This window comes from Arachis hypogaea, chromosome 2, assembly GCF_003086295.3.
Source record: "Arachis hypogaea cultivar Tifrunner chromosome 2, arahy.Tifrunner.gnm2.J5K5, whole genome shotgun sequence".
Classification (NCBI taxonomy): Eukaryota; Viridiplantae; Streptophyta; class Magnoliopsida; order Fabales; family Fabaceae; genus Arachis; species Arachis hypogaea.
The window spans coordinates 50,620,894-50,692,982 of record NC_092037.1 but is presented as its reverse complement, the minus strand read 5'-3'; the positions used below and the strand labels follow the sequence as shown (position 1 = coordinate 50,692,982).

The 72,089-nt window shown below is 31.6% G+C and overlaps 1 protein-coding gene across 1 annotated transcript; it reads left to right on the top strand.

The window, feature by feature from the left end:
• Positions 1–44,173: 44,173 nt before the first annotated feature.
• On the top strand, positions 44,174–66,320 carry LOC112743985 (uncharacterized). The gene is made up of 23 exons (XM_025793438.3): positions 44,174–44,892; positions 46,257–46,318; positions 46,469–46,606; positions 46,757–47,029; positions 47,591–47,677; positions 48,171–48,272; positions 48,390–48,455; positions 49,666–49,743; positions 49,845–49,906; positions 53,797–53,841; positions 56,990–57,063; positions 58,977–59,044; positions 59,921–59,989; positions 60,090–60,181; positions 60,271–60,352; positions 60,440–60,518; positions 60,594–60,681; positions 60,769–60,922; positions 62,877–63,065; positions 63,142–63,201; positions 63,476–63,756; positions 64,891–64,996; positions 66,141–66,320. Exons 1-23 carry the CDS (start codon positions 44,370–44,372, stop codon positions 66,192–66,194), a joined length of 2,832 nt encoding a protein of 943 aa, XP_025649223.1. The 5' UTR covers positions 44,174–44,369; the 3' UTR covers positions 66,195–66,320.
• The last annotated feature ends 5,769 nt before the right edge of the window (positions 66,321–72,089 follow it).

Genomic DNA, 72,089 nt, shown 5'->3' with positions numbered 1-72,089 from the left:
AATAAAAACTTACATACAGTTAATTTTCATGTGAAGTTGATATTTAAAAACAGTTAGATGATTTGACAAGTTTAACTAAATATCATCTAACGATTTTCAATTATTAACTTCATATGAAGATAACTGCATGTGAGTCTTTACCTATTATTATATGCTACAATTATTATTGAAAAAATAATATTAATAGATATCATATAATCATAAAAAGAAAAAATAAATTATGGTTAATAATTTTTTTATCTTTTTAATATATATATATATATATATATATATTAATAAAATTTATAGTTAAATAAAATATAATTGATTTAAAAATGAGTGACTTTAAAATTAAAATTAATTGAATATAAGTAAAATAAAAAATTGCTATATGTATTCATTAAAAATAATATTAATATATTATATAATTATGAAAAGAAAAAATCAGTGAGTTTATAATTATTGTTAAATAAAAATATAATTAATTTAAAAATGAGTAAGTTTATAACTAAAATTAAAATAAAATAAATAAAAGTAAACTATTTGATGAAAGATATCTATATATATTATAATTTGCATATGTATTAATGAAAATCAACACAGCTCAGCGGCAAGGAGAGGTTTTGATCTTCCAGCAGATAGGGGCTCGAACCCCATATCACACATTTTGGATAATTTGCCTTTCAAACGGTTCGGTCAGACCGGTCTTACCGAGTTTGACCGGTTCTCACCGGTTTACTCCGAATTTGACCGGTTCGTTCCGGTTTTATACCTTGTACGGTCCAAATATCAAACCAGACACCGGTTTTCCAATCGAACCGTCCGGTCCGGTCCTGTTCTACTAACTATGGTGCTAGATTTAAAAATTTTAAGTCTTGTGTCTTTTTTTGTGTTTTTCTCTTTCATCATAAATTAAAAAATAAAAAATATATTTTCTAACTAATTCCCAACCATAATTTTCGAAAATTACTTATAAAATTCAGATTTTGATTTTTAAAATTTTATCTTATTATATCTTAGTTGTCGAGTTTTTAAAAATAAAATTTTTCAAAAATAAAAATCATATCTTTTTCAAATCTTATCTTTTTTTTCAAAATTCAAATTTTTAAATTAAATCTTTTCCAAAATCAATTTTCTAATCTTATCTTTTCTAACTTCTAATTTTTAAATCATATATTTTTCAAAACTTTTAAAAAATTCTTATCTTATCTTTTTCTAATTACAAATTTTTATTTCAAATCTTTTTTTATCTTTTCTTAATTAATATCTTATCTTCTCTCTCTTATTTTTTAAAACCTCCTAACTAACTTTTTCCTCTCAAATTTTCGAAAATATCTCTCCCGCTTCTCTCTCTTATTCTTCAAAACTAACTAACTAACTCATCTCTCTTAATTTTCAAAAATTTCTTCTTCTCTTCCCTCTTCTATTTTTAAAAATTTAATAATTAGAATTCAAATCTTTTTTAAATTAATTTAATTTAATTTTTGAAAAAATTAATTACTTAATTAATAAAAATAAAAATATTATTTATTTTTTCTATTTATACTTCTTCTCTTCTCATCTCTATTCATTCAACTCTTCTTCTTTCAACTCTTTGCGTACAATTCTATATCTTCTTTACTTTCTTATTCACATCTTACTGGAAGCTCTTTGATCCAAGTGGAACAAAAAATTTTCTTCTTTTCTCTTTTCTTTTATTCTATCTTTTCTTTTCAAGGTAACCCGCTTTTACTTCTTTTAATTATTTTTATTTTTATTTTCTTTCTTCTTCTTCTTTCTCTACTTCTGAATTTAAGAAGGAGCTTCTTGCCAATTGGCACAAAGAGCTTTCTTCTTTTCCATATTTCTTTTTCTTTTCTTATTGTTTATGACCAGGAACAAGATAAAGAACCTCTTTTTCATCTTAACCCTGAACCTAGAAAACTCTGAGGAGGCGTTTACAACAAGCTAAAGCACAACACTTCGGAAAAGACCTTTCAGAAAGTTTTGAACAAGAACTAGAGGACATGGCCAAACCATAAGAGGAGCCTAGAAAGGTCCTTGGTGACTTCAACATGCTTACCTCTGACTTTTATGGCAGAAGCATTGTTGTACCTACCATTGGAGCTAATAATTTTTAGCTTAAGCCTCAGCTAGTCTCTCTTTTATAGCAGAACTGCAAGTTTTATGGACTTCCAATGGAAGATCTACATTAGTTTTTAGCTAAGTTCTTGCTGATCTGTGATACTGTAAAGACTAATAGAGTTAATCCTGAAGTCTAAGTTAATGCTCTTTCCCTTTGCTTTAAGAGATAGAGCTAAGTTCTGGTTAGATGCCTAGCCTAGAGAGACTCTTGACTCTTGAGAAAAGCTAGTTAATGCTTTCCTTGCTAAATTCTTTCCTCCTCATAGGATGAGCAAGATTAGAGTAGAAGTTCAAACCTTCAGACAAAGAGAAGGTGAATCCCTCTATGAAGCTTGGGAAAGATACAAGCAACTGATCAGGAGATGTCCTCCTGACATGCTCCCAGAGTGGTCCATCATAGGCGTGTTCTATGATGGTTTGTTTGAGATGTCCAAAATTTCATTAGACAGCTTTGCAAGTGGATCTCTCCACTTGAAAAAAATGCCTGCAGAAGCAAGAGAGCTCATTGAGATGGTTACAAACAACCAATTCATGTACACCTCTGAGAGAAATCTACTAAACCATGGAATCTCTTAGAAGAAAGGAGTTCATGAAGTTGAGACTCTGAATAGCATCTTGGCTCAGAATAAGATCTTGACCTAACAGGCCAACATGATCTCTCAACATCCCACTGGGATGCAAACTGCAGCTGGCAGTAATCAGGAAGCTTCTCTTGAAGAAGAAGCTTATGATCCTGATAAACCCACCATGGTGGAGGTGCATTACATGGGAGAATCCTATGGAAATACTTACAATCCTTCATGGAGGAATCATCCTAACCTCTCATGGAAGGATCAACAGAAACATCAACAAGGTTTCAATCAAGGTGGTAAGAACCAGAATAGGTTCAACAATAGACTACCATTCCATCTTCTCAAGGGAACATAGAAACCTCTAATCGGAGACTTTCTGACTTAGCCATTATGGTTTCCAGCTGATGAGCGGATAATCTATTCGCTTTTTGGCATTGTTTTTAGGTAGTTTTTAGTATGTTTTAGTTAATTTTTAGTATATTTTTATTACTTTTTATGCAAAAATCACATTTCTGGATTTTACTATGATTTTGTATGTTTTTCTATTATTTCAGGTATTTTCTAGCTGAAATTGAGGGACCTGAGCAAAAATCTGATTCAAAGGCTCTCAAAGGACTGCAGATGCTGTTGGTTTCTGACCTCCCTGAACTCAAAGTGGATTTTCTGAAGCTACAGAAGTCCAATTGGAGCGCTATCAACTGTGTTGGAAAGTAGACATCTTGGGCTTTCCAACAATATATAATAGTCCATACTTTGCTCGAGATTTGATGGCCCAAACTGGCGTCCAAACGCCCACTAAAGACCCTTTTCTTACGTAAAATGCCCAAACTGGCACCCAAGCTGGCGTTTAACTCCAAGAAGAGCCTATGCATGTGAAAGCTTCAATGCTTAGCCCAAGCACACATAAAGTGGGCCCCAGAAGTGGCTTTCTGCACTATCTACACTTAGTTACTCATTTTCTGTAAATCTAGTTTACTAGTTTAGTATAAATAGCACTTTTTACTATTGTATTCATATCTTTGGACGACTTTTCACTCCTTTGATCATGTCTTCTTCCCCTGTTTTCGAATTCTTATGCCATTTGGGAGGCTGGCCATTTGGCCATGCCTAGACCTTTTGTTCTTATGTATTTCAACGGTGGAGTTTCTACACCTCATAGATTAAGGTGAGGAGCTCTGCTGTTCCTCATGAATTAATGCAAGTACTATGGTTTTTCATTCAATTCACGCCTATTTCTTCTCCACGATATACTCTTGTACTGAATTCAGTTAAGTTAGATTGAAGGGGTGACCCGTGACAATCACCCTCTATCTTCAGTACTCGCTTAGCCAAGATCCGCGTGCTTGACAACCACAAAGCGATCTACATGATGTTCAACGTAGTCATTGGATGACAGCCGGAGTATATTCTCTTGGGCCTCTGATCAACGATTCACATCGTCTTTCCTGATAACAGAGCATCTGAATTTGAGATTAGGATCTTCGTGGTATAGGCTAGAACAATAGACAGCATTCCTGATATCTGAAAAGTCTAAACCTTGTTTGTGGTATTCCGAGTAGGATCTGAGAAGAAATGACTATGAAGAGCTTCAAAGTCACGAATGTTGGGCGCAATGACAGTGTGCAAAAGGATCAATGGATCTTATTCCGACGCTAGTGAGAACCGATAGATGATTAGCCATGCGGTAGCTGTACCTGGTATTTTTCATCCGAGACGAGAAATTCGATAGTTGATTAGCCGTACAGAAGCCGTAGAGGACCATTTTCACTGAGAGGATCCTATAGCTTGCCATGGAAGGGAGCACGCATGATTGGATTAAGACAATAGGAAAGCAAAGGTTCAGGAGTAACAAAGCACCTCCAAACGCTTATCTGAAATTCCCACCAATGAATTAGATAAGTATATCTATCTTATTTTATGTTTTATTTATCTTTTTATTTATCAAAACCTCATAACCATTTGAATTCGCCTGACTGAGATTTACAAGATGACCATAGCTTGCTTCAAGCCGTCAATCTCCATGGGATCGACCCTTACTCACGTAAGGTATTACTTGGACGACCTAGTGCACTTGCTGGTCAGCTATGCGGAGTTGTGAAAAGTGTGAATCACAATTTTGTATACCAAGTTTTTGGCGCAGTTGTCGGGGATTGTTCAAGTTTGGACAACTGACGGTTTATCTTGTTGCTTAGATTGGGTAATTTTTATTTTTATTTTCGAAAAAAAATTCATGCATTGTGTTCTTCTGTGATCTTCAAGTTGTTCTTGATGATTTCCTTTGTTCGATCTCATGATTTTTCTGTTTTATGTTTTATGTTGTTTTTCATATGCATTTTCAAAATCATAGTTTTTGAACATTCAAAATTTCTAAGTTTGGTGTCTTGCATGTCTTTCTTTCTTAAAAATTTTCAAAAATATGCCATTGATGTTCATCATGATCTTCGAAGTGTTCTTGGTGTTCATCTTGACATTCAAAGTGTCCTTGCATGCATTACTTGTTTTGATCTTGCATTTTTATATTCTGCTTCATTTTGTTGTTTTTCTCTCTCTTCATTAAAAATTCAAAAAAAATCAAAAAGATATATTTTCAAGTAAATAATACAGAGAAATGAAGATTCAGAACATAAAGCAGAAGAATCACAGAGAAAAAGAGCTCACTAGCGTCAAAACACCAGTAAAGATGCACTTTGGGCATTAAACGCCAGAATGGCTATCATTCTGGGCGTTTAACGCCAGTAAAGCTATCATTCTAAGCGTTTAGAAAAACGCCCAGTAAAGAAGGAATTCTAGCATTTAACGCCAGCCAGGGTACCTGGCTGGGCGTTAAACGCCCAAAGAGGTAGCATTTTGGGCGTTAAATGCCAGAATGGATAGCATCCTGGGCGTTCAACACCAGGATGACACAAGGGAGGTAATTTTGTTTCCAATTCGATTTTTTTCAATTTTCATGTTTTAATTCATAACTTTTTGCATTAAACATATTTTAAACTTTCATTTTTCATTTTTCTTTTAATGTTTTTGAAAATTTTCAAACTAATTTTTCAAAAATATTTTTCTTAATCTTATCTCATATTTTCAAAAATCCTTGCTAAGAATTAATGTTTTGATTCAAAAAATTGCAAGTTTGTTATTTTCTTGTTAAGAAATGATCAATCTTTAAATTTTATAATCATATCTTTTAATTTTTTGTTAGTTAAGTCATCAATTTTTAAAAATCAAATCTTTTTCAATTATATCTTTTCAATCATATCTTTTTAAAAAGAAATCAAATCTTTTTCAATCATATCTTTTTTTCGATCAAATCATTTTCAATCATATCTTTTCAAATTTTGATTTCCAAATTTTTTTTCTAACTTCTTATCTTTTCAAAAATTTTTTCAAATATTTTTCAACTAATTACTATTTCTTATCTTTTTCAAAACCACCTAACCACTTTTCCACTTCCAATTTTCGAAAATCACTAACCACTTTTTCAAAAATCTTTTTAATTAACTAATTGTTTTAATTTCAATTTTCGAAAACTCTCTCTCTCATCTCTTTCTATTTATTTGCTAACACTTCTCTTCTACTTATAATTCGAACCCTCTCTCTCCCTCTGTGTTCGAATTCTTCTTATTCTCTCTCTACCTCATTCCTCTATTCTTCTTTTCTACTGACACATCAAGGAATCTCTATACTGTGACATAGAGGATTCCACTACTCCCTTTTGTTCTCTTCTTTTTCATATGAGCAGAAAAAGGGATAAGAACATTCTTATTGAAGTTGATCCTGAACCTGAAAGGACTCTGAAGAGGAAGCTAAGAGAAGCTAAAGCACAACACTCCAGAGAGGACCTTATAGAGAATTTTGAAAAAGAAGCAGACATGACAGCCGAACCCAACAACAATGCCAGAGATGCAAGGAAAATGCTTGGTAACTATACTGCACCAACTTCCAATTTCTATGGAAGAAGCATCTCAAGTCCTGCCATTGGAGCAAACAACTTTGAGCTCAAGCCTCAATTATTTTCTCTTATGCAGCAGAATTGCAAGTTTCATGGACTTCCATTGGAAGATCCTCATCAGTGCTTAGCTGAATTCTTGTAAATCCGTGATACTGTTAAGACCAATGGGGTTGATCCCGAGGTCTACAGACTCATGCTTTTCCCCTTTGCTGTGAGAGACAGAGCTAGAACATGGTTAGACTCACAACTTAGACAAAGCTTGAACTCTTGGGACAAGCTGGTCAATGCTTTCCTGACCAAATTTTTTCCACCTCAAAAGATGAGAAAGCTCATAGTGGATGTCCAAACCTTCAGACAGAAGGAAGGTGAATCTCTCTATGAAGCTTGGGAAAGATACAAGCAATTAACCAAAAGGTGTCCTTCTGACATGTTTCCAGAATGGAGCATCATATGTATATTCTATGATGGTCTGTCTGAAATGTTCAAGATGTCATTAGATCATTCTACTGGTGGATCCCTTCATCTGAAAACCCCTGCAGAACCCAGGAACTCATTGAGATGGTTGCAAATAACCAGTTCATATACACTTCTGAAAGAAATCCTGTGAATAATGGGATGACTCAGAAGAAAAGGAGTTTTTGAGATTGATACTCTGAATGTCTGACGATCGGATTTCTGCCAATAAAGAAATTCACAAATAATTTCGCGTTGTAAGTATAGTTTCTAAACCAACAGAGAATTCTTTCGTAGAAAAGTTTGGTTGTCACAAGTAACAAAACCACTAAAATTTATAAACCGAAGTATTTAAACCTTGGGTCGTCTTCTCAAAGAATTGCAGGAAAGTGAATTTTATTATTGGTTATGGAAAATAATATTTTTGGGTTTTTGAAAGGTTTGAACAAGAGAAATGAATTGCAGGAATTAATAAATCAATAGCTAAGAAAACTCTTGGCAAGGTATGAAAATTAGAAGTCCTATCCTAGTTATCCTTATCAATTGTGATGAGAATTACTCGTTGCTCCCACTTAGTCAACCTCTAACTATGAAGGTAAGTCAAGTGGATAAAGCAATATGAATCTTCAAGTCCTGGTCAATTCCCAAAGAAAGACTAGAGTTAGTGGAATTCAAGACAATTAGCAACTTCCAATTATCAATCAACAAAAGAGTTTGATAACTCAAGAGTCTCTAATTACTCAACTAAAGCCAAGAATAAAGGAAGCTAAATAAAAATCATATATCTGAAATACCTAAAATTGCATAAATAAAAGAAATTAAATCTAACATGGAAAAGTTCATAAATTAAATTGGGAAAATAAATAAAAGGAACATTGAACCTGGAAATTGAGAAGTAGAAATCCTAATCCTAAAATAAATCCTAAATCCTAAAACCTAAGAGAGAGGAGAGAGTCTCTCTCTCTCTCTCTCTCTCTCTCTCTCTCTCTCTAAAAAACTACATCTAAACCTAAAATTGTGAATATTCAACGTTGTGTAATGTATCCTCTGAGTCTCTGCAGGTTCCCTGGCTTTATTCTGTGTTTTTGGGCCGAAAACTAGGTCAAAATGCGGCCCGAAATCGCCCCCAGCGTTTTCTGAATTTTCTGCAGATCGCGCATGTCACGCGTACGCCTTGGTCATGCGTACGCGTTATTTGATGATTTTCCTCTCCACGTGTGCGCGTCAGGCACGCGCTCACATCGTTTGCGCGAACTCCAATCCACGCATACGCGTCAAGCACGCGCACGCGTCGCTGTGATTTTGTCCAAATCGTGCGCATGCGTCAGCCATGCGTACACGTCGCTGTTTGCTGGTTGTCTCTTTTATTTCTTATGCTCCTTCCCTTTTTACAAGCTTATTTTCCATCCTCTAAGCCATTCCTATCCTATAAAGCCTGAAACACTTAACACACGGATCACGGCATCGAATGGTATAAAGGGGGATTAAAATACACAATTTTAAAGCTTTAAGAAGAAAGTTTTCAATCATAGAATAAATCCAGGAAGAAATTTGTAAAACCATGCAAATCATATGAATAAGTGGGTGAAAAGCTGATAAAAACCACTCAAGTTAGCACAATATAAACCATAAAATAATGGTTTATCAATGCCATATTGGCTCAGAACAAAATATTGACTCAGCAAGTCAATATGATTTCTCATAATCTGACTGGATTGTAAGCTGCATCCGGCAGTGCTAAAGACGCCTCCTCTGAAGGAGAAGCTTATGACCCTGAGAATCCTACAATGGAATAGGTGAATTACATGGGAGAACCCTATGGAAACACCTATAATCCTTCATGGAGGAATCATCCAAATTTCTCATGGAAGGGTCAACAGAAGCCTCAACAAGGCTTCAACAACAACAATGGTGGGAGAAATAGGTTTGGCAATAGCAAATCTTTTTCATCATCTTCTCAGCAACAGACAGAGAATTCTGAGCAGAGCCTCTCTGCTTAGCAAATATAGTCTCTAATCTATCTAAGACCACTCTCAGATTCATGAATGAAACAAGGTCCTCCATCAGAAATTTGGAGGCACAAGTGGGTCAGCTGAGTAAAAGAGTTTTTGAAACTCCTCCTATTACTCTTCCAAGCAATACAGAAGAGAATCCCAAAAGAGAGTGCAAAGCCATAACTATAACCAAAATGGCTGAACCTGGAGAGAGTGAAAAAGCAGTGATTCCCAGTGAGGAATACCTCAAGGGACGTCCACTAACCAATAAGAAGTTCCCTATTGAGGAACCAAAGGAATCTGAGGCTCATACAGAGACCATAGAAATTCCACTAAACTTACTTTTGCCATTCATGAGCTCTGATGAGTATTCTTCCTCTAAAGAGGACGAAGACACGGTTGAAGAGCAAGTTGCTCAGTATCTAGGAGTAATCATGAAGTTGAATGCCAAGTTATTTGGTAATAAGACTTGGGAGGATGAACCTCTATTGCTCATCAATGAACTGAATACATGGATTCAGCAGACATTGCCTCAAAAGAAACCGAATCCCGGAAAGTTCTTAATACCTTGCACCATAGGCACCATGACCTTTAAAAAGGCTCTGTGTGACCTGGGATCAGGTATCAACCTCATGCCACTCTTTGTAATGGAGAAACTAGAGATCTTTGAGGTACAAGCTGTAAGAATCTCACTAGAGATGGCAGACAAATCAATAAAACAGGCTTATGGACTTGTAGAGGATGTCTTAGTGAAGGTTGAAGGCCTTTACGTCCCTACTGACTTTATAATCCTAGACACTGGGAAGGATGAAGATGAATCCATCATCCTTGGAAGACCCTTCCTAGCCACAGCAAGGGCTGTGATTGATGTAGACAGAGGATAGTTAGTCCTTAAATTGAATGAGGACTCCCTTGTGTTCATGACTCAAGGATCTTCTTCTGTAAAAATGGAGAAGAATCATGAAAAGTTTCTCTCAATACAGAGTCAGACAGAGCCCCCCCACACTCAACTTCTAATTTTGGTGTTGGGAGGCCACAATCATACTCTGAGCACCTGTGAAGCTCTGTAAGAGCTTCCTGTCAAGCTGTTGACATTAAAAAACACTTATTGGGAGGCAACTCAATTTTATTTATCTATATTAATTACTCTTTCATTTTATTTGCCATTATTATTATATGTCTTCTCTAAATTGATGATCATGTGGAGTCACAAAAATAGCTGCAGAATTAAAGCAGGAATCAAAAACAACAAAAAAATTAAGCACACTCTAGAGGGCGAGCTTACTGGCGTTTAAACGCCAGTAAGGCTAGCAAAGTGGGCGTTTAACGCCCAGTCTGGCACTATTCTGGGTGTTAAATGCCAGAAATGGCACACAAACTGGCGTTTAACGCCAGAAAAGAGTGTCTGGCATCTGGCTGGCGTTAAACGTCAGTAAGGATAACAGAATGGGCGTTTAACACCCAGTCTGGCAGCATTCTGGGTGTTAAACGCCAGAACTGGCAGCCAGACTGACGTTTAACACCAGAAAGGGGCATCAGCCTGGCATTTAACACCAGAAATGCCACACAGAGGGCATTTAAACGCCAGAAAGGTGCAGGGATGAGAAATCCTTGACACCTCAGGATCTGTGGACCCTACAGGATCCCTACCTATCCCAACTCACTCTCATTCCTCTTCACACCTTTCCATAACACTCTTTCCCAAATACCATTCACCTATCAAATCCTACCCTCTTCCCCATAATCTCTTCACCACTCACATCCATCCACTATTTCCCATCATACAACCCACCTACCCCCACCCACTCAAATTCAAACTATTTCCCTCCCAAACCCAACCCTTCTCACATGGACTCACTCTCTCCCTTACCCTATGAATACTCCTCTTCACTCCTTTATTTTCCCACATCTCCAACATTTCCTACCCCCTTGGCCGAACCCTTCACACACCTCTATTTCTTCTTCTTCTCCTCCTTTCTTTCTTCTTTTGCTCGAGGACGAGCAAACTTTTTAAGTTTGGTGTGGAAAAAAAGCTTTGCTTTTTGTTTTTCCATAACCATTAATGGCACCTAAGGTCAGAGAAACCTCTAGAAAGAGAAAAGGGAAGGCAGTTGCTTCTAACTCCGAGTCATGGGAGATGGAGATTTTTCATCTCAAAAAGCCCATCACTAGAAAGTGGATGGATCAAACAAGAGAGCCCACTCATGGACCTCAACAAGCACATGAGGAAGTCCTTCATCAAGAAATCCCTGAGATGCCTCCAGGGACGCATTTTCCTCTACACAATTATTGGGAATAACTCAACACCTCTTTAGGGGATTTGAGTTCCAACATGGAGCAACTAAGGATAGAGCACCAAGAGCATTCCATTATCCTCCATGAAATTAGAGAGGACCAAAGAGCCATGAGGGAAGAGCAACAAAGACAAGGAAGAGACATTGAGGAGCTCAAGCACTCCATAGGATCTTCAAGAGGAATAACTAGCCGCCGTCACTAAGGTGGACCCGTTCTTTAATTTTCTTGTTCTTATTTTTCTATTTTTCGTTTCTTATGCTTTATGTTTTGTCTATGTTTGTATCTTTATTACATGATCATTAGTGTCTAGTGTCTATGCCTTGAAGTTATAAATAATCCATGAATCCTTCACCTTTCTTAAATGAAAAATGTTTCTAATTGCAAAAGAACAAGAAGTACATGAATTCCGAATTCTATCTTGAAATTAGTTTAATTATTTTTGATGTGGTGGCAATACTTTTTGTTTTCTGAATGAATGCTTGAACAGTGCATATTTTTTATAGTGAAGTTTATGAATGTTAAAATTGTTGGATCTTGAAAGAATAATGAAAAAAGAGAAATGTTATTGATAATCTGAAAAATCATAAAATTGATTCTTTATACAAGAAAAAGCAGTGAAAAAGAAAAAGCTTGCGGAAAAAAGAAAGAGAGAAAAATGGCGAAAAAGAAAGAAAAAGAAAGAAAAAGAAAGAAAACGAAAAAGCAAGCAGAAAAAGCCAGTAACCCTTAAAACTAAAAGGAAAGGGTAAAAAGGATACAAGGCTTTGAGCATTAATGGATAGGAGGGCCCAAAGGAATTAAATTTTGGCCTAAGCGGCTAAATCAAGTTGTCCCTAACCATGTGCTTGTGTCATGAAGGTCCAAGTGAAAAGCTTGAGACTGAGTGGTTAAAGTCGTGATCCAAAGCAAAGCTAAGTCACAATCTGAAAAGGTTCACCCAGTTATGTGTCTGTGGCATCTATGTATCCGGTGGTAATACTGGAAAACAATATGCTTAGGGTCACGGCCAAGACTCATAAGTAGCTGTGTTCAAGAATCAACATACTAAACTATGAGCATCAATAACACTATCTGAATTTTGAGTTCCTATAGATGCCAATCATTTTGAACTTCAAAGGATAAAGTGAGATGCCAAAACTGTTCAAAAGCAAAAAGCTACTAGCCCCGCTTATCTAATTGGAACTAAGCTTCATTGATATTTTGAGATTTATTGTATATTCTCTTCTTTTTATCCTATTTTGTTTTCAGTTGCTTGGGGACAAGCAACAATTTAAGTTTGGTGTTGTGATGAGCAGATAATCTATACGCTTTTTGGCATTGTTTTTCGGTAGTTTTTAGTATGTTTTAGTTACTTTTTAGTATATTTTTATTAGTTTTTATGCAAAAATCACATTTCTGGACTTTACAATGAGTTTGTGTGTTTTTCTGTGATTTCAGGTATTTTCTGGCTGAAATTGAGGGACCTGAGTAAAAATCTGATTCAGAGGTTGAAAAAGGATTGTAGATGCTGTTGGATTCTAACCTCCCTGCACTCAAAGTGGATTTTCTGGAGCTACAGATGCCCAATTGGTGCGCTCTCAATTGCATTGGAAAGTAGACAACTTGGACTTTCCATCAATGTATAATAGTCTATGCTTTTCTCGAGATTTGATGGCCAAACGCCCACCAGAGACCCTTTTCTAGCGTAAAATGCCAGAACTGGCACCAAAGCTGGAGTTAAACGCACAAACTGGCACCCAAGCTGGAGTTTAACTCCAAGAAGAGCCTATGCACGTAAAAGCTTCAATTCTCAGCCCAAGCACACACCAAGTGGGCCCTAAAAGTGGATTTCTGCACTATCTGCACTTAGTTACTCATTTTCTGTAAACCTAGTTTACTAGTTTAGTATAAATAGCACTTTTTACTATTGTATTCGTATCTTTGGACGACTTTTCGATCCTTTGATCAGATCTTCTTCCCCTATTTTTGAATTCTTATGCCAATTGGGAGACTGGCCATTTGGCCATGCCTAGACCTTTTGTTCTTATGTATTTTCAACGGTGGAGTTTCTACACCTCATAGATTAAGGTGAGGAGCTCTGTTGTTCCTCATGAATTAATGCAAGTACTATGGTTTTTCATTCAATTCATGCCTACTTCTTCTCCAAGATACACTCTTGTACTTAATTCAGTTAAGTCAGACTGAAGGGGTGACCCTTGACAATCACCCTCTATCTTCAGTACTCGCTTAGCCAAGATCCGCGTGCCTGACAACCACAAAGCGATCTACATGATCTTCAACGTAGTCATTGGATGACAGGCGGAGTATATTCTCTTGGATCTCTAATCAATGATTCACATCATCTCTCCTGACAACAGAGCATCTGAATCTAAGATTAGGATCTTTGTGGTATAGGCTAGAATAATAGACAGCATTCCTGAGATCCAGAAAGTCTAAACCTTGTCTGTGGTATTCTGAGTAAGATCTGGGAAGGGATGACTATGAAGAGCTTCAAACTCGCGAATGTTGGGCGCATTGACAGTGTGCAAAAGGATCAATGGATCTTATTCTGACGCTAGTAAGAACCGACAAATGATTAGCCATGTGGTAGCTATACCCGGTATTTTTCACCCGAGACGAGAAATTCGACAGTTGATTAGCCGTACAGAAACCGTAGAGGACCATTTTCACTGAAAGGATCCTACAACTTTCCATGGAAGGGAGCACACATGATTGGATGAAGACAATAGGAAAGCAGATGTTCAGGAGTAACAAAGCATCTCCAAAGGCTTATCTGAAATTCCTACCAATGAATTACAGAAGTATATCTATCTTATTTTATGTTTTATTTATCTTTTTATTTATCAAAACCTCATAACCATTTGAATCCGCCTGACTGAGATTTACAAGATGACCATAGCTTGCTTCAAGCCGACAATCTCTGTGGGTTCGACCCTTACTCACGTAAGGTATTACTTGGACGACCCAGTGCACTTGCTGGTCAGCTATGCGGAGTTGTGAAAAGTGTGAATCACAATTTCGCATACCACCAGCCTCACTAAGACCACTCAGAGTTTTATTAATAAAACAAGGTCCTCCATTAGAAACTTGGAGGTACAAGTTGGTCAACTGAGCAAGAGGATCCCTGAGATCCCTCCTGACAGTCTTCCCAGTAATATTGAGGTTAATCATAGAGAAGAGTGCAAGGTCATAACCATGGAGGTTGAAGCCAAATTGGAGGAGAATGGGAAGGCATTAAATTCCAGTGAAGAAGCCTTCACTGGGCGTTCAACGCCCACCAATGCAGGGAAGCTAGCGTCGAATGCCAGCAAGGACATCCCTGCTGGGCGTTCAACGCCCAGAATGCTAGAGGGACTGGCATTTGACGCTAGTCAGGGTAGACAGCAAGGGCGTTCAACGCCTAATAAGCTGACAGAGCTGGCGTTGAACGCCAGTCAAAGCACACTCTTTGAGTGCCTGAATCCCACTCAAGAACCCTCTAGCCTAGAACCAAAGGAAACCATAAAGACCATTGAGGTTCCTTTGAATGCACTTCTACAGTGCGTAAGTTCTGATGACAACTGATCCTCAAGTGAAGATGAAGACACTAGGGAAGAGCAAGTTGCTCGGTACTTAGGAGCTCTTATGAGGCTGAATGCAAGCTATTTGGTACAAAGTCTCTGAAGGAAGAACCTCCACTGCTCACCAAAGAACTCCATGCTTTGGTTCAGCAAGAGCTACCTCAGAAACTTCTAGATCCTGGACACTTTCTGATTCCTTGCACCATAGACACTATGACCTTTGAAAAGGCTTTGTGTTACCTAGGGTCAAGTATTAACCTCATGCCACTCTCTGTAATGGAGAAGCTAAGAATCCTTGAGGTACAAGCTGCACACGTCTCATTAGAGATGGCAGATAAGACCATGAAGAAGCCATATGGCTTAGTGGAAGATGTCTTGGTTAAAGTTGAAAACTATTACACCCTACAAACTTTATTATCTTAGACATAGGAAAGGATGAGGATGACTATGTCATCCTTGGAAGACCTTTCCTAGCCACAGCCAATGCTATCATTGATGTGGCTAAGGGAGAACTAACCCTAAAGTTAGGGGAGGATCACATCTTATTCAAGATGCCTCATCCCAATTCTCCCTCTAAAAGAGAGATAATAGTGTAACACCTAGTGTGCCAACATCTCTGAGTTTCAATGGATAGTGAGATGCCAAAACTATTCAGAAGCAAAAACCTACTAAGTCCTGCTCATCTGATTTTAACTAAGCTTCAGTTGAAACTTAGAAATTTATTGTATCTTAATTTTCTTTTTTATCCTACTGTGTTTTTAGTTGCTTGGGGACAAGCAACGGTTTAAGTTTGGTGTTGTGATAAGTGGATCTTTTATACGCTTTTTGACATCATTTTCATATAGTTTTTAGTAGTTTTTATTTAGTTTTTATTGAGTTTTTATAGGTTTTAGTGTTAAATTCATATTTTTTTTATTCTACTATGATTTTTTGTGTTTTTGGACAATTTCAGGTATTTTCTGGCTACAATTGAGGAACTAGAGCAGAAGTCTGATTCAGAGACAGAGAAAGCACTACAGATGTTGTCCAGATCTGACCTGCCTACATTCGGAAGAGCTTTTCTAGAGCTATAGAAGTTCAAATAGAGCGTTCTCAAAGATTATGAAAAACTGACTTCCAGAGCTTTTCAGCAATATATAATAGTTTATACTTTGCTTCAGATTAAAAGGCCCAAAACTGGTGTCCAAGGCCAGCTTCCTGCCCCCTTCCAGGCGTCCAGCGCCCAAAGAGCAGAGCCCAACGTCCAAAGGCCCAGAGAGGACCCCCTAGCTGGCGTTCCATGCCCAAGGAACCTCATAGCATGTGGATCTCATCAAGACTCAGCCCAAACACTCACTGAATGTGCCCCAGAAGTGGATTTTGGCACTAAATAGATTGTTTTACCCTTACTAGTCATTTGTTTAGTATTTAAGAGATTTTATTTATGTAATTCAGACACTCTTCGATTTAGGAGAGCATCGTGTTCATTTTCCATTGTTTTTATTTTCAGTATGAGTTTCTAAACCTCCTAGGATGAAGGGAGGAGCCCTGCTAAGTCCTATGAATTAATAAAAGTATTACTATTTTCTTCTTCGATCCGTATTTGATCCATCTCTAAGATGTATATCCCGATCTTCATCGTGGTGAATAGGATGATCTAACCAATTAGCTTTGTTCATCACATTAAGATGAACATGCCTGACAAACACCCGCGTCTACTTGGGTTCGTGTGAGTACCTGGAAGAAAAGCTCGAGACAACAGCTATGTTTATACATCTCTTAGACGGTTAATCCATGACTTCGTTGAGGACTTCTTGAGATACCAGTTCAGCCAATTTCCATGGAGATTAAGGTCTCTGTGGTATAAGCTAGAATCCAAGAAGCAGCGTTTTTTGATCCAGAAGATTTGACCTTGTCTGTGGCGTTTTGAGTAGGATCGCCAAGAGAATGGATTGCTATGCACTTCACCCTTCGTCAACATAGATGACCACGACCAATGGTCATCCATTTTGACGAAGGGTGAAGTGCATAGCAAATATATGTTGAGTTTTCCGATGTTACGAGAACGATTAGGGAAATGGATGCTAGTTTTGACAGAATTCGATTTACAATATGTCCCGGCCAAAGCTGTGAAAGGTCAGGTCATTACAAATTTTCTAGTTGATAATTCAAATAATATGAATAACCAGGGGGCAAATGTACTCGACATTAAAGTCTATTACTGGAAGTTATATTTTGATGGATCGAAGCATAAAGATGGTGCAGGGGTCGGGATTCTTATTATCTCGCCAGAAGGAATTCCATCAGAATTCCTGTTCGAGCTAAAATATCATTGCTCGAATAATATGGCAGAATATGAAGCTCTAATTCTGGGTCTCAAAATATTGATCGGTAAAGGGGCTATAGAAGTCCAAATACTAGGGGGACTCTCTATCGAAGGAGTTCAAATGTAATAATGAGAAGTTGCAAAAATATTTGGCAATGGCTTGGGAATTGTTAACTTCTTTTCGAAAGGTTTCTTTGGTTCACATCCTAAGGATTCATAATGAGATTGCTAATGAGTTAGCCCGAATCGCTTCGAGATATAGAATCGGTCCAAAAACTTTAAGAAAGTTAGCTAGTATCCATCAAATTTTAGTGCCTACGGATGAAAGGGAGGCTTTATGTATAGGCGAGTAGGAAGATAATGATTGGAGAAAGCCTATTGCTGAGTATTTAAAGAATCCTAGCATCCCAATTGATAGAAAGATAAAATTAAAAGTAATAAATTTTGTCTTAACGGCTGATGAGTTGTATAAGAAAGGAATTGATGAGATGTCTAAATCAAGATGATAAAGACACTGCTTTGGGCGAAGTCCATAAAGGGATATATGGTGCACATCAAACTGGGAAGAAGATGAAATGGGTGCTATATCGCAATCATGTGTATTGGCCAACTATGATCAAAGATTGTATTGAATATGCAAAGGCGTGTCAGGATTGTCAAAAGCATGGTTCGATACAACAGATCCCAGCATTTAAGTTGCATTCAATTATAAAGCCATGGCCATTTAAAGGTTGGACTTTAGATCTAATTGGATTGATTCATCCTCCTTCTTCGAAACATCATAAGTTTATTTTGGTTGCAATTGATTATTTCACAAAGTGCGTTAAGGCAGTTCCTCTAATAGAAGTTGGTCAAAATGAAATAATAGACTTTATTGAGGAACATATAATCCATCGATTTGGAATTCCTCAAACATTGAGTACTGATCAAGGGACTATGTTTACTGGTCAGTGAATTAAAAATTTTGCAGTCTCGAGGAATATCAATATGGTCACTTCAACCCCCTATTATGCACAAGCTAATAGACAAGTTGAGGCAACAAATAAAATTCTGATAGGTTTGATTAAAAAACAAATCAGAAATAGACCTCAAACTTGGCATGAAATGTTGAGTCAAGTACTATAGGCTTATCGGAATTCACCAAGAGGGTCAACAAGTACGTCGCCCTATAAATTGGTGTATAGTCATAATGTTGTGCTTCCATTGGAAATTAATCTAAATACTTTGATAATGTCAAAGCAAGACGATTTGCCAGTCGATGATTACTGGAATGCAATGTTTGATGAGTTGAATGAATTAGATTCAGAGTGAATATTGGCACTTGAAAATATGATTCGATAAAAAGAAAGTATTGCTCGAAATTATAATCGTCAAATAAAGGAGAAATACTTCAGTATAGGTGAGTTGGTTTTGAAAGTTATTTTGACAATGGAAAAGAAATTGAGAGTTCTCTGGCAAATAGTCCCATACTTGGGAAGGCCCTTTCCAGGTGATAGGATTGTATTCTGGAAATGCATATCGAATCAAGTATATCGAATCAGGAAATATAATTAATTCGATTAATGGAAAATATTTAAAGCAGTATCATTGTTTGCTGACTTAGAATTAAAATGCATCAGTTCAAAAGTAAGTAAAACCATTACAAGTACTGGAGTTTAAGGTGAAAACACATAAGGTGCCATTAGCTTTGCTAGGTCTGAGCGTAGCTTTACCCTCTTATTGTTCAGAACTGAAAGCATCTCAGCATGTTTGAATCTTTTGTATTGTGCCTTGTCAGGTTGCTTTTCACATTCTTCTTGTTTGTCCTCAATAGAAACGATTTCTTGGATCAATTATTGTTGCTCTTGCTGGGCAGTGGCTAGAGGTGTAGCTATATCAGCTCTTCTCTTGCAAATTTTGGCAAGTTTTTCATTAATCTGAGCCAATTTCACTTCAAGTTTTCTCTCTTCCTTATCATAATGAGCTTGAACAGAAATAGCCTGAGAGATTCTCAAATCGAATTCTTTACGGGAAGCTTTGATTGGTTGAAGGGCTGCAATATAGCCTTCTGCTTCAATTCTGATTTTAGCTTCTGCATTTTTGATTTTTTGAAGTTTGTCCTGGGTAGCTACGCTTTTGTTGGCAATTTGTTTGAATTGATGGATTATGGTGAGTGTGGGGATGGAGCCTGTAGCTCAAAAAAATGAACTCAAAAGATTGGATAGAAGTTTGTTTAAGGCTGCATCATTGGTCTATTCAATGGGTGGATGGTCCACGAGTTTGAGAAGTGACAGGAGTTGTTCTCGAGCATTAACATTTAGCTCGAATAAAGGACCAGATGTAGAAGGACCAAGGAGTATAGGGGCAGAAATAGGCACTTGTCTTCCTGAATGGCTTGATTTAGGACAGTGACCAGGTTAGCCAGGGTGGCACTTGCGGACCCCGTGGAAACACCTAAATTTCCAGATCCTTGACCAAGGGGAGTTTGAAATTCAGTTTGTTGGGGAGGACTAGAGGTTCTTTGAGGAGAAGGAAAGGTTTTCAGGACTTTGGATGGAGGAGAATCCAAAGTAGTAGTTTCAGTAACTCGAGAGAGAGAGAGTCAGAGTCAGCGGCTACCTGGTATTCAACAGAAAACGCAGCCTGGTTGGTTGGAGAGACATATCCAAGGATTAGTGTCTGTGTTAAAGAGTGCTGAGTGTGCTCCTTTGTTAAGTCGACTACCTTTGTTCTAGTCAGAATTGGAAAAGCGACTTGGAGAGGCTGAGCAGACTGTGTGGCTTGGATTGATGAGTGAGATGTGGTTTGTCCTAGATCTTCTTGTTGTTGTTGTGGTTGATTTGGTGCCAAAGATGAGGTGATTGATTGTGCAGTAGTTACGGGCTGAAATAAAAGGTATATCATTATAAGTCGAGGTTTATTTTAACTCAATCGAAATATGTAAGTGAAAATGATATAAGGTTACTAGAATAGGCCTTGTTCTTTGAATTAATTGTAAGCCTGAATCTGAATCAATTGTATCCTCTGATTGTGAGGATGCAGCAAGGATGTTCCGAATAGATTGCTCACTTTCATTAGAGCTCTCACTCGACGATTACAATTGTAACTAAGGACAAGTTGATATTAAGAGAGTTCAAGTGTATATGATTATTAGAGAATTTCGGTGAAAGAATAATTATATAAATATAGTTACCTTCCTAGAGGTTTTTGAAGGTGTCCGTCGACTTTTCCTTAATGGTTGGTGTGAAGAAGTTGTGGTTTCAGTTTTTCTCTTCCGAGTCCTCTTTGGAGAACCTTCAGCAGCAGGGTCTATTTGAACAATGGAACGCTTGATTTCTTCCAAAGTGCGATTATATTTGGAGTAGTAAGCAATCCACCATTCGAAGCAAGATCTAGTGATATATGAACTTCGATCATAAACGAGGTAATTAAAACTCTCTCTCTATCTGTTGTTGATTTTTCAAGAGACAGGCATCAAGTTCTCTCTTTGAAGCCAGAGTGATATGGAAAAATGGCTTATTATTTCGAGGGAGTAGAGTTGGGATGGCTTGTGAGAAGCCCAGTTGCCTGGCTATGAAATGAGAGTCGTACAAAGTCACTTTGAACCTTTCTTTTTTGTGTTGGGGTAGCCCTATAGGAATTACTTGAACAGCCAACAAATTCGTCCAACTTCAATTAGCAAGTTCATTTTCTTTAGCATCGTTTGGAAAGAGTAAGCACTCAAGCCACACAGGACCACAATTTTGACGCAAAAAAGGGGTGAAATTGAGGTTTTCATTGTAAAAGTTTTTACAGGAATGGAGGAGAGAAAAAATAGCCCAAAATCAGTCTTCATCCAATTGTGTTTCTGGAAAATCTGGCTTGAAATCAGCCAATCGAAAGTCTTCGATGTGCTATTTATCGGTAGCACCACCTCCAGGCTTTATCATATATTTTTCAAAAATGGCATTAAGCCATAGTTGGAGAAGCCAGAGAGAGCCACTTGTACTAATTAAATAATTGTTTTGAAGACAATTTACAAATTGGCCCAGCTCTTCGAAAACATGCCCTAAAAGAAGCTTGGCCAAATTAAGATTGTTTCCTTCATGAAGCAGAGCAGCGAGAGGAAGGAAAAGCTTTGACATTTGGACACTTCGGGAGCCCCCCAAGCGGCGCTTTTTGTAGGAGCAAGGCGCTCATACCAGGCTGTGAAGTCAGTCCCTCAAGGATTAATCTTTGTGTTATTCCTAAAGGGTTTTTGGCTGATGAAGAAAGAAATATCGAGGTCTTTGTTGATCAACAAATCCTCCTCTTGAGCACTAGGGAAGAAAGGTAGTTTCTTGTTTTCCTTTTCCAGGTTTTCAATAGGTCCAATGAAATAATGGACGTCTCCACCTATCGTGAAGGGAATTAGGATTCTGGGATCATTGGTTTGAAGCTGTGGGTCGTCAATGACTTCATTATTGACTTGATTTAACACATAAAGAGCTGGAGGAGCTGGTGGATCCACCATGGGGCCTTTGCCCTTGTCTTGGGCAATGGCATGAGATAAAAAAGCAGCCATTGAAAGGTAAGGAGGAATGAAGATTGAAGAATAGAAGTTGTGTAGGAAAAATGGATGCAAGAGAAATCGAGAGAATAATGGTTCGAGAAAGTTTAACAAAGACGGAAGTGTCGAATTTAAAGGGAGTTTCACTGTAGCCGTTATTGCAGATGGAGTTCAAAGGAAAAGGAGGTAACTTTGCGAAGAAGGTGAAGTGGTGGAGAGAGAAAGTGCGAATTGTGGGAGACGTGTCAAACGGGTCAGTATTAATGGGGAAGTTAAATGGTAATTATTACTGATTCAGAAGATTGAAGTTTGAATTTGGATTAAGTGTTTCATCTTCCAATAAGCGATTTCGAAGACAAACACATTAATCCAAGGGGACAATTTGTTAGTCGAAAAATATTTTTGACTAGGATAAGCTAATTCGAAATATTGAAGAGATGATTAGGATGGAAGCAGAGGTCGAAAAGGTGCATGTGCAGGCATTAATTGGGAGTTACTCGACACGGACTCGATATCAGACACCTTATTAAATCGAGCAAGCATGGTTGAGCAAATATTTGGATGAGAAATCAAATAGTTGCTCGAGTAGGGAATCGAACGGTTACGTTAAGTAGAGGAATTAAAGGCATTCTCCAAGTGAGAAATTTATGGGTAACGTCTATGGCTAGAAGAGCAGGAACGGTTACCTAAAAATCCGCATATAAGGCAGTGTCGTGTAATTAAGAATCAGTTACAGACATGGGTTATAAATATTATAAAGTTTTAGGAAATAGAGGTTGGAACTTTACTTTAGAAATTACTCACGCACACTCACATCCCAGAGACTTTCTGAGTCTACTTCGAGTCAATTTTCTGTAGGGTTCCTTCCATATGTCTTTATTTTCCATTTACATTTCTTGCAAACTTTATCTTTCAAGCAAATTTATGTTTCAAGCAATTTTTGTTTTTCGAATTCAATTTACATTTCAATATCTTTAATTTTTATGTCCAAAGTCCTTTGATTTAATTAAAGGCATCTTTACTGTCTTTTTTAAATTTCAATGCAACTCTTTTTAATTTCAGTCAAATTTCCTTTTCGAGTTCTTCGTTTTTCACTTCTTTTATTCTTTTACAAATTTTAATTTAATGTCTATTCTGATATTTGTCTAATTCGAGATACTTTGATACACTGATAGAAAACTGATACCTATAAAAAAGGAGTAGATTTTACTCCTATACCATTAAAATTAAACCACCATCAATTTACTAAAAATCGACAAAACAATTATTATATTAGTGCAAATGTTGTTGCTAATAAAATGGCAAATGTAAATTATATTCGATGCTTGTAATATTAATTTATTTTTTATTTTGTTGTTTTATTTATTTAGTGTATTCATTGTTGGCATTTCTTATTTTATAATGCAACGAGTGTTAATATTATTGTGAGATAAGGGATTTTTTCTGTTGTATCTTGATTTGCACTTTGGAATTTACTACTCTATAGGTTCTTGATTGTTTTATTTAATACTCGTGATATTTTATTATTGTGTATGTTTTTCTATAACAACTATTATGAATTTCAGTTAATTTTTGCTAATTTTATTTAACGTTTCTTATTTAAAATTTTCCAATCTGTTTTTTATCTTAATTTGTATTCTGTCTTTTATTGTATTATTTCTGTTTATTTTGTATTTTTTTATGGATAATCATCTCTTTTTCATATATTTTTTTTTTTAGTTTTATACTATTTATAGTTGATTATTTAAATTATTTTTTCCCTTTTTTTCCCTACTATTTGCAAGTTATTTCGGCGCTATATGTTTTTTGTTTCTAAACTCATGGTTTTTTTTTTCTGTCATAATTTTTTTCCCATTTTTTAGCTTGTGATATTGTTCGGTATTCTTTTCCGTATTACTTTTTAGGTTTAATTACTCTATTAGTTTTTTATAATTTTATCAAATTTTTAATTAGATCCTTATGCTTTTTTTTTTAATTAGATCCCTACACTACTTTTAATTTTGTAATTACGTCTTTTTCAGGTTAAAAATGTTAAAATTAATATAATATTTTTACCAAAATACATGCGGTCAAAGATTTAATTAAGTTGTTAATTATAAATACCTTCAATTTGCGAAGAAACATTCAATTAACTCTAATATTTTTTACACTAAAAATGACTTAATTACAAAATTAAAACAGTGTAGAGACCCAATTGAAAGGAAAAAAAGTATAAAGACCTAATTAAAAATTTGGTAAAATTATAGAGACCAATAGAATAATTTAACCTACTTTTTATAACATAACTTCATACATTTTGATTCATATTTAATTTTTGTCAATACTTTTGACCTTTCTTTCTTTATCTAAATACTTATTTATTTGTTGTTCTATTTTTTTCTATTTTTTCTGTTGTTTTGTTCTTATAGGGTTTTCTTTCTTTACTAATTTTTTTTATAAGTTAATTTGATAATGTAACACCCTAATATATAAATCTTTATACTCGAGTCATAAGTCAATAATAGTAAGGTAGTACAACTCGAAGTGGAAGCTATAATACATGTATATCTAGAAGGAATTATTAAACGAGAAGCCTAAAAAGGAGTAAAAGAAAAATTGCAATCGGAAACACACACTTATCGGAGACATAACACATTCGTGAAATAGAGTGAAATAAAATTCAAAGGTAGAGTAGAGTAATGACAGAATATAAATAAACATATATATAATTGCCGCTAGTCACGACCTGCAAAGTTTAGGCCGACTAGTGTTACAGAATTTAAAAACAGTTGATGACAATCGTAACTCTCCCAAATACATCAAAGCCTCTAAAGGCAAAGTTTCCAGAGGGAGAAAAAATCTAAACAAAATACAAGACATAACTCAAAGTAAGCTTCGCCGTCTTCTAGACAAACTCCAACTCACTGCGGAGCACCAGAACCTATATCTTAAAAAAAGTGGTATATATGGAATGAGAACTCTCGATCCATGGGTTTCCAGTACGATAAAAATGTCAAATAAATACAATACAAGGTAGCAGGAAATTCACTAAGCAATCTTAAACTTCCACTCATTTCATTTCCATTCCTAGGTTCTCACTATTCGTAAGTTAGGCAACTAACTTAAGGGATTCTAAACTAATCCACCCTTCTCATAATATCCACAACTCTTCAAGTTCCATAGTCCTCCAAACACCAAACAGAATATCCTTCGGCGTCAACCAACACCAGCATAAGGGACCTCTCAGTTTAACAAACACACGCAAGGCAAACAAGTAACACACAATTAAATTCAAGTAAAGCAATTAGCATATAGTCAATTAATATATGAGCAATTAAGAAAGCCATGACAAATAGCAAACCCAAACAAGTCAAGCAAATGCAAATAATGTATGCTTGTCCTATGGATGATGTGTCTCATCTGTCGGTTATACAACCAAACCCAACATGTCTAAAGCAAGTGAAATCACTCCACTGCATCTACCTAGACAAGTATATTTGGTAAGTGGAATCACTCCATTACAGCAAGTGGAATCACTCTACTGCATTGCAAAACAAGTAGAATCACTCTATTGGGACAAGTGGAATCACTCCACTGCATTGCAATCACATTTTGGGAGCAAGTAGAATCACTCTACTACTGCAAGTAGAATCACTCTACTGCGACAAGCAGAATCACTTCATTACAATTTAATCACATATAGGAGCAATTAGAATCACTCTATTGCAACAAGTGGAATTACTCCACTAAACATCCCCAGGAGGTATATCTCATTCGTAATCAATTGTCATTATCTCTCATATCATAATCTTTCTCATTATATCTTAATCATAATAAATCATCATTACCAGCCATCATCACCATCATCCACTTTATATCTTAATCATAATCAAACATCATCATCATTAAACATCAAAATTATTCTTGTCACATCTCAATTATAATTCATACTCCTCTTACTTACTTTCTCAACTCATTCAGTCCCATTCCTCGCTCCTCTACCCTCTAATTTACCGACTCTAGACTTATAACAGAGTTTACGGAAGTTTACAAGACTACTGAGGATGTCAAACAGTTAAAAATAGAGTTTATGTGAAAAGCAAGGCTTGTGCGTACGCATCATTATTGTGCATACGTACGCACCAGAACAAATTCCCAACGTGTGCATATGCCCAACTTGTAAAAATCGCAAGGTATGCGTGCGCACATCCCTCGTGCATATGCACGAGCACTCCCAACCCTCTGTTCCGTGTGTGCGCACACAAATAAATTCTTATTTTCTACAACATCACAGAGTTCAGTTTTTTATACCTAACTTCCGACGTTCATAACTTTCCCTACAAAACTCTAATTTCCTTTTTCTTTATACCATTTTAAAGCTCTCACAACCAAATTCAATTTGAAATAAAGTTCACTCAATTCCAAACTCCGAAGGCCAAGTTTTGGCCTGCCAAAGTTGGTTAAAATTCTATTTTTACCAAATTTTCCTAAACATTCTTTTTGACCAATTCACCAATTCAATTTAATTTAAACCACTTCCTTACCATTTTTTAGCCTTCCAAACATTCGACCATCAACTCCTCACCATTCCGAGCCTAATCAAAATATCTCCAATTCATTTATCATACTTATTATCAAGCAAACTATAACTTCGTACTCCAATCCAATTCTCATTAATATTCAATATCAAATATCCACCATTTTCTCAATTTCACAATTTTTCCACTAACTAGATTATATATATATATATATATATATATATATATATATATATATATATATATATATATATATATATATTCACTAACCACGTCAATCAACCAATTCATACCATTCAAACTTCATTTTATCAACAATAGTTTCCACAATCTCCAACTCAATCACAACCTAATCATTCATTCCAACAATTTCCATCATCATTCAATAATTACCAACACAACTATATTTTCACATCATATTCTCACATTCTAATTCCTCAACTCATCAATTTTAATTAATAACTCATAAACAACCAATCACCCTTCATAATTTAAATCCAACAACTCATCAATTACAATATTTTCATCCAATCATGCAATTCAATCCTATTCTTAGGGGCATATAACCTAGGATTTCATGTCACATTACATAGTATTCAAATAAAATTTAAACCGTACCTTAGCCGATTTTTTCCTCCACGCTCAAAATCAAACTCTAAGTCTTGAATTCCACTAAGCTTAGGCTCCAAGCTCACCTCCACCAAGTTCAAGCACCATAAATGATCAATTCAACACCTCAAGTACTCAATCTACACTAATTTGGCACAATACATACAATATTCAATCACTAGGGCTACATAAAAGATTATGTACACATGGAAAAAGTGGTTTTTAATTTTATCCACTAAAATTGGTGATGAAACCTAGTCAGAACTCAAGTTAGAGTTTCCCTTAGACACAAGAATCACCAAATTTCATGAACACACAAGCCAAAGACGTGATTTCAATAAGAAAATCAAAACTACAACTTGGTGAGGGAGAGGCTTACCAAATGTTTTAGATAAAATTGAAGAAGGCGAGATGGACTTTGCATGGCCGCAAATGATAGGAGCTCCGAATCAAAAGATATGGACAAATGAAGATGAGAGTGAATTGTGGTGTTAGGGTTTTCTCTTCCTCACCTCTCTTCTCACTTTCAGCAACTCTTCCCTTTTCAAATGGTGAATGATACTGATTTTTGGGCTGATTAGGGTGTTTATATAGTGTGGGTTTGGGCCACTTGAATCCGGTTCACTCGATTTAGTCTGTTGGCCCAACTTTGGGTCAAAACCTTTAAGATTGGTGTTTAACATTGCATTCTAATTATTTTCATTCCTCTAAACTATAAATTTCAACTTCTCAACTTCGTTCATTCATAAATTAATTTTCTCACTATTAATATCGGAAAGATTTAAGCCGATATAGTTGGCTAAATACCAGATCGCATTTTTACGTAATTTTTTGCATATAATTATATTTTTCTACTCAGAAAAATGCACTGAATCCAATTCACTGAAAAATTCACTGCTTATATATATACTCTGGCCAACCTTAGCTTCGCAAGTCGAGTCTGGAGCTTGATATCTGTGTTTTTGGAACTCTGATATTTATATTATGTTTTTAACCTTCTTTTGATCTCACCTATCCATTTTACAAATAACCTTGCGAGTGTGACATGATTTTCTGTTTTCGCTTTTGTTTAACTTATTCTTTAAGGCTCCTAGATATGAATTCTTTCAACTATATTTATGTACGTATTTTACTTTTAGAGGTCATTGGTAGACGAAATTGTGATCATCAATGTTGTATTCTTTGTTGTTGTATAGAATAATTATAATGGCTCTTTGCTATGTGTGGACACAACTCCTCAATTTTGGCCTGCCAAAGTTGGTTAAAATTCTATTTTTACCAAATTTTCCTAAACATTCTTTTTGACCAATTCACCAATTCAATTTAATTTAAACCACTTCCTTACCATTTTTTAGCCTTCCAAACATTCGACCATCAACTCCTCACCATTCCGAGCCTAATCAAAATATCTCCAATTCATTTATCATACTTATTATCAAGCAAACTATAACTTCGTACTCCAATCCAATTCTCATTAATATTCAATATCAAATATCCACCATTTTCTCAATTTCACAATTTTTCCACTAACTAGATTATATATATATATATATATATATATATATATATATATATATATATATATATATATATATATTCACTAACCACGTCAATCAACCAATTCATACCATTCAAACTTCATTTTATCAACAATAGTTTCCACAATCTCCAACTCAATCACAACCTAATCATTCATTCCAACAATTTCCATCATCATTCAATAATTACCAACACAACTATATTTTCACATCATATTCTCACATTCTAATTCCTCAACTCATCAATTTTAATTAATAACTCATAAACAACCAATCACCCTTCATAATTTAAATCCAACAACTCATCAATTACAATATTTTCATCCAATCATGCAATTCAATCCTATTCTTAGGGGCATATAACCTAGGATTTCATGTCACATTACATAGTATTCAAATAAAATTTAAACCGTACCTTAGCCGATTTTTTCCTCCACGCTCAAAATCAAACTCTAAGTCTTGAATTCCACTAAGCTTAGGCTCCAAGCTCACCTCCACCAAGTTCAAGCACCATAAATGATCAATTCAACACCTCAAGTACTCAATCTACACTAATTTGGCACAATACATACAATATTCAATCACTAGGGCTACATAAAAGATTATGTACACATGGAAAAAGTGGTTTTTAATTTTATCCACTAAAATTGGTGATGAAACCTAGTCAGAACTCAAGTTAGAGTTTCCCTTAGACACAAGAATCACCAAATTTCATGAACACACAAGCCAAAGACGTGATTTCAATAAGAAAATCAAAACTACAACTTGGTGAGGGAGAGGCTTACCAAATGTTTTAGATAAAATTGAAGAAGGCGAGATGGACTTTGCATGGCCGCAAATGATAGGAGCTCCGAATCAAAAGATATGGACAAATGAAGATGAGAGTGAATTGTGGTGTTAGGGTTTTCTCTTCCTCACCTCTCTTCTCACTTTCAGCAACTCTTCCCTTTTCAAATGGTGAATGATACTGATTTTTGGGCTGATTAGGGTGTTTATATAGTGTGGGTTTGGGCCACTTGAATCCGGTTCACTCGATTTAGTCTGTTGGCCCAACTTTGGGTCAAAACCTTTAAGATTGGTGTTTAACATTGCATTCTAATTATTTTCATTCCTCTAAACTATAAATTTCAACTTCTCAACTTCGTTCATTCATAAATTAATTTTCTCACTATTAATATCGGAAAGATTTAAGCCGATATAGTTGGCTAAATACCAGATCGCATTTTTACGTAATTTTTTGCATATAATTATATTTTTCTACTCAGAAAAATGCACTGAATCCAATTCACTGAAAAATTCACTGCTTATATATATACTCTGGCCAACCTTAGCTTCGCAAGTCGAGTCTGGAGCTTGATATCTGTGTTTTTGGAACTCTGATATTTATATTATGTTTTTAACCTTCTTTTGATCTCACCTATCCATTTTACAAATAACCTTGCGAGTGTGACATGATTTTCTGTTTTCGCTTTTGTTTAACTTATTCTTTAAGGCTCCTAGATATGAATTCTTTCAACTATATTTATGTACGTATTTTACTTTTAGAGGTCATTGGTAGACGAAATTGTGATCATCAATGTTGTATTCTTTGTTGTTGTATAGAATAATTATAATGGCTCTTTGCTATGTGTGGACACAACTCCTCAACTAACCAGCAAGTGTACTGGGTCGTCCAAGTAATAAACCTAACGTGAGTAAGGGTCGATCCCACAGAGATTGTTGGTATGAAGCAAGCTATGGTCATCTTGTAAATCTCAGTCAGGCGGATAATAATTGATTATGGATTTTCGAATAATAATAAATAATAAACAGAAAATAAAGATAATTAAAATAGGATAGAAATACTTATGTAAATTAATGGTGGGAATTTCAGATAGGCGTATGGAGATACTGTGCCCTTTCTTTTTCTACTTTCCTACTTCTTCCTTCCAGTTCTTTCATTCCTTCCTATGGCAAGCTGTATGTAGGGCATCACTGTTGTCAATGGCTACATCCCATCCTCTCAGTGAAAAAGGTCCAAATGCTCTATCACAGCACGGCTAATCATCTGTCGGTTCTTAATCAGGTTGGAATAGAATTCCTTGATTCTTTTGCGTCTGTCACTAACGCCCAACCTTCAGGAGTTTGAAGCTCGTCACAGTCATTCAATCCCAGAATCCTACTCGGAATACCATAGACAAGGTTTAGACTTTCTAGATTCTCATGAATGCCGCTATCAATCTAGCTTATACCACGAAGATTCTGTTTAAGGAATCTAAGAGATACGCGCCCGGCCTAAGGTAGAACGGAAGTGGTTGTCAATCACGCGCGTTCATAGGTGAGAATGATGATGAGTGTCACGGATCATCACATTCATCAAGTTGAAGTGCAACGAATATCTTAGAATAGGAATAAAGAGAATTGAATAGGAAATAGTAGTAATTGCAATAAAACTTGAGGTACAGCAGAGCTCCACACCCTTAATCTATGGTGTGTAGAAACTCCACCGTTGAAAATACATAAGTGAAAGGTTCAGGCATGGCCGAATGGCCAGCCCCCCAAAACGTGATCAATAGTCTCCTCAGATGAAGAATAAAAAAAAACTGAGACCAAAGATGTCTAATACAATAGTAAATTATCCTATTTATACTAGACTAGCTACTAGGGTTTACATGAGTAAGTAATTGATGCATAAATCCACTTTCGGGGCCCACTTGGTGTATGTTTGGGCTGAGCTTGATCTATCCACGAGCTGAGGCTTCTTTTGGAGTTGAACGCCAAGTTGTAACGTGTTTTGGGCGTTCAACTCCGGGTCGTGACGTGTTTCTGGCGTTTTACTCCAGACAGCAACATGGAACTGGCGTTGAGCGCCAGTTTATGTCATCAATTTCCGAATAAAGTATGGACTATTATATATTGCTGGAAAGCTCTGAATGTCTACTTTCCAACGCCGTTGAGAGCGCGCCATTTGGAGTTCTGTAGCTCCAGAAAATCCATTTCGAGTGCAGGGAGGTCAGATTCCAACAGCATCAGCAGTCCTTTGTCAGCCTCCTATCAGAGTTTTGCTCAAGTCCCTCAATTTCAGCCAGAAATTATCTGAAATCACAGAAAAACACACAAACTCATAGTAAAGTCCAGAAATGTGAATTTAACATAAAAACTGATGAAAACATCCCTAAAAGTAGCTTGAACTTACTAAAAACTACCTAAAAACAATGCCGAAAAGTGTATAAATTATCCGCTCATCAGTCGTAATACCTCGCCACCTCTATTTTACGACTTAAGCATAAAGCTCTGTGTCTCATATAGGCAGGACAGTCATATGGGGCGATATCCAGACCCGCACATATGTCCATCCTGATTGGACCCTTCTTTAGTCTATTATTACTTTGTTTAGTCTATGACAATCTTACTGTATGAAACTCAACCTTCGAGCATACCTGTGTAAATATATCTATTTGTGTTTTCCACTTTTATTAAGAATAGGTTATGTACTTACTATTGAAGATAACAATATAACTTTATTAACTCACGATTATAATGCACCTTACAGGCTCATACTAATATAAATAATATATAATCTAGAGTGTTTAGGTTTAATTGGATGATAACACTTGATGATTGGCATTAGTCATGATATACTAGCTGGTTCAATTAACTTATTAATTAGCTGTCGGTTTGACTAGTTCTTTCACCAGTTTTTTGCTTCAATCGAATCGATTAAAAAATTAATTTTTTATTAACCCAGTTAAACTGGTCAATCTGGTTCGATTTTTAAAATCCTGATTTTTACATATGATCAACTATTTGTAGAACTTTAAGAAGTTAAGAGTAAAAACAATTTAAAAGTTTTACTCATAAATTAAAAATGTTTGCAAATCTAACTATTAATTTTATTTATAGAGAAGACCTTAAAAAGATAGAATCCAATGTTAATATTTTAATGAACTTTAAATTATGCATTGATATTAATAAATGATGGTTCCACTTTGAAGAAGTGTAAAACAATAATTACTCGGTATTTTCGAGTTAAAGGTTGATTTTGATTGTGACTTTGTAAAAATTTTAGAATAATAATTTACTTTGTGTTTTTTTTTTTAATATTAAAAAATATAAATACTTTCTATTTTTCATAAGTTTTCTTGTAAAAGGCATAAATACACACAGATTGCTGGCAAAAATAAACTAAAATTTGATCTTTAAATTTTTATATTTTAAATTTTTTTTAATATTATTAAAAAAATTTAAAAATTTTCACTTATTTTAAATCTAATCCATCTAGCTTTTTTGAAGATATATATTTAACAATTGAATATTCATATCTTGTTTTGAAATTTAAAAAGATTTTTATCGTTAACAAATTTAAAAAACACCTTTATTAGCAATTTGATTATTTGGGATTACATTTTTTGTTTGCTATTAATTTTAGGTAATTTATTTTTATAAACCAAACCAACCTCAATATTACTTGTATTTTCAAATACAAAAACATTACGTGAATGTCTCGCTGCATTGTTTTATGTAAATCAAATTCAATGAATTTGAATTAGGCATCATAACTAAATTGAATCTATTCTATTTGAATTATTTGGCCACTACTAAAGAATTGAATTCAATTTACAATGGGCTGCCAATAAATCGAAACCAGCGATCTCAATTTAGTGTCAATAGTAAATCAAATGTAATAGTTTCAATTTATTATCGTTGAGTGTTTTTAGTAAATCGAATCAAATGGGGTCGATTTACTTATATTGTGCATATATATAAAATTCGAATCAGCTAATTTGAATTACAAACCAATATTTGAGACCCACCAAATCCCACCACAAACAATCCTCCTCAAAAATCTTGGAAAAAACCCTAGAAAATTCAAATATGAACACATGGAGAACGATCTAAATCGTATCTATCAGTTAGATGGAGCTGGTGTCGTCCATGAAGATGTTATTGAACAAAAATTTTTGTTTTGAACATAATTTAGTCATGCAAGTAATGTTAGCATACTTCTTATAGTAATTGCTTATAGTCGTTAGTTAGGAATTAGAAAATTAACTTTTTTCAATATAATCGATGGTTAGAAGTATTAAGCTACTAGTATTTTTACCCGTAATAATATTATGAAAATATAATTTTTTTTAAAATTACGATCTACTTTGTTCTGACAGTATAGATTATGCATAGCACAAAAGATATATAAAATCAAACCATTTTTGCAAAAAAAATCATAGATTGACAAAAGTCTTTAACTAAGAAGACCAATGTATCTATAAATAAAAAATCAAATAATAAGATTTTTAGTTATTATTTTTATATGAAAAAGTCTAATTTTTATTAATAATTAATTTTAACATTCGTTATCTAAAATTTAAAATAATTTAACGTGTATACTTTTACATTTAATTAGGTGTTAAGTCTGCTACACAAATAGAAATAATTAATTTTTATACTTTTATTTAAAAATAATATTTTTTCTCTCTATGTATATAAAAATATAATTAGATATTAGTATAAAAAAATTATACTGATAGTTATAAAATTAATTCAAAATTATTTTTTAAAATAATCGAATCTTGATTTTAACTTTTAATTATAACATTAGTATTCTCTCCAAATTATATGTAATAAATATTTGAAAGAAGAGAAATAAAAATATAGATTAAAAAACTAAGCGGTAAAAATTTAAAACGAAATAAAAAACTAAAAAAATATGTATATAATAATAATATTTTTTATTTGAATTATATTATTTTGTTAATTTTATTTTTTGTAGAACAGAAGGATAGAAAAAATAGAGAATGAGAGAAAAGAGAGAGAAAGATAAAGATGAAGAATGAGAGTGAGAATGAGAGTTTGTTAATCTTGGAAAAAAAATTATTTTAATTTAAAAAAATATTGGATGACATATTTTGATTTGTCAAATTATTAACATAAAATATAAATTATATATATAGAGTAAAAATAGTAGAGAGGAATAAAAAATGGAGAGTGGTAGATGAGAGAATTTAGGAAGGGAGTTTATTAATTTTGAAAAAAAATATTTTCTCTTAATTTTAATAAGAGAGTGTCATGTGACACATTTGACTATTAAATTAGATAGTAATATATGATACATAATATAGGTATATTTCAATTTTAATTTTAATTTTAATGCAATTAAATAATGTCATGTTGCACATTTTGATTGTGAAATTAGTAATTAGTCATCAGTCATTGATATTGATAATGATATATAAAATAGATAGAGTGGTTGAAAGAATGAGAGAAATAGAAAAAAGAAAAGGGAGGAGGGGAGAACTCTTTAATTTTAGAGAGAAAGATTTCATTTCAATTGCAATGAGAGAGTGACATGTGGCACATTTTGGTTGTAAAATTAGTAATGAGGGGAGAATAATTCTTTAATTTTGGAGAGAAAGATTTTATTTCAATTACAATGAGAGAGTAACATGTGGTACATTTTGGTTGTAAAATAGTAAGGAGGAGAGGAGAATTTCTTAATTTTGCAGGAAAAATTTTATTCTAATTGTAATGAAAAAATGACATGTGACACATTTTGATTGTAAAATTAGATATATATAATAGATAGATTAGTTGGTTAGATTTTGATAACTTGAAATGGGACCTAAAAATGTTAGTTACTTAGTTAGGATAGTGATCGTAGACTATGTTAGATTTTTTTAAGTTATTAATTTTATATTTAGCGAAATTTAGTTTAGAATTAGGTTCAATATAACTCAATTGTTGTAGGCATGATGCTGATTGAGTATTGTGATATGTTTTACATATTAAAGATAAATTTTTTTAAAGTAGTCACATACATAAGCCCATTTAATTTTAGCATTTTTATTTTGTTTGAATGTGTGAGATTATATGTTTGGGTTAAGTTTTTTTTTTATTGGAATTGGTCATCCATTATTTAGCATTTTGAATTGGTTCCTGTGAACAATTTTTTCATGGTCATTGTAAACAATTTTTTATAAATTAGAGCGTGCAATGTTTAGTGTTTTTAGAATTTTATTAATCGAACACTATTTTTTATGATTGTGATAAACATTGTTTAGTGTTCAACTTGTATTTATATACATTAAAAATATACTAAATTGAATTAACTTCTAGTAAATCGAATGTAATAGTTTCGATTTATCATTATTCACTATTGACTGTAAATCGATTTCTCTGGATTCGATTTACTAAGGGGAACTAAATCGAACCTGATTGATTCGAGTTAGTATTTGTCATATAAATTGAAACTTATCTATTCTATTATATAAAAATCGGATGTCTGCACTTAATGATGAAGCTGACGTGGCATGCTTCGAAGAGTGTTTCCCAATTTAATTGTTTTAACTCATTCAATACCATTTATTGCACTGAATTAATTATATTAACTAATTGATTTGATTAGATATTTAAATATTTTTTAATATAATTTATTATAATTTATATTACTTAATTAATTATACTACATTAATTATAATTCGTTATATTAGTGAATTAGTCTTTTCATTTATAAAGTCTAAAATAAAATAAATAAATTCTTATTTATTCTAATTAAATTTATTTATATACTATATATGAATTAACGTCTATTCGATTTTATTATATAAAAATCGGATTTCTACACTTAATGATAGAGCTGACGTGGCATGTTTCTGAGAGTGTTTCTCGATTTATTTCTTTTAACTTATTAAATACAATTTATTATGAGATTAATTATATCAACTAATTGATTTGATTAGATATTTAAATATTACATAATAATTATAATTTATATGAATTTGTTTTAATAGTATTTCCTAATTTATTTCTTTTAATATTCTGGTAGTATTTTTTAATTTATTAAATCAAATTAGGTATAAATTATGTATATTAATTAATTGATTTGATTAAATTATTAATAATTAAAATAATAAATCTATAAATAAAATAAGCAATTGAGATATTTTTAACTAATAATTAAATCAAATTCAAATCATGTGAATTAAATACTAAACTAAAATATGATAATTTCTTGCTTATTCAAATTAAATGCAATAAATACAAATTAATTTTGTTAGATAATGATGATTTTCTGGTCTTCTGTATATAGACGGCCAAACAAAATGATAAGAATCATCATTTTTATCGCTCTTGCTGTTTTAACTCTTCTTTTTTTTCTTTTTTTTATGTAAATTTTTTTTTATGGATAAATGAGAAGGTATGGATAAATAGTATTTTGTTGATTGTTTGTTTATAACTCGAAAATGTCTTAATTTAGGTATTACCGTTGCTAATGAAATTAGACGACAATGTGCTCGGCATACTTGCAGCTTAAAAAATCAGGTCATGTGTTCGAGGTGCACCGATGCAAACTTTTGGAGTTGCTGCTGCCGCTGAATTCATTGTATAGCTGGAGCAAATTATGATATAATGAAAAAACGTTTATGCATGCATGCTATTCTTCTTTATATATGTATCCTTCTATTTTTACAATTCACATCTTTATATATTAGATTCTTTTTGACATTATTTAAATTTGATATTTTTTTTCAATTTTTACGCTTCTAATAATTTTTTGTCTTAATATTTTGTTCTCATCAATTTCTATATTTTATTTTAGGTTAACTTTGTAGTTCAAATATAATCATTTATGTTATTATTGAATGTTATGAAATTGACATGATATTAACAATAAATAATTCGAAAAATGTGTTTTTTGGAACAATTCTCCTAAATTTAAATTGTTACGTTAAACAAATGATGATAAATATTTTTGTATTAAATCTCTTATAAAAGAAACTTATAGAAATGTTATGTTATATGATATAATTTGATTATATATATTTTTTATCTTCAATCTAAATCATTTAAATTGGCATACCATTTATTTTTAAATTTAATAAATATATAAATATCTTACAATTTAATATAATTTAATTTATATAAAGACATAATTTTTAATATATTTATGTAATAAATTTTAGAGATATTTTTGCAAGTTATAATTTTTTATCTGTATATTTAACTTTTAATAATATTTTTTATTTATTAATATATTATTTCTATTATTTGAGTATCAATAATGCGTTAAGAATTTTTTATTGTATAAGTTACTTCGAGAAAAAAATGATAAAACTTGATTTATAAAAATTTAAATTTGAACATTTACTATGATTAAACTCAAATTTTAATTAATTTTTTATATTATACAAATATTAAATTCTTTGATTAAACACTTATTTGTTTGTGATAGGATATTATATATAATTTTTATATTGACAATTAAATTCAATTGCTCCATAAAAATAATATATTTTAGGTAATTGTACATTTTTTGTTATTTTAAAAATCATTACATATTTTTAAAATTATTTAATTATGTTTATTCTTTTAAAAGGATTACTATTATTAGAGAACAATGAATATTTATAATAGTTTAAAATTAAACAAAATAAAAAATACAAAATATTAATATTCTGAATTTTCAAAGTATAAATCTTAAAATAAATATATATGATTATGATTAATGGTTATAATTGGAGTTTTTATTTTATTTTAATTTTTTTCAGAACAAAGTTGTCTTATTTAAGTTTTATTTTTGTATTGATTACTTTTTTTTTGATAAAATATCAATTAAAATTTATACCTTGAATAAAATAGTTATGTGTTCTAAAAAATGAACAAAAAAATATTTTTATTTTTAGTAAACATTTATGTTGCTTTAGCTTTTTTTTTATATCACATCTTATATTTTTACTATATTTATAAGAGAGTTTTTATTCAAATTAAAAAAAAAATATTTTTAGTTATTTTTTCTTTTAGTTTTAAATATTATTTACTAATATAATAAAAAATTAAAAATAACAATAATTACTCACATAATTAAAATAGATATCCTAATATATACATGATCCAATCCTATGTATACCAAGAATTATTATATATAATAAATAATTATTTGTTTTTTATAATTACTATTTATAAAATTTATTACATAATTTTCTCATCTTAATATCAATATTTAATGAATATAAGATACAAAATATTATTTATATTATTTAACATACAAAATAAATATCTTAAGTCATCATGTAGAACAAGAAGTATAATAGTGCAAATACTTACTTATTTATTTATTCTATTATATAAATATTGAGTTTCTGTACTTAATGATGGAATTGACGTAGCATGCTCCAGAGAATGTTTCTCAATTTAATTATTTTAACTCATTAAATACAATTTATTACAATGACTTAATTATATTAACTAATTGATTTGATTGGATATTTAAATATTAATATAATTTATTAAAATTTATATTACTTAATTAATTAGACTACATTAATTGTAATTCATTATATCAGTGAATTGGTTTTTTTCATTTATGAAATCTAAAATAAAATAAATAATTTATTATTTATTCTAATTAAATTCATTAAATTGGATGACACATAGCAATGCACACGGCGACAGAACAGACACGACAACAGTAGTGACTGGACGGGTGGAATAACGGCGACAAGATGGAAGTTGCATATTCTTCTCTATTGCATTCGAAAGCAAGTCAAGCAATATTCTACTCTCCTGGGGTTTTGGGAGTGAGATAATAGAATTGAGGGCAAGAAAAGTTAGGTGGCTATTTAGTTTTTCAAGGCTTTTTTTTTTTCAGATTTCTAAATACCTAAAAGAGCACCGTGTTAAAGGTTATATATCTTTCATTTTTTTCTTTTTTTTTTAATGTAGATGAATATAAAATATATTAGGAATTGTCTACGAGAAAATTAAATTAAGTTAGACAAATATATTATTATTTTTATTATTATTATTATTATTATTATTATTATTGAATAAATTAAAAAAATTAATTAAAAAACACCGTTATTCTTGAATTTAACTCTACCTATTATACAAAATCTCTATTTATATGATTTATTTCTCATTATATCTAGATTATATCTTATTAATAATTATAAATAAAAAATTTGTATTAATTGTATTTTAAGTTTTCAATTATATGTTAGAATTAATTTTTTTATCTAAAGTTAATGTAAAATATAAAAAAATTCACATCAAGTTATCTAGACTCTAGAGTCATTAATAAGTTTTTTGACCAATAAGATGTCATTAATAATCTTCTCAAAAAGTTTAAGTTGTATAAATATAATTAGATAATTTTAATAAGAATAATATTACGCATTTAAATTTATCTATTCTATTATATAAAAATCAAATTTTTGTACTTAATGATGAACCTGACGTAGCATGCTTTTGAGAATATTTTTTATTTATTTCTTTTAACTCATTAACTATAAGTTATTACGATAAATTAACTATATCAACTAATTATTTGTATTAAATATTTAAATATTATATAATTTATTATAATTTATATCAATTTGATTTGGTAGTATTTTCTAATTTATTTATTTTAATATTTTATTAGTATTTTTAATTTATTTTTTAAAATTTATTAACCCAAATTTATTGTGTGTACTAATTAATTAATTTGATTAATTTATTAGTCATTAAAATATTAAAATATTAAATCTATGAATAAAATAGGCAATTGAGATATTTTCAACTAATAATTAAATCAAATCAAATCAAATTATATATATTGAGCTAAATTCAAATCATGTGAATTATGGACCAAATTAAAATAAAATAATTTCTTACTTATTCAATACACTTTTTATATTTACAAATAAATTATTGTCTACTTCAATATATGAAATTTTTATGAATTTTTTATTGCACAATTCACTTTAACACAAATAAATTAATTTATAAAAATTTAAACTTGAACGCTTGCTATAATTAAACTCAAACTTTAATTAATTTTGTCATATTATTATATAAATATTAAATTCTTCGATTAAACACTTATTTGATTATGAAATAATATTATATATTATTTTATATTGACAATTAAATTTCAGTTACTACACAAATATTATATTTTAGATAATTGTATATTTTTTTGTTATGTTGAAAATTATTATATAATTCTAAGATAATTTAGTCATGTTTATTTTTTTAAAAAGTATTGTCATTATTGGAGAGTAACTAATGTTTGTAATAGTATAAAATTAAAAAATAAAAATACAAAATATTAATATACTGTGTTTTCGAAGTATAAATCTTGAAGTAAATATATGTAATTATAATTAGTGATCACAATTAAAAGTCTTTATTTTATTTCAATTTGTTCAGGACATGTTTATCTTAAATTTTATTTCTTTATTAATTAGTATTTTTTACATTTAATTATCATTAATTTATATAAATCAAAATGTATAACTTAAAAAGATAGATACGTGTCTAAAAAATAAAAAAAAAATATTTTTTTGTTAGTAAAAAATTTATGACGCTTTAGTTTTTTTGGCATCGTATCTTACATTTTTACCATAAGTTAGAGGTAAATTATTAAATATAAATTAGATTTATTACTTATTATCCTAATACGAATTCATTAAATTCGATTTAAATAGAGACAACTAGGCAATATTATTGGATTTAGGGGATTCAGGTAATTTTAGGATGACTTTGATTTATCAACATAAATTAGCCTAATATGTGATATTAGTTATTGTTATATGTATAAAAAATGTGACATATTTATGCATTGTTTAGATTAGAAGAATTTGTAGAGAAATAACATGCTGGGGAAGAAAATGGATGGAAAAATTAATTTTTCATTATTTGGTTCAACAAAGAAATTGAATGAAAAACATAAAAGTGTATATGAAGCTCACGTAAATTTTTTCTCTTCAAAATTGCGAAGAAAACTGATTCAAAAGTGCAAAGATAGATAAAAATACAGAGTTACCATTTAAAATATAATTTATATATAACAACAACAACAACAACAACAAAGCCTTGTCCCACTAAGTGGGGTCGGCTACATGAATCAAACGACGCCATTGTGCTCTGTCATGTATCATGTCTACAGAGAGACCGTTTACATGTAGATCTCGTTTGACCACCTCATGGATGGTCTTCTTAGGTCTTCCTCTGCCTTTCGCCCTTTGTCCATCTTCCATCTCATCCACCCTCCTGACTGGATGTTCTATCGGTCTTCTTCTCACATGTCCAAACCACCTGAGACGCGATTCAACCATCTTTTCCACAATGGGTGCTACTCCAACTCTCTCCCTTATATCTTCATTTCTTATTTTATCCAATCGCGTGTGACTACTCATCCATCTCAACATCTTCATCTCTGCCACACTCAGCTTATGTCCGTGCTCTCCTTACTTTATATATAATATAATTTATATATAATATATAAAAATATTAATATAATTTTTCTCTATTATAATTTTTTCTCTTCTTACTTTTCCTTCCATTCAAGTAAAAGAATTTTTTTTCTCTATTTTCTTTTCATTCATTTTTTTTTATCTAAACAACACAAAAAAATATATATATACTTTTCTTTCTATTTTCTTTCCTCTTATTTTTTTATCTTATATCCAAACAATAATTTAGTGTTTATCCATTTATCTTTTATTAATATTGTTATAACAAGGATACATGTAACTTTATAAAAATGAGATAACCTAAACTTTGATTATCTAAGAATTTATTGAGTGGCTAGAATAGCTCCACGTCACGAACCAATGAATGCTAGCAATAAGGATGATCACAAAAACAACCGAAACAGGTATTTGCAGGAATTACTTGCGTTTTGGAGCTAGATGGGAACTCCTGAAATCCTCACGACCTGCCATGTGAAAATGAATGGGGACTAGGGGTGACAAACGAGTCGAAATCTGTCGAGCTGGTCGTATAACCCGCTAAAAAATGCGGGTTGGGCCAGAAATTTATGGCCACCAAACTTATAAATCCCGCCTACCCTGCACCGCCTAATCCACGGGATTTGGCGGGTTTCGGCGGGGCGGGGCAGGCTTTCCTGCTGGGCTAAACTTTTATTTTGGTAGAGTCATTTTTTTACAAATTTCTATGATGTTATTGATCTACAAAATGATGAAGATGATAATTGAAGAAGTTTTAAGTTATATTTTAGATAATATTTGTTTTGCTTTGAACAATGCTGGTTTTATTATTTTGTTTCAAAAAAAATTATTTATAATTATATTTACTACACATTTATAATTATAAAGACGTTAATGTACATGAATTCAAAAATTATAATTTTTTATGTTTTTAGAAATTATAAATTTATTGAAATTGTTGTGAAATTATATATATTGTTTAATATTTAATGCCTTATAAAAAAAAGGAGATCCCGCCAGCCTACCATTAGGCGGGTGGGGAGAAAATTCAAGACCGTCTTACTAGGCGGGACGGGCTTTTGGCGAGACAGGACGGACTTTCCCATTTGCCACTCCTAATAGGGGAACAGACATAAGTACCCGCTCTACGAAACTTATTAAATATACGCGGATATAAAATTATTAATTTATTCTAATTTATATATACGTAAATCCATTTCTTGAATTTAGTAATCCTAATTTCTGCCTCCAATTCGAATTCTTTCTTTTTCTTCCAGACTCATTCTCAGCTTTGATCCGTATCTCTCTCTAACTCACTTTCTCTACCTCTCATCAAGTCCGTCACTATGTCGCTCAGTATCGTCCAAAAAAATTATGTTATGTTATTATGTTGGATTATTTTTTTATGTTTTCTCCTTTTGAAATGTTATTTTTCATAACGAATATGTTATAAATTGTGTTGAATTATATTGAATTGATTATTTTATGATTTATTATATTATGTCTTTTTGTGTTAATTTTTTTAAAAATTTTCAAATAATATTCGTAGATACCCGAAGAGATCTATGTTCTCTAAGGGGTAATTAAACAGGAACTTGCAATGATGGAGAAAGAAAGGGGACATTTTTTTAAAATAAAAATGAGAGATGGAAAGTGGGTTTCTCACGCTCCCCTGAGTCCTCATTACCATATTAATTTATTTTTCAATAAAATAAATTATATATTGAATAACAAAAGTTGCTATCGGTTTCTTTTCACACTAACTAATACTCAACGATGGTGTTTCGATACACCATATTACCAAAAAATATTAATCGATCTAATAACTTTTGTAATGACATAAGTTTATGAATTTAAAAATTTAAAAATTATTTCATAAAATGTGAAGTTTTAACAAGTAATAATGTTGATCATATTATTTTGATTTCAAGAATGAATACCATAGCAATAAATAAAATTGTCCCAAATAAATTTTAACAAAGACAAAAATTCATAAGTATTTTTGTTAATGAAAAATTAATCTATTTTAAAGACAAATACAATTTTTTTCTATGGATTTCCTAACTTGGCAAGTCGAGAATTAATCCACCACATATTAATACTCTATTTATTAAGGGCATGTCGCTAACTAATGGATTATGATACACACAAGGCGAGATTCAAACTCCAAATACTTGCTTAAACAGGCAAATGAGATGACCATTCAATAAATTTAAATTAATTAAAATAAATATTAATTATTTTTAATATTTTTAAATTGTAAAATATTTATAATAATAATTACTATGTATATTTTTATTTAAATTTAATAAAAAATTTTATATAATTTTGTATATTATCCCGTGTAAGACACGGGAACATACACTAGTTGATTTGATTTACAGTAACTTACCTAATTTGAATTCTTTGAATTTGATACACGTTTTAACCACAAAATCAAGTAATTTGAATAAAATAGATTTGATTTATTATTAATAACCTTAATTTAAATTTGATGAATACGATTTATATCTTAGGAGACAACCACGTAACACTTTTAGATTTGGAGGATACACGTAAAATTGGAATTGCTTTGGTTTACGAAAGTGAATTATCCTAATTTTTATTTATTTAAATAAAAAAAATCCACATTTGCATCACTTTCCCGCCAAAAACAATCCCGTTCCCGCGCCGCTATTATGACGGAAAAAGTCCAAATCGGATCATCGGCCTCCTCTTATTGCTGAACCCCGAAAGTCTGAAACATCTTTGACATCTTTCTGATTATCATCTTCCAAAAGGAGATGATGAACATGGACATGGACATGCCCCTTCCTGAAGAGCTCGAACTGCTCGAGCTCGAAAGGGACTACCCAGATTTTGACATCCCCGAACCCGAACAGGAACAGGAATTGCAACCGCAAAAGCAACCGCAAACGCACCCGCAACCAGAATCGCCAGATCTGGTGGTTCTTCCAGAACCCCAATCCAATGGCCACAAGCGGTCGCGTTCCGACGATCCTTCTCCAGTCAGGTCGCTTTCCGAGGAGAAGCGGGTTAGGGTTGGCGATTCTGCTGCCTCTGAGGTTGATGCAGTTTCCAATGACGATGAGGACTGGCTTCAATACTCACCTCCTCCTAGAGGCGTTCGAATGGAAGAAGAAGATAGGTTTGTGAAGGAGAAGGAGCTGTCAAGGTACGCTTGGGAGATCCACGGGGAGTGTATGCCGGTTACTGCGCCTAGCGGCGATAGAGTTTACGCAAAACTGAACCGCATTGAAGGGTTGGAACTCGCTAGGAAGTTGGACTGGAGAGCCAATTCTGCTGGTAAGGTTTCATATGGGCGTAGTTTTGTGTAACCTTTCATTTTTTTTATTGCTTTAGCAATGGAATAGAGAAGAAAAAAAAGTGATTAAATTTCTACCATTTTACGCTTTCAAACAAATAGGATTTTAAGGAATTGGCAAATCTTGATTGGGAAATTACTTGAGGTTATCAGTTTCATGAAGTTACGGTTTAAATTAACTTTGCTATGTTTGTTAATACAGATTCACGAAACACCTAGCATAAAAAAAAAAAAATCCAGCATTATTTAAACGAGGTTGGAAAGGATGGAGTGGGATACAATTATAGTAAATAACTTGAATACCCTATTTTTCCGTAACCTTCCATTATATTGTATTTCCGTACAATTTAGTTAAAATTTTCTGGAATTTGGAATGTGAAAGATTTTTAAGAACTATAGTTAATATGCTGATCTGATTATGGTTTTGTGTCTTGTTAGATTCAGTGCTTACTTCAACCTGAAAGACAATAGTGATAAACATAATAGAGTAGAGGCATTATTTGGCGAAACCCTTAGAAACAGAGAATTGCGTGTGATACTTATTTTATTAAGAATTAGAGTCATGCATTACAGCTCCCTGACTTCTAGGAAAACAAAGGGAAAACACAGGGCTATGGGAGTTTAGCCAGGCATAACTGTTGGATCATGGTTGGGGTTGTGGTTGTTATCATTCTAGTTGTAGAGAGTATAGTGGAAGCCATCATGGCTTGGCAGATTTTAGAGTATAAAGGGTTGTCAGAGGAGGGAAATTTGATGAAGTGAATGGTTTGCAGTAGCTAGCATTGTGGGTATTTCATGCTAAAATACCTTTGTAAGTTCTCATACTTAAGAGAGAATTTTGCAAATTAGGGATTTTAATTCGAAAGTTCTCTAAAATTTTGAGGTTGACTGATTTACCATCAATTTCTGAATGTCCATCATAAGGTTTTGTAGATAATTCCGCAATAGTTGTTTTCTGTTCACTTGTATTATAAAATGATTTGGAAATTCATATGCAGATAACAATTCAAATTTAATGACCATTCTTTCAGTTTGGTGCATCTTGATGCGATTTTGTAGTAAAAGCGTGGTACATATCCTTGTATTCTAGCAAATTAGGTTGATGTGTTTTCCAGAAGTCTGGTTCTTTTGGTTCCAACTTCATTTAGTTATCTCTATCTAAATAATGAATATATGATTAGTTTGTCACTAATTCGGTTTTCACTTGATGTTGACTAGTCATCTATAACTGGCAGCTTGATTTAGTTCCATGCTTTATGGATATAGATGAATCTAGGCCTATTAATATATTTGGAAACTTCAAAATGTCATGCTTTGTGTAACTGGGAATTTTATTTGCTTGCAGATCTAACTTTAGAACCTATTAATGCTCTCTTCGAAAGATTGGAGCAAGAGGCTATCGCTAAGGTTTGGACTTAAATACACATCTTCTGATATTGAAGTGGCTAAACCTTATAAAATTTTCAGGATTTTACATTATGATAGGTATACTTGGAGAAAATTCAAAATTGTTTATCATAGATTTAAGGTTTCCTAATGATTATTCTTTTTTAAAAGACCATGGAAGCTAGTTTGGAGGGCCAAAGCTATCTAGATGTTCCTGCAACACAAATGGTGCATGAGCAACTTTGGGTAGATAAATATGCACCAAAGTCATTTACTGAGCTTCTTAGTGATGAACAAACAAATCGCGAGGTACATCTCTAACATGAAATTTAGCTCTTGAAATAATTACTTACAAGAGCTATAGTTGGAAGATATAAACATTATTTCTACTTTTTTCTTTAATTTTTTTAACAATTTGCTTTTGTACCCATTAGTTGATTTGTTTATTGTCTAAGACAGGTACTCTTATGGTTGAAACAATGGGACTCTGTTGTTTTTGGATCTGATATTCGAAGTACATCAGATGATGTTTTGTTTGCTTTGAAGAGACATTCTTCTGTTGCCCAAAATCAGCGACCTTTCAATTCAAAGTTTTCAAGGAGAAACAGAGGAGCCAAATGGAGTAGTGGGAGGTATAAAAATTCAAGAAGTATGGATGGGAGTAGTAACTCACAGAGCATTGAGGATATACTGAATACAAGGACAACCAATGTTGGTCCACCAGAACAGAAGGTATTTAATATTTTTTTGGTGCTTGAGCTGCATTGTGTTTAACAGTAATGAGCTTGTTCAAAATACATGTGTGTGCGCGTAAGATATAACACTCACATTTGATATGCGAAAGAAACAAAAGGGGTTAAGAGTTGTGGGTTGTAAAAGACCACTAGATATACCTTTGGGTCAAATAATCCAGTTCATACCAAAGTCTGATAATTGAGTCAAATACCCCTAATTTCAGCGCCAATACAGTGTTCAGAATCCAAATAGTTAGAGTGGAACTCAATGTCTGAATTTCCAATAGAGCTTTGTAGCCTAGTCATCATTCTCATCTTATGTGATTATTATGGGCTTATTTTCTTTTCTTTTAATTTGAAGATTTTTTTCAAGAAATATCGCATTAAAATATTTTCTTCATATCCTTCTCAAACAATTCATACCATGCATTTCCACTTTAGTCATTGTTTGGATCTTACATGATAATATGCTACTTCCATATTTATACCGATGCCTTTAATCAAGTTGTGAGATAGTCATGTTGAATCCCATCCGTAACTGTTTTTATTAGTACTGCAGATCCTTCTGCTCTGTGGATCACCTGGTCTTGGAAAAACAACAATTGCCCATGTAGCTGCCAGGCACTGTGGATATCATGTAGTGGAGGTATATTTTCCACTCTTTATTCAAAATCAGGGCATTCAAGCTATCATATATACTCATTTCCTTTTTGACTGTTCAGGTTGTAAAATTTAATATTCTTGCTAGTGATTTATGAATGTAATATCAGTTGATTAGATGAATTTGTTAGCAATTACAATTTTTGGCACAGGACCTAATTTTGCTTCGTTTTGTGTATTCTTTTTGGTTGAAAGGTATTTTGCCAAGATGCAATCGGTTGTTTGATTCATGTGGCCAAGTTGATCTAATGAATAAAATAAAATAACATTATTGTTGTTGTCCATGTTATTTACATATGACAAAGGGTATATGCTTCATGATGTTCAACTGTATTTCATATTTTCTCATGTTATCAACTCTTATTGACTAAGTTGGTTTGATTTTGCTTTTCTCTCTCCTCTATTGCTTCTTCGTGTTTCTGTGCCTCTTGTTAGAGATGCTTTAATATAATATACTGATCAGGACAATAATGTTGTAGGTTAATGCTAGTGATGATCGTTCTACATCAACTATTGAATCCAAAATCCTTGATGTTGTTCAAATGAACTCTGTCTTGTCTGATTCAAGGCCAAAGTGTCTGGTACTTTATTTTATTTTATTTTATTTTTACTGTTATTCTTATTCTCAGTATGTTTCATTTGCTTCTTACCATCAATACTTACAACAAAAATGGTTTTCTATTGACTTCACTTTCCAGGTGGTGGATGAAATTGATGGAGCCCTTGGTGAAGGCAAGGGTGCTGTGGAGGTTCTTTTGAAGATGGTTAGTCAAAGATTCTTTTCCACATAGTAATATTTCTTATTTTCATCAAAGATGTTTGTATACTGCTTTTGATTGTTGTTATTTCACTTATTTATTGGTTTAGTTCAGCTGTTTTGATTTCATGCTCCTATTACTAGGAAGAGAATGCACAAATGTGTCAGTGTTTCAAAATTTATTACCAAAATGTCACTCTTTTGAAATTTCCTAGAAGCCACACTTCCTATGTTATTATAAACAATCATAATTAAAAATGAAATAATAAATCAGTTGTCACTATGATAAAAAGATGACATATGAGTAATTAGTTACAAAAAATGTGGCATTTGATAAGTTTCGAAAAGGGGGCACATGCCTAAAAAAGTCGGTAGAATGGGCTTGAACTTATTGTAACTGAATGTTGTTCTTCAGTTCGTTTCTGTCTTTTGAAGACCAGGGTTTATGCTTTTAATGTTCCCTGGGTGTAACATTTGTACAGTATTATTCAAGCTGAATTGATTTAAGGGGCCAGAGTTGTCTATTTCAGCTGAGCAGCATGACTTTCTTAAATATTTTAATATATCTTGTTCCCATAAAAGTGTAATTATTCCCATAAATTTTCCGAATAGACATATACCTTGTTTGATGGCTCACCTTTTCGCAAAGTAATTTTTTATTGGAAAAGAAAACTTGTAATGCACACGTGTTCACTTTAAAGTGTATTTCAGTGATATGGCCATTCCACAACTTGGTGCATGATTCCAATTTTGTTCTGAAAAAATTGCACGCTTTATAATATTGAAATTGGACCATCCGATTTTATTTTTTAAACAATTAAAAAATTTAAAATATTAAAACTGGGCCCTCTAATTTCTATTTTAAAAAATTTAAAAATTGAAATCGGACCTACCGATTTGGGTGGTTTTCGGGAAAAAAATTGCATGCACTGAAATCGAACTCTCCGATTTCATACTCCTCTTCGTCCTTCAACAAATCTGACCGTCCTGATTTCTTTAATAACAATTTTAAAAAAATTAACACCATATTAAAGAAAAAAAAAAATTAGCCTCACCTTTCCACTAATTTATCAAGAATCCATTTATTAATTAATATAATGCTAGTATATCAGCAACTATTGGCTTTTCTTGAGAAGTATTAGTATTAGCTATAAGGGATTTAAAATCAAGTTGCTATTAAGAACATTCATGAAACTTGGTTTATTTTAACAATGCAGGTTTCTGCTGAAACAAAGTCTGATGCTGGAAGGAAATCGTCAAAGAAGGGGTGGAAAAGAGCAACATTATCAAGACCTGTGAGTTTCAAGCATTTTATTGTCATGTGTTTACTAGAATAGTTAAGTGCTAAATCAGTTGCTGTCTATTATATCGGTGATGGTATTGGTTGTTGACACAGGTGATTTGCATTTGTAATGATTTATATGCACCTGCCTTAAGACCGTTACGTCAGATAGCCAAGTAAGTTTCTTAGTCTTTTAAACGATGAATTAGAACGTCTTCACTCCTTTCTTGAGCTGTCATAACTTGGCGTCAAACGTGTAATTTTCTTCTTGTTATTTAATCTCTGGCAAGCATTGATTACAAATAGGCAACCATAACAGGGATGCAGTGTCCTAGTAATTTTTGTTCATTGTTGGTGTGGGCATGGACTGCTGTGTTCCGAAAAATAGCTATATTAGGTTTAAGGATGACAAGAAACGGAATGGCCAAATGTAACTAAAATGTGTTTTGGAGTGATTTAAAAGCAGCAATGGGGGGTTTTGTGTGACAACTTTTGGCGGAAGTTTCTGTCGTCCCTCCATTTAAAAAGAAAACAAGCTATATTAGCCATTTTCTTTCCATTTTCTTTAAATGGTCAGGGGGATATATCCAAAACTAGTTGTTCTAATAGTTATTCTGGAAAAGGAACTGTGTCCAAGCAAGATAAAAGTGCATTTGTTTTGTTTCTAGAATCTCGGCATGCATTTTGTAGGTTAGTGGCACAGGTTACACGTTGCAACTTAGTAAGCTATATTTCTTTCTGTTTTTATTTTTTTGTTCCTGAGAAAAAATGGGGCAGCCATAATGGTATTACATATATTTGATCATTTCAGCGTAATTTTTGTAAGGTTTTTAGGATTGGTTTGGTAAAGTTTTTTTGAAAGATAGTTTTTTAAAGAGGAAAGTATCATCTTTGTCTCCAACGTTTGGGATAAGTCTTAAAGTTGTCCCTAACGTTTCAAAACTGACTCAATGTTGTCCTGCCATTAGGGATCCATTAGCAGAATTGACGGTGGGACAAAATTAAGACAATTTTGAAACGTTAGGAACTTAAATAGGACAAAAACGTTGGGGACAAAAATAATATATAGAAATAAATTTTAATTTTATCCTTTAATAATATTAATTTTTTTTACTATACATAGTATTCAATTATTTTTAAATCACATCTAAATAAATTACATTTAATCATATTACTTTCATTTTAAATAAATTAATTTTTTTATAATTTTACTCTTAAAGATTTTTAGTCATTATGAAATGTTTGTAGAATGACTAGTATATAAACTTGCAAAAAAGAAAAAAAATAATATATATACAATAAAATATAAATTATACCTTTTGTCTCTAATGTATCAAAATTCTTTAAAATTATAAAAAAATAAATTTATTTTAAATGAAAGTAATGTGATTAAGTGTAATTTATTTAGATATAATTAAAAAATAATTGAATACTATTTACAGTAAAAAATTAATATTATTAAAAGATAAAATTAAATTCAAATTTATTTTTATGTATCGATTTTGTCCCTAACGTTTTCGTCCTATTTAAGTCCCTAACGTTTCAAAATCGTCTCAATTTTGTCCTGCCGTCAATTTTGTTAACGGATCCCTAACGGTAGGATAACATTGAGTCAATTTTGAAATGTTAGGGATTTAAATAGGACGATTGAAACGTTAGGGACAACTTTGGGACTTACCCAAAACATTGGGATAAAAACGATACTTTACTCTTTTTTAAAAGTTGTGGCACTTATGTTTAGTAAATCCAACTAAACATGCCTTTTAATAAGCACAAGCAATAACAATTGAGTTTGATAAAATAACTTTTAAAATTTAAAAAGATTATAATAGACAAATATAACAGTTAGATATTTATTAACATAAGGAGTTATATCAAACTTTTAATTCTAAGAGTAATTACCCAAATCAGTCTCTAAAAATTTTAAAAGTGAACACTTCAGTCTTTAAAGAAAATTAATACATAGATCAATTCTAACGTTTTTTTCATCAGACATAACAGTTTTCCGTCTATTTTCTAGACATGACTCACTAAATTTTTCAAATATTTATTAGAAAAAGAATATTAGTAGATATTATAATCAAATTAACTTTTAAGGTTAAGTTAAACCTATTTGATTTCTAATATGGTATTTATTATGAAGTAGAAATTCAGTTAGCTTTTTGAGTTAATTGATAATTTGATGATCAAATTGAGATTCAAGTGAAAATAGAAGAATAACTTTGATTATATTTAATTCCTAGCTATCACACCAAGCTAAGTTATATTAAATACAAAACTATCAAATAGTTTTAATATTGAATTTTTTGTAGAATAATCTCTAATAATTTTATTGAACCTTATTATTATTATTATTATTATTATTATTATTATTATTATTATTATTATTATTATTATTATTATTATTGAGTGACAATAAATATATATATATATACTTTTTATGCAGAAACTCTTTATATTATAAAGGTTTAATTACTTTGTTGGTTTTTATAGTTTTGTTAAATTTTTAATTAGATCCCTATACTTTTTTTTTTAATTGAGTCCTTGCACTAATTTTTTTTTTAATTGAATCCTTACACTTTTTTTTCCTTTTATTTGAGTCCTTGCACCAATTTTTTTTTAGTTGGGTCTCTATACAATTAAGTCAATTACTACTAAGAAGGATCTAATTGAAAAAAAAAAATTTGGTGTAGGGACCCAATTAAAAGGAAAAAAGTATAGGGACTTAATTGAAAATTTGACAAAACTATAGGGATCAACATAATAATTAAACCTATTATAAATACATACATAAGAATCTAATGAATAAATTTATCATTACTTTTTCCCAAAAACATGCAAAAAATGTGTATTAATTTTTTTTAGGAACTAACATGTCTGTTTTTAAAATTTTTGGAGACTAATTTAGGTAATTACTCTGCTGGAAAAGAATTAGAGACTGATTGTCTATCAGAGTAAAACCTTGGAGATGTTTTTGTATATTAATTTTTTTTGGACTAAAATATATGCTTTTAAACCTTTAAGACTGATTTTGGTAATCACTCTAATTTTAATAAGCACAAATTAATTTTGAAAAATGTTTTTTTAGGTACTTTAAAAAATATTGGTAACTTTTAAAAATTGCAAGCAAAAACAAATGATTATTTTGATTTACTAAATACAGAATGAGATGCTCTATAAAACTCTAGTAAACCAAGTATAGAACCATAAGAAAGTATTATGGACTACTGATCCACCAAATAACTTTGGACCATTGTAACATTCACGAAGTATATTAAATCAATGGGGTTCGCGGTGCCTCTTGCTTTATTCCGGGGAACTTACTCCCTTCGATCATCTCGCCGTTCAATTTTGTTTATGTTCAATACAATTGTCGCCATGAATGAAAAGCATAAAGTTTTATTTTAGAGTTTGAGTATTATATGATTTGTTATCATTAAAATATAGTGCATTTTAGATGCAAGGTTTCTGTCTGTTTTACAACTTTGATCCCGTACAGCTCGGTACTAATTCAACTTTGGTTAAATGCACTTTTGGTCGTTATAGTTCCTACTATGGTCCTTAATGGGAAAAAACAATGTTTTTCTAATTTGTCATGGTGGCTACCATATATTGATGTTAAACTAACCATGAACTTGACATAAAGTTATCCTGAAGAATCAAATTGAAATTATTTGTTACGATTGGGATCTTTGTTGAAAATGGGTATTATGCATAGGGACAAGATAATATGAATTTTCGAACCAATATATGTGTTCTGTTTGTAATTTGCTGTGCACACATTAGTGTGTTAATTCTAATAGATGGTGTTAATACGAGCATAAACCATAGGGACTTTAACCAAACTGTATTTGTACACACATCGCCGGTAAAATAGAAACTTTTACGAGTCAAATTAAAATAACATATAATGGCAACAATATATTTTAATATTTAATTATTTATTTCTTCCAAGCTAGTTTTCCTTCCCTTTCGTGTCTGCATCCTACCATCTGTTCTTCTGTTATATGTATATTTCAATTTATATACAATTTGATTTCTTGACAAGAGATCTTTACCATGGCAGGGTTCATATGTTTGTTCAGCCAACAGTTGGTCGTGTGGTAAGCAGGTGATGGTCTTGTTATCTTAAACTATTTCTGCTTTTATATAAAAGAATACAAAGTTACAGCTTAGTTATTACCATTGGTACCTCATGATTCAGTTCCACTTATAATGAGGGCAAGGCTTTAGTACAATCCACTATATCCGAGTTTTACTATAGATATCACTTCGGCCAAACCAAATTTGACATATAAAAGCTCATAATTGTTCCTAAATTTTTACTTGTGATTTAAATTTGTCTGCCGAATTTTCAGTGAACTCAATTTGGATCCACCAAATTTATGCCTGTGATTCACGATAATCTCTTGCGTGTTATCAGTCACAGAGACCCCATTTGCATTTTTAAGTCAGGCTCCAAAACGGTGTCTTTTTCTTTGCTGAGCCTGTCATCCATCATTCATCATCTTCATGATCTCCATGCTTTTCCTCTGCTATTATTCATCATCTTCATGCTTTTTTTGTCCTCACATCACTGCTGCGTCCTCTTTCATTATTTCCATTTCAAATTACCGCCAAACTTCATCACCTCAAATATAGCAAAGCTATAATTAAGCCCAACTGATTAAGCCAGAGAGGGCTGCTTCTTGAAATCTTAAACCATACACCTCTGGCTTCCTTGATTTTTCCAACGTCAGCTTGGCAGATGTACACAATGTTGAATTCTCATCAGACACCTGGCACCTTTATATTGGCATTCAAACAACTGATTTGATTCGGGTCAACGAGTCAAGTTGTCAAAATCCTTATGAGGGACTCCTTTTGTGAAATACCAGTTATCAGAATCGAACTGGTAATTAATTCAGTCATTGGGTCATTGGTTCAATCGGTGGATCACTAATTTACTCGTTCAATCATATAGAGAGACCGTTCACATGTAGATCTCGTTTGACCACCTCATGGATGGTCTTCTTAGGTCTTTCTCTGCCTTTCACTCATTTTCCATCTTTCATCTCATCCACCCTCTTGATGGGGTGTTCTGTCGGTCTTCTTCTGACGTGTCAGAACCACTTGAGACGCGATTTTACCATCTTTTCCTCAATAGATATTACTCCGACTCTCTCTTTTATATGTTCATTTCTTATTCAATCCAATTGTGTATGACCACTCATTCATCTCAACATCTTTATCTCTGCCACGCTTAGCTTATGTTCGTGCTCCCTTTTGACCGCTCAACGCTCTGTACCATAAGGTATAGTCGATCTGATAGCAGTGCGATAGAATTTACCTTTAAATTTTAAAGACACTTTTTTGTCACATATAAAACGAGACGCACTCCGTCATTTTGACCAACCTTTTGACTAACCTGTTTGTATTCTATGATTTACATCTTGTTCAATCTCTCTATTATCCTGTATGATGCATCCAAGATACTTAAAACTCTTAACTTTTCGTAGGATGTTATCTCTAATCTTCACCTCTATATTAGGGTTTTCCCTTGGCAGGCTAAACTTACATTACATTCCATATATTCTGTCTTGTTACGACTTATGTGCAGACCATACACTTCTAGAGCTTCTCTCCATAACTCCAACTTTTTATTTAGGTCTTCTCTTGACTTTCCCATAAGAATGATATCATCAGTAAAAAGCATGCACCATGGTATAGGTTCTTAGATATGTTATGTGAGTACTTCCAAGACTAATGTAAAATGATATGGACTTAAGGATGATTCCTAGTGTAATCTTATACCAATAAGAAATTCCTCTGACACACCACTTTAAGTCTTCACACTAGTTGTAGTCCCATCATACATGTCTTTAATTGCACGAATATATACGATCCTTACTCTCTTCTTTTCTAAAACCTTCCATAAGACCTCTCGTGGTACCCTGTCGTACGCTTTTTCCAAATCAACAAATATCATATGTAGATCCTTTTATTGGAAACAACTATCTTAAATCTAATTATACTCCAAGCCAGCAATGATATTAAAGCACCATTCCAATTGAAAAATTTATACAGCCTCACACTTATATTTGAAGTCAAAGTAAATAATTTTAACTATGTTCTCAACAATACATTATTACCAAGACATTTGTTCTGACAAAAAATACTGAAACTTAACCCCTATCACAACAAATAAAACAGGTAATGCAACAAAAATTTTATTTATTCACATCATTTTTATTGCTTATTTATATTTTTCATTGATTATAGAAACCAGCTTCACTAATACTAATATCATCAAACCTAGATGACATGAATTAAGAGATTAAGGAAAAAGAAAAGTAAACGAATATAAGACACATCTTCAGATGAAGAACATATAAGAATATATGACAGAAAGAAGAAAGAAATAGAAAGGACAATAGATTAGAAAATGTATACAAGTCAACCGTTCAGAAACATCATGTCTCCACAAGAATATATGACAGAAAGAAGAAAGAAATAACTCCAACAACAACCGAAAATAAAAAAGGAGGACAAACACCATATAAAGAGACTAAGTCTGTCAATTATAATAAATGCGAAAATAAAAACAACTGAAGATGTAACTTTGTACAACTTTAATATCAAAAACTTTTGTATTACAAAACATTTTAAATAAAAACACATCAAATTTAATATTAGTTTATATATATTTCAATTAATTTTTAAATAATATAATATTTATTAAAATATACTATATACTATAATTAATTTACTACTCTGCTCATTGCATGGGTCTTACTCTAGTATTTCTTAATAATTCAAGAGAGGAAAGTATTCTAACAAGCTATTAGTTAGAGGACACGTGTAAATTGCACCTGTGAAAAAAGCAAACATTAATCCTATGATTCAAACACCATAATAAAGAGAATTACCAAGATTAGTGAACTGTTATATTTTCCTGTCAAAGTTCAAGTTGTAAACAGTATTTGTCCTAAACATAGCCCATCTCCACGTGCCATTTCATAATGGTGAAATAAGTAGCACATAGTAATCAGCTAAGAATATCGGAAGTTAACTTTAGTGAAGTAGCTGAATAAGTTGCTTAAGTGCTAGCTACATACATAAAATATGGGTAATTGAGCTTGTACTTTTAATTTTGAACTCTGCTAGTATCAATTATCACCAGATTACATTTTATTATTTCACTGTTCTTTAGTATAGTAGAGATTTTTCTGTCCATTGAGTTTTGTTAGTTCCATTTTTAACCTAAATTAACTTTTTAGGCTTAAACATATATGTAACAAGGAGGGAATGAAAGCTAGTGCTATTGCGCTCACTGCTCTAGCGAATTACACAGGTTGGTTCTCTAATCTTATTCTAGTGAGTTTTAACTTTCTTGTCAATTCGTTATGCAAACATATGTATGCACTATATAGGATCAACTGTTGAAAGCCATGGAAGGGGGAGCCCTATCTTGTTTTCATCTTGGGACCAATTAAAAGTTTCAAATGTGGCTTTTCTTGGTGTATCTACCTTTAGTTAGTGGTGGATCACCCTCCACTTTAATCTACACTGTTATTGGGTATTCTTTTTCTTTGTCAGACTTTTTTCATCGGATGTTTAGTCCTTTGTACTATATGGTCAAAATTGCTTTAGCTGTACTTTTATCTATAAAACACCTGAAGTCCTCTTCTACTTAAAAGCACTGTTAGAACTTGTAATTGGACACAGGAACTGAAAAGAAATTGTTTATTGATATAGGATTGATGACAATTTGTCAATAACCTCGAATGTGATTGATATGAGGAAGATTTAGAGCTACTAAACTCTCCAACAGTTGCTAAAAAGATGCCCAGTCACCTTATTAATTCCCTTCTCCCCTTATGTGTATTCTCTATACAAGAGAACCATCTCTTAACTAATAGATTTCTAACTCTACTTCCCCACAAATGACCCATCTTGTCCTCAAGGTTGAGAGATAAAGACCTATTAGCAGACAAATAAAATTAATGTTGAACCAGATCCCACTGCTTTATGAAAAGCTGTACTATCATTAGCCTTTTGATCCAATATCCTCCTACAATGGGTAGGACATGACCTTTGAAATTAAAGGATAATCACCTCTCGAACTAGGATTGGCCATTAAAAACCTGAAATAGCATCTTTTACTCGATTATATTCTAGGGAGAACTAGACCACGAAAGCTAACTATTCTAATTGAAGAGCTCAAGGACTTATAAGCCTCACATCGGAATACTATGGTTTTCGATTTTTGACTCAAATCATACCTTGTTTTCAAGTGATTCTTAACATCCCACCATGCTCTGCAGCCTTGGTGCGCACAGGCTATCTGGGAACTATTCCTCTGACTAGTCTTTGACGAACATAGCATTGTTGTTATTAGCACCTATATTATATCACTTTATTGTAGCAGAGCAACAAGGTGGAAGGTCCTGATACCAATTTATATAATCATGAGGAGCTGAAAATATTCCTCATTAATCTTGGGAGTGACCTAGATAAGTTGAATCATACATTGCAATTGATTCTTGTACCTTGTGTTTTAGTATTAACTATTGACTTATTGAGTCCAATTTTCACATCTAGGTTAGAATTTATGTCTTGCTAAACATACAATCAATATCTTTGTTACTTATGTGAAACTTGTAAACTATGTTCTTCCAAAACTTATTTCTTCAAGGCTAGCCTTCAATTCTTCTCTTTATTGTCCTCCTAGGACGTTATAATATGCAAGAAGCATCCATTGGTGCATCGGATCTCCAATGTTTGGAAAGAGCCTCCAATACCAGCGTAAAACCAAAAGATATGGACTAAAAGTTGATCCTTGAAGAGACTTATATTTCTAAAGTCAACATGTTTTCCAAAATCAAGATCATGTTTGGAAGCAGCCTCTCTTTTCCCCTTGAAAAAATTTTGTTTGGAAATCCGTCAAATGAAATCATAATAAGTTGATAATGTTAAGTTAAAATTCAACTTATATGGATAAACAACATTTCGAAACCTATGTTTATATGCAAAAGATGATTATTTCATACCTGTAATCATTTCTCCACTTATCAATTGATTAAATAAAACAAAAATCAATAAGAAAATATTGAAATAAGCTTAATCTTTGGTCTTTTCTAACATACCCTAAGTAATAATGTATGAAACACATCTCCTTGAAGAGTTATGCTTTAAGCAAATACACCATATTCTAGCTTAGATTACTTGTTGATAATTTGTTTTATTTGACCTCTCACATTTCAGAGTGTGATATACGCTCATGCTTGAATACTCTGCAATTTCTCTCCAAGAAAAAGGAAACCCTCAATATGGTAAGACTAAATGTGAACCAGAAATTTGGAAGAACATTTTTGTCTCATTTATTACAGATTGATTCAGTTGTTACCATTTCTTACTCTTTTGAGCTTATGACTTTGCTACTTTTGAATTACTTTTTAATTCTTAATATCTCTGCATAATGGTTGCGAATCTTTTACCTCTTAAGAGAAAGATATATGAAAGAGATTAAGTTCTCGAGGGAGCTCCTGCGATAACTTAACACTATTATGGTCTTTGTTGCTTGTGGTTGTAATTTTTGTACTCTTAACTTAGGGTAAAGACAAGTGAGCACAATTGGCTTGTTCTTTCGAATTTTGCATACTATATCAAAGTTTGTGATAAAAAATTTCGTGTTGTACTTTCTAATGTTGAGATATGTTTGTGGTTAGCAGTTTTAGTGTTGTATTTATTGAAAGTAGTAAAGTATGTGTTGCTGTGTTTACTTTCCTAATCCACCTAGTAGTTGTGTTTATAGGTAAGTGTTTGCAGTGAATAAACTTAGAATCATACAAATAGTTCAAGAATTCTCTCCTTTCTAAGTTTCTTCTCCTTCAGCAAGGTATCTAGAACCTAAAGAGAAAACTCAGTATGTGCAACCTAGAGGGGAGAGAGAGCTCTGGCATTTTCAGATTTGTTGGAGGGAAAACACTCTAGACCTGTCTTTTCTTGACTCTTGAATTGTTGAATTACTATCATGGTGGAAATTTTCTTAGTTTTTATATTACGTAGAGGTCCAATTATTATATATCGCTTTCATTCTTTTGTGGGTTTATGTAGTCAAAAGTTTAAGTGGACTTTTTTGTTGGGTGAAGATCACTCTTGTTTATTACATGCTGGATTTAATAATCACATGGCTTGTTGGCTTTCAGTTTGATTTAGCTTCTCAAGTAGTTGGCCAGAAGGACATGTCAAAGAATGTTATAGACATCTGGAAGGAGGTAATGTGAATTAACCTTTTGAGTTTGTCTATTTATTTCATATTAAATAAGATTAGCAGTATCTTTACAATATTTGTATTTGATGGTCTGCTTCTCTTAGATTTTCCATAGGAAAAGAAAGAAGTTGGAAAGAAATTCACCTAAAAGCAAGTCTTTTGAATTTGATTCCTTGTACTCCCTGATATCAAACCGGTAGGCCATACATTATTGTTCCTCTACATTATCCTGTCATTTTGAAATATGTGTATGTCCTTGGTAAAACTGGCCATTTAATTTTGCAGAGGTGATAGTGACTTGATTTCGGATGGAATTCATGAAAATATTTTGCTTCTCAATTATCATGATCCCGTGATGCAAAAAACTGTAAGCATTATTGACCACTAGAGTTACGCTGGGTAATTTGCTGATTCTTTTTGAAACATTGACATTTGTTTTCAAATTTGATTAAAGGTCAAGTGCTTCGATATTCTTGGAGTTTTTGATGTATTGCATAAATTCATATGGCGTACACAACAAATGCCCCTTCATGGTAAGAAGAGAAATAATTTCAATAGATATTGTTGCAAAACATATTTCATTCACATTTCTGTTCTGTCTTCACTAGTATATTTGCCGCCCATAGCAATTGGTGTACATCATATAGTAGCTCAAGTTCAGAAGCCAAGCATTGAGTGGCCAAAGTCTTATCAAAGGTATCAAATTGTTCTTGTAGGACTTAGCATAAATCTTTAAATATGGCATTCTTACAAAATATTTTTCATAATGCTATAAATGTCCAGGTATCGAACAATGATGTCTGAGAAGATTGACATTTTGAATACTTGGCACTACAAAGTCCCACCACATATTGCAAGGCACCTATCAGTTAGTTGCATTGTTGAAGATATAATTTCTCCGTTGTTGCATATTCTGTCTCCACCAACGATAAGACCGGTGATGTGCTAATTCTACTTTGGAATACTTAAAACTAGGATTTGATTTGATTTATAACTTAAATCTTATACCGGACTAGTGATTTGGGCCAAGTTAAGTGCATTGAGTATAAAGATGAGATTTTGGTCATAGAAGAGAGTATTAACTAAAGATGGAAGAACTATTCTAATAAATTTCTCAATGAGAAACATGAGACTCTTTCGTGCTTGGGTCAACTACACACAAGAAATGAGGACCAAAACTTTAATTACTTCTAAGAATTCGAGAGTTTGAAGTTAAGGAGGTCCTAAACCGGATGGTAGATAGTGGATCTGGACAATATACCAGTTGAAATTTGGAAAGATTTATGTGGAAAAGGTGTTTAGAAACAATCTGTGAAGTACATGATATACGCATAAGTTGTATTAAGACGGAGTACATGAAGCATAACATAGGAAGCGAGAACTCTAATTTAGAAGTGAAAATTGAAGAAAACATCATCCAACGGGCCAAGATATTTAAGTATCTTGGTTGAATATTCAACACAATGGAGGATGGTGTAAAATATGGGATTCAAGTTGGCTGGTCAATTTGGAGGAGTGCTTTGGGTTTTATATGTGATAAAAAAGTACTTTAGAAACTTAAAGGTAAATTTTATTGCCCTGTATTTCGACTAGTGATGTTATGTGGATAGAGTGTTAGGGCATAAAGGATGAAGACAAATAAAGTCTTGTTTTGGCCGAAATGAGGATGATTAGACAGATTAGTGGCCATGATAAAATAAGAAACGGGGACATGAGAGAGAAAGTCAAAGTGGCTGGGATGGCTTGGACATGTGAAGGGAATTCCAGTAGATCATCCTGTCAAGAGGTTATATTAAATTGATGATAAACCAGTGGTTAGTGGCAGTGCAGAGGGAGACCCAAAAAGACTATGAATGGGGTGATCAAAAGAGATTTGAGCCTAAATGAGCTTACAGCAAACATGATACTTGAGGGATGAGGGGGCATAATGACATTATTTCATCCATGTATCTGACACACGTAGTGGGATAAGGTTTTGTTGTTGACCAAAACCAAAATTGATAATATTTTCAAGGGAACAAATAACTTATTTAAGTATTTTCTAGATTATTTTACATAGATTTTAATAGTAGAGCTTGTCAAGTGTTGGACTACTGTTCCTACTCTAACCTTAGGGTTAACTCTAGAGGAACTCTTCCCACCGAAAAGTGTGGTGCGTTTCATTAGCTATGATACCTAGAAATCCTAATAGTGAGTCCTGGACCATTCTTTTAAACTCTACTCCATTTTCTTCAGAAATTCCAACCTCCCAAGGCTTGTTGTTTGTTGAACACAAGCTAAAATCTGATTTGATCAAAATCTTGCTCCAGTGTTGCTAGAACCTGTAGACCCACATTACCAATAATGACTCATTGTCTCAGACCTGGAGTGTTTTGTTGAGAATGTGGGATTTAGATAGGTAAAAAAGATAAAGGACTAAAATAATATAGATGCAATAAAGTAGACATTATACTAATCCCTATTTTGAATAGTAGACTTATAATCCTAATTAAATACGGAGAGAATCATGAAATTCAAAGTAAATATCAATCTTCTTTATATCAAAAACTCCCCTACAATATACAGCGTACTATGCTTTAATGTTGTTGCAATTGGATGCTTAATATTTTAAAACAATCTGTATAAAAAATTAGCAAGACAACAAAACAAAAAGATAAACACAAGGTAGCTAGAATGACCATCTTCTTGATCAAGCTAATTGAGAAATATTTTCCTGTCATCTATAAAGTTTGGTACATGATTAAGACCTATGTAGCTTCATTTTGAGGCTTGCTTGTGAAGTGACTTTAGTCTGATCTCCAAGTTGAGCCTTCATTGCCTTTACCTTCACTCAGCTCAGCTTGCACTTTATTGGTTTTCCACTTTTTCTGATGGTTTTTCTTTACTTTTAGGTGGCATTACATCTCCTAGCTGAAAAGGAGAAGAACGATTTTTCTCAGCTAGTTAGTACAATGGTCTCTTACTCTATAACATACAAGACTACAAAGTCAGAAATGCAGCCTAATCACCTAAGCCATGAAGTAGCAAATGACATGGCTGTGTCTCTTGTTCCTCCAATCAATGACTTCATAAACTTTAAGGTTTCAATCACTTCTCTGCCGGAAATATACGAAATTAAGTCAGATTTTAATTTCTCTATTCTATACATTTGTGCAGGACTATGCCTCCAATCATCACACCCTTTCATTACCTATGAAGAAGGTTTTGCTCCATGAAGTAAGGCTTCTTAAACTACATGCTTTTGTTGTTTGATTCCTATCGCATCAATAGCTCTGGATGGCATTCTAACTTCAACCTGTGTATTCCCTTTTTAATTCTAACAAATCAGGAAAGAGTGTTTGTGGGCCAATGACAGACTTTAGACTGTCGTACTTTGTATTAGCCACATGAATTGATTTTGAATTTTATTCTATAATTGAAAGGCACAATTACGTTCGTGTAACTTCATTGCTCTCAGTCTTGCACTCCTGTTCCAACAATTGGGTTTCAGGTTGAAAAACAGAGAATCTTGCAAGTTACAAAGGGAGATGAAGTTTTTGCTACTGGAACTATCAATGCTCAATCAACCAAAGCCAACCATGGAGCTGCAGCTGATAAGAAAACCACTGAAACAAATACTAACATTTTAGCGAGGCAGTTAAATGCAAATCCCAAATCAGATTCACCAAACTCGAATCTTAATAAAGTTCCATGTGATTTAGACAATGCAAAACTGCCAAACACGGGAAACAAGAAAAGGCCATCTAATGGTTTTTCAAGTTTCTTTGACAGGTGATTCTTCTTGAATGTTGTTTTTTATTTCATATATCCACTAGAATACAATTTACAATAATAGATCACTATTTTATCTTATAAGCTCACGTATTAGAACTTGAAAAAACTTGAAAAGTATGTTAAAACTGGAATATATAACTGGAAATTGTTTCCTGGCCCTAGTTTCCTAAAAATGCTACTGATCACAGGTAGTAATCTCTCATATTAAATAGAATTGAACCTAAAAATGGTACTACACTCCCTGTTAACTGGTGAACCTATATATCAGATAATTTTGTTCATTCTTTTGAAATCTTAAGTTCCTGCATACGATTTCTTGAAATCATTTTATGGTATGCCTTTAGTTAATATATTGGCCAGCCGGAGCCTAGAAAAAAACTGTGCGCTGCGGATATTAACCGCTGTCTAATTTTTCCTTGAATAAGTAGACTTAGTTTGGTCTTGCTGAGCTGGATTAGCAGGAATACTGATTGTAGATTTGTTGGCACTACTTCAATTGAGCTTGATATTTTATATCATAGCTCGAAACTTCTCCACTCTCGTTCCAGTAATTACATTTTGCTTCTTACTTTTCCAATTCTCTAACTTATCTGCTGGATACTGTAATAACGTGATGTTGATCTTGTCAACAAGAGAACCAATGTCTAACTTGGATCATGCATGAATTGACATACTTTCATTGTGGTCTATATTTCATTTTGTTGTGAATGAAAACAAAACTCTTGAATAAAAACTTACCTATGTACTATACTTCTAACATGGTAAAAGTTTGATTTTGTCAAAAGCAGCGATGTCAAATCTGCCACATTGACACTAGGGATTTCTCTCTTATTTTTAAATTACAAATTGATTACTCAAAATGGCACTAAACTGTATAACAAGATCAGGTGTAAAGATTGATTCATGTAATGATCCCGCTTATATGTTTGGTATTTTTAAAAGATGAGGAGCTAATTCATCAATTTCATTTATTTAAGTACAAATTTGTCTAAGGCAAATTCATTAAGGACTATTTAGGGGGTTTACTCATTATCATCATCTATATCAGCATTGATGAATAGGAAGTATGTCTCGGTGAATAATCATCATTATATTCATTGTTTATGGCTACCTATCTTTTTCGAAGTGCAGGTTTAAAAAGCCAGGTGAGAAAGGCCTCAAAAGCAATGATGGCTCTCTGCAGAAAGAAGAAACTTTGAAGAAAGACCCATTCCCTTTACTATTCAAGTTTAATGAGGTATGCTGCTTTATTTTATGATTTAATGCAAATGCTTGTTAGACGATGAAACGAGGCATGATTTCTATTAAATAGTTCCCATAAATTTAAGGTTGAGACAATTCAGAGGGCCATCAGTATGTTTTTGCTCGTACGATACTATAAACATTTCGTGTAACGTTATGAGAAAGATAAAATCGAAATTCATAGACCTGGAATTAGAGATAGAAGTTTTATTATTGTAGTGATAGCAATGTGCAAAATAATTCGGGAAAGATTACACTGATTTCACTAAGAGTTACAACTTCTCAACTCTCTAACACTTTACTAAATGCTTGGGTTGTGTTAGAGAAAGATATCGACAGATATGTTCTGTCTCCAATTTCAAGAACTCCAGAAATACTGTTTCTACTCCTATCTCCTCAATCAAAATGAGTTTTTGTGTTTTCTGTTTGAAGTCCAGGATTCTTCTTATTCCTGACTCCATCTTGTTTTTCTTTTAATATCTATATGTTGAACTATAATTGTCACAGATTTTTTTATTTAAATATTTGCATGTTTAAATTTGCACACATGCTCCGTTTTTCAGTTGTCTTTCATTCTTTTTTTTTTCCTTTTTTTTTTCACAGTAGTCCTGGGATTTATGATTTTCACCATTTTAGTAATTTAAATTCAAATTTTACTATACTGGTTCATGAGATCCAAATCCAAGTATCATATTGGTTCCTGGATCTTTTTCTTGAGTCAACAAACAAAATGCTAAACTAGTTTTGACTTGCCACGCTAGACACATGACTAAGTGACGTCTTTTTGTTTTAGGTATTAAGTAAGACAAAAATAAGATTGGTTGGAGACAATAATTTGCACATCATAAAACTTTTCTCGCTCCTCTCGTTTTTGTCTTGTTTAAGTGCGAAAACGAAACGATACTATTTAGTTCGATGTCTAGCGTGACAAGTCAGAACTAACTCAGCACTTAGTTTGCTGAATCAGTATTAGAAATGATTTAAGAACTATTATGGTGCCCAGAATTATATTTCATAGACCAGTATAGATAATTTTAAATTTAAAAAAAACTAAAATAATAAAAGCTATAAATTTAAAAAACTATTTTAAAAAATTAGTAATCTTTTGGATTAACAATGAATACTTCACTCTTTTGCAGGGCTTTACGAATGCGGTGAAAAGACCTGTCCGGATACGTGAATTTCTATGTTGATATATTCTCCCTTTTTTTTAACTATTTCTATTTTCATAATGTCAGTCATATATCTATTCTTATTTATCTCTATAATATACTAGCGGTTTAACCCGGTTTCTATTCAGCTGTTTTTTTATTGTTCTATAGTTAGGCATTTTAAAGGTTTTTTAAGGTTTTATATTCGATCACAATAATAACAGAATAGTTAACGCCAATTATTAAAATAATAAAAAGAAAATAATAGTTTTCGTAATATATATTCAAACAGCACATAATAAACATACATCGTCTATTTAAAAACAAGACTCTAGAAAGTAGTCGTCACTCGTCACAATTAACATAGTTAATGTTCCAACAAACGATTGTTTACCTTGAAACAATCAATTCTCTGAGCCTTGGAATCAAATTTTTGCTTTACAGAGTCAAAATTCTCATTTTTTGTTCTAGTTATTGTTTGTTTACTCCTACAATTGATTGTAGCACTCAACAATCGATCGTAGGCATGCGCCAATCGATTGCAAATCTGCTATACATTAAAATACACCAATTCCACTATTCCACTGATATTAGTTTAAATTGCTATCAAATTTGATACCACTGGATCACATTAGCAATTATTTATCTTGTCTAGGGGAAAGAATGATCTAATTCTACTTTATTTCTAATAGATTACTTCAGCATCTATAATAATCTATAATAATATAATGGCAATATATGAATTTGGTGTCTAAAATTTTTTTTCAATTTTGTCCTTTCTAATAGTTATCCCACTGTATGTTCACATTAAACAACTTCTATTATCTCATCTTCTCTCTTATTATTATGTTAGTTATTCACATTCTCTCTTATCTCATTAATTCACATTCACGAAATTTCTATTATTATCTCTTTCCTCTCTTACTATTTATTACCTTAGATTACTGTTACTCTGCAGTAGAAAAAAATTTCTTTTTTTTATCTATCTTCTCTTGCATCATTCTCACTTCACTTAAATATAACGTAAAATCTAATATAATTTACTTTCCGTAATTAAATAAAAGTGTTACACTATGTTTATATAATTGTTTTGATTAATTATAGCGGCAGCATATCAATGGAAAATTCACGTGAAAGTCGTCAACCGACTTGGCAAGACTATGCCGCGACAAAAAAAAACATGAACGAAGAACAGAGATAACACCTGGCCAAAAGGCATGCTCGATTAGAGAGGAAAACAAATTGATACATCTGAATGTTCCAACTAAAATGACATATTTATTTAATTAATAATATAATTTTTCTTATGTTTTGATTCAATAAACCTACCATTATTGCTCTAAATAATATTGTTATAGGTATTGTTATATTATCTTAATGTACTTTAAATTCATAACAATATATAATTGACAATACGAGGATATGCATTTAAAAGAATATAACAAGTAAAATAGTTTAATAGGATAATATTTTTTTTAAATTTACACAGAATAATTTTTATACCAATATAATATTCATTTATCTGAGTTTATTTATGGAATACTTTATAAAAATTATATTTAAATAATTTTTTTTATCTTATAACCATTTTATATCTTAAGATTCAAAATTTTGTATTTTTATTTTTATTCAAGGTTTATTTTTATATTTTATTTTAGTTCTGTTAATAAAAAAGTATTAACATTAGTTTTAATGTTTAACTTTTAGAATAAATAAAAAGACGAAACCTTTTTTATAAATTAAATCATTGAAAAACTATTTATTATAGAAGAAATTAAGTCTATTTCTCGATTATATTATAGGAATGTATATAATTCACTCTTGAATGTAATCAAAATAAATATATATTTATTTAATTTTTTAAATTTTATATTAATTATTAAAATTATGATATAATGGATGTACTCCTATACAAAAAAATAAAAATAATTTCATAACTTTTTTTTTTGGAAGAAAATATGACTCAATAACTATAAAGTTTAATTTAAACAACTATAGATAAGTAAAATAAGTAATAAAAAACAACATAAAATTTAATTTTTTTGTTATTTGGTACAAAAATAAATCACTGTTCTCACATATAATGACATAAAATTTAACATTATACTTTTCTAAAGCCATTTATTTTTTTAGTTTTTATCCTTATTTTTATTCTTTATTTTAATTTTATTAAACCAAAAAGTACTAATGTCATTTAATTTTAATGTTCAACTTTTATCATAAATGAACATATATGATTTTGTATGCATTAGATAATAAAAAAACTCATAATAAAAAAGATTAAATTTACTCGTTCGTTACATTTATAGATAGGAGTGTAGATGATTCACATCAGGACTTTTTTTCTGAACTTTTATTTTTAAAGTAGTATTTACTTCTGAATATAATAATTATGAACTAATATATGTTGGTAACTAATTGCGATTGAAGAAAAGATAGAAAAAGAATAAAAAATGGAGGAAGAAAGAGAGAACAAGCTAATATAAGGGTGGTGGTGAGGCACATGTAGATAGATAATGGTAAGAAAAAAGAATAATGAAAATAAAAATTAAAAGTTCTAAAAGAATAATAAAACTAAAAAAAATTTAAAATGTTGAATATAAAATTATAAAAAATAAAATATTTTTAGCTATTAAAATTATTAAGAGAAAGAGTGATTTAAATATAAATTTTTATATTTGTTTCAAATTAAATATAATTGAGAAATAAATAAATTTATAAATATTTATAAATTTTTATTTTCATTGTTATCCATAGTAACAACGTAATGATTTTAGTATTATACCTAAATTAATTTAAATTTAATTATTCTATATATTAAAATAATTAAATAATTAATAAATTTTTTTATTAGTTATTTAATTATTCTATATAAAATTTTTGAATGTTTGATATCTTAAATTTTTTTAAAATAATAAAATATGACTTAACAAGTAAGTATGAAAAATAATTATCTATATAATAATTATACATCTAAATATCTAAATCAAACAAGAAAATAATTCTTTTAACAAATCTTTAATAACTCAAAAGTTAACACAATAGATATGTATGGATCAAAGTGATAAACAAAAATGAGAGCTGCCATAATGGTAATATGGTATGGTGGTAATTGATTGCGGTTGGGGTTAATAGAAGAAGAAAACAAGAAAGGAGAATAAAACAAGAAAACATAATAGTAATGACGAGACAATAATAGTTATACATCTAAAAAAATAATAAGAAAAAATAATAGTATATAATATGATGAGATGATATAATCAAAATAAAAAATAATAATTTTAAAATAATAATAAATTAAAGATAAGATATTCAATATAAAATTAAAGAAATAATTTTTTATCTATTAGAATTATGTATAAAGAAAAGAGTGTTTTGAAAAATAATTAAAGTTATTTTTACTTTTAATTATAAAATATTTTTCTATAATTAAAGTTATTTTAATTATTCATTTAATTTATATTTGTCATACATAAACAAAGATTAATGTCATTTTTTTTGTTTTTTCAAAAAATTCAGTACAAAACAAAATAACTCAATTTTATAGATTTTAATTGAATTAATTGAATTCGTCCCTATAATAAGAAATCAATTTAATTGAATAATCTTAAATCATTTATATAGTTATTTTTATGGTTAATAAATGTAATCGTTTTTTTTAAGGCTCAAAAAATTATTGATAAGAATATGTAAGATGAATTATGAAATATTTTTTTCAAGTACACAATTTTTATATTATCCTATTTTATTTATTAATCATTCTTATAGCTTGATATTTAAAAATGAAAAAATAAGCATTTTCATTTCTTTTATTTTTTCACTATTTATAGGAAAATGAAGGCCTCTTCAGATCCAAATTCATATTTTAGCCTATCACTTAAAAAAATAAAGACAAATATAAATATCTATGACATTTAAGTAAAATTATTTTTTGTAAATAACTAATGTGTATTTTAGTTTATATATACTCTTTTTGAATTAGGATAATATTATTATTATTATTTTTTGAACTGTTTTTTTCTGATAATATATATACCTCTTTATTTTGTTCTTTTATAATTTAACATTTTAAAAATTTTTTATAGTAATTTTAAGAAAAAAAATATGATATAAATAAGATCACGTCAATGTTAAAATAATAAAAAAATATTTATGTAATAAATTTGAAAAATAAATAATATATTAACAAAAAAATAAATTAATTTCTTAAAAAATAATAAAAAGCGGCACGATAGTGGCTGTTAAACCGCTAGTATATATAAAAGAAATGTATCTTATGAGAATGAAATATTTAGGATAAAATATAGATAAAATATAATTTAATATTACATAATTATTTTAAATGAAGAATAATTACATACATGTCTGAATTTGGATTCAATTATATGTAAATCGGATCTATTTAATTCGATTTACATGAAACAATAGTAAATCAAATTAACTTGAATATTTACTATATATGTTATAAGAAATTTAATTTTATTTGAATAAAAAAATCTAATTATTTTAATTTATTTATTTGGGTATATTTTAATAGAAATTAAAAATAATGGCTATAAATATAATGGTTATAAATACATTCACATGAATTGAATGACTATATAAATGCATTACATTTAACTTTCATCATATATATCTGCTTAATCACATAATTGTGAGAACTTGTTTGAGAGATGAGTAGTGAGTAGTATTTTTAAGTTTGAGAGAGGAGCGATAGTTAGTGAGTAGTCTACTTCCGGTACATAATTAGCATTATCAAACGTAACTCCCTTCGATTTTTTTCATTTATAAAATAAAATAATTAATTAATTCCTTATAAAAAATTTTTTAACTTTATTTTCAAGGATATAATTTTTTTTTGAAATAAGAGTAAGTTCGTTGTAATTCCCAACAAACTTTATAGAAAATATTGAGTTTGCCGCGAATACGGCGAACTTACTCTTATTTCCAAAAAAAAAAAATCGTATTCCTAAAATTAAAGCTAGAAAATCTTTTATAGAAAATTAATTAATTATTTTATTTTATAAACGAAAAAAATCCTAACTCCCTTACAAGAAAATTTGGATAGAGTAATTAAAAAAGCTAATGTAAAATTTTATGGAATTAAAATTTTCTTTTAAAATACACTATTTTTTTAGATGCTTTAACAAAACATATATAAATTTTATAGTAATTTGAGGAAGGATTTGCCGGTTCAAATTGATGTAAGAGAATTTTGGAAATCCCTCTTGATTATATTTGATGTCTTAATTAAATACTATTTACAGTTAATTATTTATTATCAGTCCTTAATTGCTTTCAATTAACTTATGAAGGCAATTAATTATGTTATGCAAACAAAAAGATTTATAAATGCAAGTAATACAATTTTTATATCGAAAAAAAAGTAAAACAAGAAATTTAATTAAAGCGTTCAAATTATAACGAAATTTAATCATCTTATTCCATTCATGGTAATCTGGCTTTACTCTATAGCACACACCTTTTTGGCAGCTCTATCAATGGTACTTGAAGAAGCAATATAATTCTAACACGGTTTTGGTTTTAGTCGATCGTATAACTTTGTGTGTAAGTTAAGTCGAAAATAGTTCTTTGCATTGGTAGTTTATACTAAAATAGTCCTGAAAATTTCACTTTTATCTGTTGTTCTTTGAGATAGACAAAAGTATACTATATTATTAGTTTCTTAACTTTTTTTCATCAAGTGATTTATCACATTATTATAAACTAATATGGTGTACGTTTGTGGATTTCAGAAATATAATTGATATGATTGGTCAATTTTGTAAATTTTTGAGATCTGGTGCATTGTTATTTTAATGCACAACGACTAATTTCAAACATTTTTTTGGTAAATTCTACGATATAGATAGAGGGACAAATCTACATGTATAAATTACTGCTGGCATATCTTTTGATGGACAAATGTCCTTAAAA

Bases quoted from the DNA above. Each gene is read 5' to 3' on its own strand.
- LOC112743985 (XM_025793438.3), top strand. From the start codon at position 44,370: ATGATGAACATGGACATGGACATGCCCCTTCCTGAAGAGCTCGAACTG. The intron at 60,353-60,439 runs GTAAGCATTATT...ATTTGATTAAAG, and splicing joins ATCCCGTGATGCAAAAAACT to GTCAAGTGCTTCGATATTCT. The intron at 63,066-63,141 runs GTTTCAATCACT...ACATTTGTGCAG, and splicing joins ATGACTTCATAAACTTTAAG to GACTATGCCTCCAATCATCA.